The sequence below is a fragment of the Mixophyes fleayi genome, chromosome 7 (genome assembly GCF_038048845.1).
Source record: "Mixophyes fleayi isolate aMixFle1 chromosome 7, aMixFle1.hap1, whole genome shotgun sequence".
Lineage (NCBI taxonomy): Eukaryota > Metazoa > Chordata > Amphibia > Anura > Limnodynastidae > Mixophyes > Mixophyes fleayi.
This window is the reverse complement of record NC_134408.1, coordinates 113,405,264-113,477,352: the sequence shown is the minus strand read 5'-3', so window position 1 is coordinate 113,477,352 and position 72,089 is coordinate 113,405,264. Positions and strand designations below refer to the sequence as shown.

Sequence of the window (72,089 nt, the reverse complement as noted above, 5' to 3'; positions counted from 1 at the left end):
CTAAATATTTCGGGACACAGACAGCATCGCCTGCATGTCATTGTCATTTTTGAAAAAGTTCTACACCACCAAGTTGATTGTGTGAGCTAAACAGGGAATGTGACTGAATTTCCCCACGCTGCAATGCTCTAACAATATTGGTGGCATCGTCAGAAATCACATCATTCTCAGGAGGGTCCAAGCAGGATAAGCCATGTTGCAATGACATCCCTTAGTTTTTCAAACAGGTTGTCAGCGGTATTACCTCTGACCTGCGCCTTGTCTTGTCTTTGATAACCACCTCTCACTCCCACCTTCAAGACTTCTCCCGTGCTGCTCCCCACTTATGGAATTCCCTACCACGCTCAATTAGACTTTCCCCCAGCCTTAAAATCTATAGATGCTCTTTGAAAACCCATCTCTTTTCTAGAGGTGACCTTATCCTCGATAACACTATTCACACTAATGCACCCTCACAACTATCCCAATCTCCACTCTGAGCCACACTCGTTCCTCTTGTTACAGCTGTGCCCTCTTCCCTTTAGAATGTAAGCTCTCTAATGAGCAGGGTCCTCCATACCCTTTGTTTTCATGTCTCCATTCATTTTGTCTGCCTTGTCTGTTCTTGTTTTACGTATGTCTTCTTTTATATATGTCCTTGTCTTCCCTACTGTACGGCACTGTGGAGTACTGTGGTGCCTTACAAATCTATGATAATAATAATAATTATAATAATACTAATAGTAATATGCCTCTTAGTGAAGCAGATGATACACAGAGTAGCCTGCCTCTGAAAAATGTGACGTACTTGGGTACCTGCTGCCGCTGTTCCTGCTGGTGAAGGCAAATCACCAACTCAATGGGCTGTCACAGTCATATAATCTTTAGTTTGCCCAGTTCCGCTTGTCCACATATCTGTGGTTAAGTGCACAGTGGGTAGAATGGCAATTTGTGGCCCTATAATTACATTTTTACAAATCTTCTGGTAGAGGTGAGAAATAGCTTTTCCAGTAAAATGGTGTTGTGATGGAATTTAGTAACGAGGGCACAAAACCTAATGTAATTGTCTAAAACCAGCTGCATTAATAGTGGATATTGGACGCAGATCTAATACTTGCATAGTCAGGGCCCGTGCTAGGGTCCTCGGCGCCCTAGGCACAATTTCAAAATCCCGCCCCCTGAGTCTCAATGCACCCCCCTATCCCTCCCCTGGGTCTAAATGTTCCCTTCCCCTCTTTTTCCTTACCTTAAAGGTGCTCCTCGCTGCTGCTGCTGCTGAGTCCCGTCCCTCACTGACACTGTCGGGCCGTGATGATGATGTCACGCCCGACAGTCAGTGAGGAGAGGGGGGAGTGGAGGAGAGTCGTCGGAGGGAAGGTCCACCCCATCTGTTGGAGGGGAGGAGGGCGGTCGCGATTCATGGCCCCTCGCCCCTCCCTGTGGTTTCATCGGAAGCTGTGCGGCGGCCGCGAAAGGTATGCTCAGCGGTCGCCGCACAGTATTAAAGTACAATGGTAATTAAGTACCCTACTTCTGTGGCGCCCTCCAGAGCCCGGCGCCCTAGGCAACTGCCTAACATTGCCTAATGGGAGCGCCGGGCCTGTGCATAGTCGCCATGACGTCTGTGATCCGCTTTGTGACTGTTTGAAAGCTTTTATACTTGCTAAGGATTGTTTAACAGTAAATTGTTGTAAACTACTAGTAGTCTTCTTCTTGGTCTGCTTCTGGGTTGAAGATCCACCCCCAGCAGCAGTAGAAGCAGCAGCAGTGGGACTAACGCTCAAGGATTCTTCTGAGTAGTCCTGGATAGGGGAGGAGTCATCTCGCATTAGTAACTTGGATGCAGGGCTAACTCCGATCACTTGTGAGGATATTGATGATGACGGTGTTGTGGGTGTAGATTGCAGGTGCTGGGATCTAGATGAGAGAAGGGAGGTAGCTGATGCTGGACTGCTTGTTGTTTTTTTTTTTAGCATAAGTTTCTGATTTTCCCAAGAGCTTTCCATGAATTTGCTTCAAATGGTGTAACATGGATGAGGATCCTAGATAGTCAAGGTCCCTACCTCTACTGACTGTGGCTTTACAATGCTACAAATGGCTAGACAACTGTTGTCAGGATTTGGGTAAAAATAATTCCACACATAAGAGGTGGATTTTTTGGCCTTATGCCCAGGCATTACAATGGCCTTCTTCTTATCACTGGCAAGAACTGCTGCAGTCTTTGTTTGAAAGTGTATAAAAATAATATTGTGACCTGTGAGGTGGTCAAAATTGACTGCAAATTACTTGAAATTAGTGTTATTGAGGTTAATAATAATGTAGGAACAAAAAAGAGCAAAATTATGTAATTTTAGCACATTTTAGCTATTTTTCTAAAAAATACAGTTCCAAAACCAAAACACACAAGGGCGGTTTTGCCAAAACCAAAAACAAAACACGAAGTTATTCTAGATCCAAAACCAAAATCAGAACACGAGGATCAGTGTCAATCTCTACTGCAGATGCAATTTCTGTAACAATTTTACCAATGACTGGAAGTCCCGATGAGCAGGCAGATTTATCTGTACACACCTAAACAATTTACCTTCAGATCTGTGCTCTTCATCTCTCATAACTATCTGCTGAAAAGAACGTGACTCTGCCCACTCTACTGTACAAAGTCCCATGCTGCTGCTGGTGAGTGCGTACACACTTTCACATTTGCTGACATCGTTCCATTGTTGATCGTGATGTTTAGGTAGTTTATCAAAGCAAATCAACAGATGCAATTGTTTTGGCAAGATAAAACATGATTGTGGGAGGGTACACACTAATGCCAAATCTGACCAAGTGGTAGTTTGTGAATTTTCTGTAGTGTGTATCCAGTTTACGATAAAACAATAATCTTACTTAGTACTGCTTATAACATACAATGCATAAGTAAGATAACAATATTCTAATTTACTCTAATGTATTGCTATAATTAGATTCTAATGTCATAGTCTATATTCAGAGACTCAGAGTATTGATACCACCACATCAGTAATCAGTTTTGGGAACAATGCTATAATTTGTGTATTATTCACTTGCACTTACTGTTGTTTCTGTACATAATTGAAATCACCTTGAATTTCCATGATGTGTGATCATGGAACACTTTGTATAATCCTTATAATCTAGTGTATAACACCCTATATGTTACTGACTGTGAATCAGTGACCATACCATGCCCCTTCAGACAAGGTCATGAACATGGCCTGGGGGTAGCGACAGAAATATTGATTTGTTTTTAATACTTTTGTTTTTATTTATTTTTTTCTTCTCTCTGCTTTGTCTTCATTTAAGCTTTGCTACATCTGATGTTTGAATATTAATTGTTTTGTTCATCTTTAATTATTTACAGCAAAATTAAGTAATAAATTTAATATGTGGCCCTTTAGAGGATTTGGGGACTGCATCGGAGTCGCCCAAAATCTAGTGGGTTGCCCACCACTGCTACTGGCACAGTGTGGAGGATAAATATGTTATGGGGTATATACTACTGAGTTGGTATTTGTTGGTAATAATAATGTTTGAGGCAATTCACATAAATAACAGCAAGCTAAACTCACAATAATACAACAGTACAACAAACATCATTGTTTCTAATACTCTTCCCAGAGACACCGTAAGAGTGGAACAAGAAGGACTAAGCTTTATTACTTAGAAATAATTCATATTGTTTCAGTACAGCTGTCAACAGAATTAATATTTCATGGGTACTTAGAAATAAAGGGCACTCATGATACCCTTATTCAAATGCTGGTCAATTAGTGAATTGGTGTTTGACTTTCAAATTAGAGACTTTAAAACTATCAAATACTTCATGGAGTCCCTTCGGCAAAGCATTGAGTGGGATTAATTTGGATTCCATGTACCCATTCCCTGATCCTGGCCTGCCACAAGGTAATGCTGGGGGCAGACAGCGTGGGACGAAACACTCACATTCTTTCATAGCTCCCCTGGCATTTTCCAAACTCCCAGTGACAAGAGTACAAAGGGACAACGTGCAAACACAATAGCAACTCTGCACAAACACAGTCTGCTCCGCACAGATCCTTACAACAGAGGCAGTTTCTGGAATTCTGTTTAACATTCCAGCACATATGCCGGGGAATGCACAGCAATGAGCTTTCATCTTATTTTGCATGCATAAAGACATAATTTATATCTTCGCTCTTGTTTTAAGTTGAATTATTGAGATGTATTGAAATGTAGGGTTGGCTTCAGAAACCCCCCACTAAACAGCATGACCTTTTCCCATCTGCTGCAAAATCTTTCATTAAATTTGTCTCTTTGCACACGTTTAGGAAGGGATTGCATTTCATTATTCTTGGGTTAGTCATTTTAATATTTCCCTATTTAATTGTATAGATTAGTCAAATAATATATTGTCACTTATCACAAAGTAAAGATTGTTAAAGGTTTCTTCTATGTTGGGCCGTCAGGCCAGTACCCCTTATGATTTAGCTGATAACCATTTTCCTGCTCCACTTGGCCTTCAGAACACCCTTATGGATGGCAAACTCACACAACCTCATGCAAATCCTGTCTGTATTCTCTTCCCAGATGATCATCATCAGCTATTTATATAGCACCACTAATTCCGCAGTGCTGTACAGAGAACTCACTCACATCAGTCCCTGCCGCATTGGAGCTTACAGTCTAAATTCCCTAACATACAGAGAGAAAGAGAGAGAGAGACTAGGGTTAAATTGCTAGCGGCCAATTAACCTACTAGTATGTTTTTGGAGTGTGGGAGGAAACCAGAGCACCCGGAGGAAACCCATGCAAACACAGGGAGAACAGATAAGGCCATGGTCGAGAATCAAACTCATGGCACCATTGCTATCAGGCAGAAGTGCTAACCACTAAGCCAATGTGCTATATGCTGTAGATGTACATATACCCAGGCAATTGCGATATGCACTGATTGCTACACAAATTGTAATATGGCTGACAGGTAGCAAGTGGGACTAATCAGCGGTGGCATATGGTCAATCGGCACAATTCAATGGCAAAGATAGGAAAAAATAATGATTTCATTAGGGGAATCATGGTAAAATTAATTTTCTGGGATTCATCTCTACACCTATATCCTCCTATTCGTGAACTATCACTACCAATGAAGGCCACTTAATAAATGTAAAATCTATATGGTGCAGCAAACCTAAATTTGTGAATTCTTTGTGGATTTCTACTGTCATAAGTACTATACTCTACTATATCATCTGCTACGGCATTTTACAGGACACTGAAAAAATTAGGAAATAGGGGGTGTACATTTCTTTGCACATGTCTAGAACAGTAAAATCACATTAAGCACCACTGGCGGATCCAGGGGGGGGTAATCCCCTCCCAGCAGCAGTCTTCATCCCGTTAAAGGGCGGTGGGGAGGGACAGTGCCGTAACTAGGGCTGTGCAACAGGGGCGATCGCCCAGGGCGCAACGCTGAAGGGGGGTGCAATTTAGGAATATTTTAGGTTCATTTGGTTAAAATTGAGTGCTAGGGGGGCGGCATTTATCTTTCTCGCCCCAGGCGCTAGAATTCTAAGTTACGGCTCTGGGGAGCGACAAACATCGGAGGACATGGGGCGGGTCCAACTGGGAACAAGCAATTAGAGCAAAGGAGGGGCGTGACTATGTAAAATCGCCCCCTCCCCCTAGAAAAAAGTCTTGGTCTGCATCTGTTAAGTACACATCCACGTACATTTATTTTTTATTCTAAAATACTGATTATCATTGAAGGACACATCATGGCTTCCTTTGGCAATGTCCTGAATTATCTGCTGCTAAAAAGCAGGTCCAGTGCAAGCCCTGGGGGCGCTGTAGGCAACACACTGCAACTCAGCAGCGTTCCCCCCCCACACACACTTGCTTGGAAAAGACACCTCCAACCACACTGCTTCTTTCCTTATCAGGCAGGAGAAAGGGAGTGTGATGTGACACCATAGCCAAGCGTCTCACTCCCACTGTAACAATGACATGGAGGAACAGGAGCAGTAGATTCACATGCAAGACACTGCTGTTTGCTTCTCCTTCCAGTCAACGGCAGGTACTCCAAGTTGGGGTGCCGTGAGGTCATGAAATCACTGAATAAGTGAGGTTATGTCACAGAACGCATGCTCTGCATCATGTGTTGTATAGACGTGACCTAAGCACAGAGTTCACTGCAGCAGTCCCTAACTTAATGAAAACCACTATATTCAAAGTCAGTGAATCAAACATATTGAAATAATTATTTAATTCATGATAATCAGTTTTAATTCTTCTTACTTATTTGGGGTAATTGGGACAGATTGTTTTCATACCCACTGGAATAATATAGAACTAGCCAAGCTAAATCCCAGCCAAGTGTTTAATTTAATTTGATTGTGTATACTAAATAAGTACTAAACCTTCTATTCTATTGATTGAGGGGATTTGTGTTGAACCTATTTAATCACAGCAGTTTATTTAGACATGGCTAATTGTTTCAATAAAGATATAATCCCATTAAAGCCGGGTATCTATTCATGTTCTATGATTTAAAAAGAGGAGTCGAGACAAAGTTTAATTGGAAATGTCTAATGTTATGGAAAGTTGATTTTTTTTCTTAAGATTTACAATCTAGTTTTAAAACTTATAGCTCAGGCCAGATTTATAATGGGGGGAGAGAGTATGATTAATAAAACTATATGATCAATATATTGTTTCCAAAAAATATAGATACCATTAGATACCAAGGTAAAAAATTACAGATGTTTTAAAAAATAAAAAGTGCCTAGCAACGGAGCGCTCCGTGGGAGAAAGACGTCCGTCCCCGGCCAGCAGGGAGGCACGGGGACGGCGTCTGACACACGATCTCCATAGAGTTTACAAAGTCATGATCTTTTCAGCCAATGCCGGCAATGAACATGTCCCGGTGAATAAATGTAGATGGAATAGTTTGTTTGTTTGTTCTGAGACTGAATATTTTTTTCAGAGTCACAGAAACAAATGAAATTTGTAAGGACATGTGGATAGCTATAACAAGGCAGTTTTAATCAGTGTGACAGGAATGAGTAAATGGGTGACTATTCTGCTGTCATTCTCAAAATGACTAGAGGACCAGAAGAAGGACCAGATAAAGAGCACAGATCTGAAGGTAAATTGTGTCAGTGTGTATGCATGAATCGCTTGAGTAATTGGACCTTCAATCGTAGGTACAATCATTGTAGATAACAAATCCGTCGGAAAATTCTTCAGTGTGTACCTAGATGAATACATGTTGGAGGAGGACTGTGATTGAAAAAGGAATCGATGACAGTTTTAATATATGTGTTAGGTGAGCACTATTTTAATCAAAATACACTTATTTGATTACTTGTAGCACAGCGTGTACTATTTTCCTTTTCATTTAATATATTCTTGTGTAATGAAGGAATTCCCTACTAATTTGTATTTTGGATATTAAGCACTCGATCATTAATTACAAGAACTTATTTTGAAGCAAAGATTAGTCTCACTATGACAAGGTGAGTATATTCACTTTTATCAGTTTAGTCATATTTTTATGCAATATTCACTATGATATATTTTTTCTTCTTTCACACTGTATTTTGACACTTGGAGGAACACTTACAGACATTAAAGTGTAATTCTCACCTTTATCAGGTTGGTGTTTATGCACAGAATTTGGGGGTAATTTCACTTTCTAGTACATTTTATGGGGGGAATTCATTTGGCCGCTTTACTCTGGAAAGTAACGCAGCCTGCTCACTATTACTGTTCATACAGTAATTTTAACCCGGATTTCTGCTTGTGGCTCCCTGAGTCGCGAGCAAAAATCAGCATTGAAAATTATTGTATTAATGGTAATAATGCGCACTGTTACCGTTGCAATGGTAATAGTGCGCAGGCCGTTTTACATTTGAGAGTAACGCGACCAATTGAATTGCGCCAATGGGGTTTTACTCTTTCCTTTGAGTTCCAAGTACATTGAGGCATTTTTTTCTATAATGATTCTAGTAATTGTCAATCAATCAGCGTATTACAGTACTGCCAAATACTGACGTGCAGCACTTATTACTATTAATTGTATACCATGGGGCGGATGGGATAGAGTGTACCTATCAAGTTTATTTGTTGTTTAGGACATTTTAATTTTCCATCTGGGACAAATTCCAAATCCCAGCATTCTTCCGTAGTAGCTAGTTTCCTAGAATGACAGATATATTTTAAATATCTAATTAATGTATTTCATTGGCTTCCTGTGTCTGCAAATCCATAAATGTAGCAGGGTATAAAATGTGTGTTTTTCTGTGCGATTTTTTTTACATTTAAAGCTATAACTGAAAGGATTATAAATGAGCAGAGTTTTGGCATTCAAAGCAAAGTTGGCAAACTGCCCACTTGCCTGTCTACCTCTGTATATGTACAAGTGACTTAATGATATGGTTGCAGCATAGTAATGCTGTAAGATGCAAGTTTTCTAATTCTGTGTGTTCTAAACAGATAAGTGTACCTTTGTGGCTGGACTATCTGCTATCTTTTACTGTTGTTAGGTATACTCTCTGGTATAGTGTAAGACTAGGTACACACTACAGGGTTTTCAGATGATTATCGGGCCAATCACACGATAAACGATTGTTCGGCCAGATATGACATTAGTGTGTACGCTGCAACGATGAACGATGATCGTTTGAAAGCACATTGTATCCTTTCATTTGATTTTTAAACAAAACTAAAAATCTTATACCACTATGGAACGATGTCGTTCCAATCCTGCAGTGTGTATGTACTCAGGGCCGTCAGTGTCCATAGATCTCTATGGAGTGCGCAGAATCACAATCTTTTCAGCCAATGGTTATGGCAGATGAAGAGCACAGATCTGATGGTAAATCTTGTAAAACATGTATGTTGTGTACACATGAATCGGCATGCTGATAGGGGCTTATTTTTTATCAGTCGTTGGCAAAATCGTTATAGATAACACATCAGGAGCAATTTTCTGTAGTTTGTATCCAGCCTAACAAATAGTATATCTATCTGAAATCTACAGTGGGAGGTTGATCACATGCAGTTCTTTATATGTACCCGGCTCTGACCACCATAGCTTTTGTACAAATGATTTAAAGGCCGCTGAAATTGGGCATATAACTATCTATGAGCGCAATAGTTAACAAGCACATTATTGCTAAAATTTTAAACAGAAGTTTGGTTATAAGATAGATATGTATATTTACACACAATTTTTTCAAAAGGCATTCAGCTCCATCTCTTTTTTTCATATATAATAAATAGGAAATTTATATTTGTAAGTCACACCTTAATCTTCACAGAGTAACCCCAAAAAGACACATAATGATATATTACAGTATTAAAAATAATACAAACTGAAATATAATCATTTATTTATCCCCCTTGGTCCTTATATAGTGTAACACTTCAGGTAGCTATCACAGCCAGTAGACTTCTAGATACGTCCCTTTAAACCTTCATCACTGAGATAGAGAAATATTTGTCCATTCTTCCCTGCAGTCTTCACCAAGCTGGGTCTGGTTGGTTGGGGAACCGCAATGAACAGCAAATTTGAGGTCTTGGCAAAGATTTTTCTTTTAGGTTACGGTTAAGACTGACTAGGCCGCTCAAGGACATCTATTTTCTGAATTTGAAGCCATCCCCGTGTTGCTCTTGCAGTATGTTTTGGATCTTTGTTCTGTTGAAAGACAAACTTCCTCCCAAGTGTGAGATTGTTTGGCAGAGGGTAGCAGGTTTTTGTCCAGGACTTGTCTGTAATGTGCACCATTTATCTTCTCATTCATCCTGGCAAGACTGCCAGCCCCTGACACTGAAAGCTTCCCCACAGCTTGATGCTAATACTGACATACTTCACGGTAGGTATAGTGTTACCTGGCTGTTGTGGAGTCTTTGATTTGCTCCAAACATACCTCTTAGCATTCAGGCCAAAAAGTTCCACTTTAGTTTTGTCAGAACACAAAACTTTCTTCCACCTTCGCACTGTAACTTCTAGTTTGCATTTGGCAAACTCTTTGCAGTCAAATATATGGGCAGCGCAGTGGTCTAGTGGTTAGCACTTCTGCCTCACAGCACTGGGGTCATGAGTTTGATTCCTGACCATGGCTTTATCTGTGTGGAGTTTGTATGTTCTCCCTGTGTTTGCGTGGGTTTCCTCCGGGTGCTCCGGTTTCCTCCCACACTCCAAAAAACATACTGGTAGGTTAATTGGCTGCTATCCTAGTCTCTCCCTCTCTGTCTGTCAGTCTCCCTGTCTGTCTGTGAGTGTGTGTCTATATTAGGGAATTTAGACTGTAAGCTCCAATGGGGCAGGGACTGATGTGAGGGATTGATGTGGCACTATATAAATAAATGATGATGATGATGATATATGGAAGCAATTTCCAGCCAGGACTTCTTCCTTGTGACCCTTCCATGAAAGCACATATTTTGGAATGCCTTGGAGATTGTTAACCCATATACCTTATCTTACATTACAGCCACTAATTTGTGTAGCTTGTTCAATGCCACCGTTGACCTCAACGTAGCTTCTTGCCTTATCTGACACCTACCGTAAGTTTAGTGGTGGCCTGACGTAAACAGTGTGGCTGTAGATTCATACGTCTTCCACCTCTCTACAACGGACTGCACTGAGCTCCAGGGGATGCTCAGCGCATATACTGTGGCTTTGTATCCTTCTTCAAGTTTGTGCCTCTCTAGATCTCTTTCTAGATTTCTTTAGAATTCTTATTTGTCTTTGTTTTTAATATTTTCTATTGCTCTGTGTTCCTATGCAAGAGTTAAAGAGTGTACTAGTTGCAAGAGGGTTGAAAACTCTTGTTAAATTCTTGAAAATAAATAGTATATCCCTGCAGGTATTTTGTGAAGGATATCATTGAGGCTTTAAGATCGTGGGCATACTATAATGTATGTGCTAATATGCAGTACTCTGGAAGAAGTGTAAGAGCAGGAAGGTACTGGATATTTGTGTGTAGACTTTAAACCTTGGCCTAGCAAGGGGCTGCATTGTCGGTGGGATGAGATGATGGTCTAGCTGCAAGCTGCAAAACCATACAATAGTCTTTTATGAGGAGTTTTAAATCCCAAGGGGCAGCACATCAGCCTTGAGCTATGGATTTAACCCTCTGACCTCAGGTTGGCCAGAATAAGAGTTTAACCAGTTAGAAACAAGAGTACCACTAAACCTTATGTGTTGCTGGATCAGCGAAGCCTTACGTGGCATTAGAAGGGTTACTCTTTTAAGAGCTGTTTCCGCTCATATAAACAATAAAACAGGCATGAGAAACTAAAAGTTTATAGAATTTACATGATAGGAGCAGAATTCCAAAGAATCTCCCTAATGCTGATTTCCATATACTGTATTTCTAAACAGTGACTGCCTCAAAGCTTGGATTGAAGTTTCTATTTGTAAAATGCTGCTATTTGTAAAATAATGCTTTGTAAAGCTATTTGTGACATAGTACAAATAAACCTTTGTTGCTTTCTTCAGGAATAAATTGAAATATTTTAAGGATAATTATTTCCAATCAAACCATGTACGTTGTTTTTTTTATAAGGTAAATTGTAGAGAAAAATTCAAATATAATTTCGTCTGTTTTCGCAACATTTTTTTAATCCCAGAAGTCAGTTTAAGTTCCCACAAGTTCATTTATCAAAATTGTGTGAAAATGTCGTCTTGTTATTTTACTGTGTGGAGTAAGAACGGCAAGTCAATGTTGTCTATGCAATTAGTCTGTAAGGTAAAACGGAGAAATGGCCTATTTACCAGAATTTATTCATTAATTAACTCTAAAAATACCCTTCTGCTGGCTCCCAACAGCTACAAGTGATGGATGTATTTTTAAAATGAAATGTTTATTATTTTGTTAAGCACTTTATTGTATGTATTTATTTTCTCTGCAGAGTCTATTAAAAGATGTAATAAATAATAAATGAACAAAAAAATCAAACATCTTAAGTGGATAAGCACATCATTTCCAGCTTTAAATGATAGCTAAATAAATCAGCCAGGACATGTGCTCCAGGCCCTTTAGTGGTAGTTCTACCAATGACCAGACACACAGACCAATAGTGATCATCATATGACTTTATTTGCCAAGTTCGATAATCATCTAACCGGTTTAGATTGATTTGTGCTTTTCATGTATATACACTCAGCTTGTGACTTATGTGCTACTCCAAGAGGTTAATCCAGTGGATTCCAAACTTTTTCAGTTCAAGGCACCCTTAGGGTCTGCAAATTTTTTTCAAGTCACTCCTAAGCCAAAATAATTACCAAGTAGTCCCCCCGCCTTGCTTACCAGGTACCCCTGTGAGATCTTCAAGGCATCCCAGTGTAACGGACTTACCTGATCCCCGCCGCTCCGTCCGGAAGCCGCACTTCCGCATCCAGGACCACGTGACCGCACCCGGAGGCGGTCACATGACCTCAACCTAGAGGCGGGGATTGTGAATCCCTGTCAGGATATAAACCTCACTCTGACACTCGCTGAGTGTCAGAGCAACACTTACCTGTTCCTGGCTCCTGCTCTTTGTGAATTGCTGTGTCTTCCAGTCTCCACTCCGCTGTACTACATCTTGGGGTGAACCTGAGGACCGCGACCTGCGACTCCTGGCAGCGAAGCCCAACCCGCCTTGCGGCGGTTCATGGTGATCACCGGGGAGATTGTTAGACTCCGCACCTCAGGTAAGCCAGCGCTAATCAAGATTAGTAGTAGAACTATCCAGAATCTGTTACAGTTTGCTCTGACCATGGATGCCGCAGCTAAAGATATGTTGGAGCATTTAGTGGGGAGGATGGATAAGCAAGAAGCTAACCAAGAGCAACTTTTAAAATTCCTCAATAGTCTATCTACTCGGTTGGATGTTGTCCAGAACACCCTAGTGGCTGGTGGACCACCTGGGCCGGCAGTGGCCCCTGTACCTCAGGCCGCAGCAGCAGCTTCTTCCTCACAGTTACGGTTACCACCCAAGTTCGATGGGGACCCCAAGTATTGCAGAGGATTTTTAAATCAATGCTCCATACAATTCGAGCTATTACCAGGGAACTTCCCTTCCGAAAAAACGAAAGTGGCCTATGTGATTTCTTTATTGTCCGGTCAAGCCTTAGCATGGGCTTCCCCCTTATGGGAGAGGGATGACCCCATTCTACATAACTTCAGCATCTTTTTGTCCACTTTCAAGAAAATATTTGATGAGCCAGGAAGGGTGTCCAATGCCGCCTCCGGCTTATTACGTCTCCGCCAGGGAAACCAGTCTGTGGGACAGTATGCGGTCCACTTCAGAACTATGGCCTCTGAACTTCGCTGGAACGATGAGGCCCTAGTAGCTACGTTCTGGCAGGGCCTTTCAGACCGGATCAAAGACGAGCTGGTATCTCAGGAACTCCCTACGTCTTTGGATGATATTATCTCTCTCTGTGTCAAAGTTGATTTGCGTTTCAAGGAACGTAATTCCGAGAAGGAACAGTTTCGGCGTAGTATGATTCGCTTGGCCCCCAACTTCCAAACCCCTGTTCTTCCTCCTGAAGAGCCCATGCAACTGGGGAGGACCCGCCTGTCAGCCGAAGAGAGGGAGAGGAGATTTCGGAACAAGTTGTGTTTATATTGTGGAAAGAGCGGCCATCTTCTGAGTTCTTGTTCTAAACGCTCGGGAAACGACAGGGCCTAACGAGTTCAGGAGCTGTATCGTTGGGCCTCTTCTCTCAGTGTCAGTCAGTTCCCAGTAGTAATGATTGCCTGTCTATTCCCATTTCCCTTCAGTTAGGACAAAAGACTTTCCCGCAGTCGGCTCTTCTTGATTCCGGAGCAGCAGGAAATTTCATCTCTGCCGCAGTAGTTAAACAATTTGCTATTCCCACACAAGCTTTGGAACAACCCATCTCTCTGATGGCCATTGATGGGGGAAGAATTCCTGAGGGCTCCATTCTGGTACGCACTATTCCCCTCCTGCTTCAGATAGGAGCGCTTCATTGGGAGAAGATTTATTTTCTAATAATTCAGAAATCCACCAACCCAGTCATCCTAGGACTTCCATGGCTTCGTCTCCACTCCCCCACCATAGACTGGAAATCAGGTCACATATTGTCCTGGGGACAGTCCTGCTTCTCTCACTGCCTACAGAGAGTGGTTCCTCCGAATAGTCCCAGACGTTCCCAAGAATTTCCTGTGACTCTTTTGCCTGAAGCATACCAAACCTTCTCTGATGTTTTTTGTCAACAAGAAGCCACTAGACTTCCTCCTCATAGAATCTGGGATTGTGGCATTGATCTGATACCTGGTAAACCCATTCCCAGGGGCTGTGTTTACCCACTTTCCCTCCCGGAGTCTAAGGCTATGGAGGAGTACGTCCAAGAAAATCTAAAAAGGGGCTTCATCCGCAAGTCTGCCTCCCCAGCTGGGGCTGGCTTCTTCGTAAAAAAGAAAGATGGGGGACTCCGCCCTTGCATTGATTACAGAGGCCTGAATGCCATTACCGTTAAAAATCGGTATCCTCTGCCACTAATTTCCGAATTGTTTGACCGGATTAAGGGTGCCACCATCTTTTCTAAACTTGATCTCAGAGGAGCGTATAACCTCATACGCATTAAGGAGGGGGATGAATGGAAAACGGCGTTCAATACCCGAGGCGGCCACTTTGAATACCTGGTCATGCCCTTTGGGTTATGCAATGCCCCGGCCATCTTTCAGGGCTTTATGAATGAGCTTTTTCAAGACCTCTTGTATCAATCCGTAGTCATCTACTTGGACGACATTCTCATCTTTTCTCAAGATATAGTATCTCATCGCAGTCATGTACTGGAGGTTCTCTCTCGTATCCGGGAAAATCATCTATTTTGTAAATTAGAAAAATGCACCTTCGAGCAAAAACAAATTCCCTTCCTGGGATATATTATTTCTGGCACCGGTCTACAGATGGATCCCACGAAATTGAAAGCCATACTTGACTGGCCCCAACCATCAGGTCTTAAGGCCACCCAACGCTTCCTAGGATTCTCCAACTATTATCGTCAATTTATCAAAAGATACTCTTCTCTCGTGGCTCCCATCACGGCATTGACCCATAAATCTGCTGACGCTAGTATTTGGTCCACTGAGGCTATCCAAGCCTTTAGATTATTAAAGTCTCTTTTTTCATCTGCACCCATTCTTCAACAGCCGGATTGTTCACGTCCATTTGTCCTGGAGGTAGATGCCTCTTCCGTTGGCACTGGAGCCATACTGTCACAGCGAAGCCCTTCTGGAAAACTTCATCCCTGCGGATTCTTTTCCCGTCGCTTGTTACCTGCTGAGAGGAATTATGGGATTGGCGACAAAGAGCTCCTGGCCATCAAGCTGGCTCTCTCCGAATGGAGACATCTACTAGAAGGGGCGCAATTTCCTATCACCATATATACCGACCATAAGAATCTGCTTTACTTACGCACCGCTCGATGTCTAAACCCTCGGCAAGCAAGGTGGTCCTTATTCTTCTCACGCTTTGATTTCAACATCACTTTTCACTCTGGATCCAAGAATACGAAGGCCGACTCCTTATCTCGCTCTTTTGATCCAGCCGACATGGAATCCTTGGAAGACAATAAATTCATTGTAGATCCCTGTCAAGTATTGGCAACTACACACCTGAACAAGGGTTGTCCTCCGGGCAAAACATTCATCTTGCCACGTCTACGCACTCGGCTCCTTAACTGGGCTCATCACTCTCTCTTCTCTGGGCATGCCGGTATCCGCAAGACCTGGGACTTGTTGTCCCGAATTTACTGGTGGCCTTCTTTGCTAGACGATGTGAAGAGATTTGTTTTGGCTTGTTCCAAATGTGCTCAACACAAGACCTCTAGGAAGAAGCCTTATGGATGGTTGCTCCCATTACCCATTCCTGATTACCCGTGGTCACAGATCTCCATGGATTTTATCACGGATCTTCCTCCTTCCAAATCCTGTACTGTGGTGCTAGTGGTCACGGATCGCTTCTCTAAAACAGCTCACTTTATTGCTCTTAAAGGCCTTCCTTCTTCCTCCTCCTTAGCCGATATTTTTATTAAAGAAATATTTCGCCTCCATGGCTGTCCTCAACATATTGTGTCCGATCAGGGATCACAATTCATATCAAAATTTTGGCGGTCTTTTTGCAATTAGTCCGGAATTAAGCTTGACTTCTCTTCCGCATATCATCCCCAGTCCAATGGGTCTACTGAAAGAACTAACCAAGAATTAGAGAAGTTTCTAAGAATATTTATCTCAAGTAACCAAGATAACTGGGTGGATCTTCTCCCTTGGGCCGAGTTTGCCCATAACAACCATTTCCATGAGGCCATCTCTAACTCCCCCTTTTTTGTTCTTTATGGCTGCCATCCTAGACTACCCACCTTCTCTCAAATCTCATCTTCTGAAGTTCCGGTAGTCGACTCTCTGGGTCGTAATTTCTCTGCTATTTGGGAACAGACCAAGATAAATTTGAACAAAGCAACCACTCGTTCCAAAAAATTCTACGATAAAAGGTGGAGAATGACTCCAAGTTTTTCAGTCGGTGACAGGGTATGGCTATCCACCCAGAACATTCGTTTAAAGGTTCCCAGTAAAAAATTTGCTCCCAAGTTCATTGGCCCATTCGCTATTTCTGAGATTATTAATCCCGTAGCCTTTAGATTGAGTCTGCCTCCCTCCTTACGCATACCCAATGTCTTTCATGTCTCCTTGTTAAAACCGATGGTAACCAACAGATTCTCCACCTCATCCAGAACTCCTCCTCCTGTTGTGGATCGGGATCAAGTCGAATACGAGATTAAAACTATCCTAGATTCTCGTAAAGTTCAAGGTGCCATACAGTTCTTGGTGGATTGGAAGGGTTACGGCCCTGAGGAGCGCTCATGGGTAAGAGCCATTGATCTGCATGCTCCCCGTCTACTTAAATCCTTCCATAAAAAATTTCCTTTGAAACCCTATTAGGTGTTCGGAGTCCACCTTTATGGCAGGGGGTACTGTAATGGACTTACCTGATCCCCGCCGCTCCGTCCGGAAGCCGCACTTCCGCATCCAGGACCACGTGACCGCACCCGGAGGCGGGGATTTTGAATCCCTGTCAGGATAAAAACCTCACTTTGACACTCGCTGAGTGTCAGAGCAACACTTACCTGTTCCTGGCTCCTGCTCTTTGTGGATTGCTGTGTCTTCCAGTCTCCAGTGTCTTCCTGTGTGCTGATCTCTGCCTGCTTGACTACCCTGGCTCTCCTATCCCTGTGTACCGACCCGGCTTGCTGACCATTCTTCTGTTCTTGTGACCCGTGTACCGAACCTGGCTTGTTGACTCCGAGTTGCCTTCTGATTCTGCCTGACTCCATTCCTGTGTACCGAACCGGCTTGTCTGACTCCGCTACCTCCGCTCCACTCCGCTCCACTCCGCTGTACTACATCTTGGGGCGAACCTGAGGACCGCGACCTGTGACTCCTGGCAGCGAAGCCCACCCCGCCTTGCGGCGGTTCTTGGTGAACACCGGGGAGATCGTTAGACTCAGCACCTCAGGTAAGCCAGCGCTAATCAAGATTAGTAGTAGAAGTATCCAGAATCTGTTACACCCAGGGAGCCTAGGCGGACAGTTTGGGAACCAGTGGGTTAATCCCTTGGCCAATCGGGCTCACATTTCTTCACACAGGCTACAGGAATAAATGGAATCACACCCCCAAATCATGCAGAAACTGTACATTGCTGCCACTACCAGGAATTATTTGGTGGTACCCTCAGGCTCACAAAACATTTATCAAACTGCAATCTAATATGATTATTCAGCAAAAAAATGACTAAAATGCTATTCAGCATTAAAGTGTTAATGTAGGTAAATACCAGCTACTCTTTACACAAACACCTGTGAATTTATTTGAATGCAGTAACAGAAATATATATATATATATATATATATATATATATATATATATATATACACAAGTTAACCCGTGCATGATACTCATGCATTCTAGTCAAATCAAGCTACTTAACGTGTTAAAAAGGTTCTTGTCATGCATTTGGGGCTAGGCCAGGCCTCCTCAGGGGAAGAGCGTTACTTCCCGACGTAAGCGCCCTTTTTTAACGTGGTTTTGTCCTCATGTCACCACCTCATCATTCTTCTCCATCACCTCATCCTTCATCTTCATCGCCACATCCTTAATCTCCATCGTCTTACTGTTCTAAAACCTCTAGATACACAACGTTTCTGCTAAACACCTTATCGCTCTGCTCAATCAGTCTTCCTTGAAGGGCAGTATTCATAACCTGCACTTTCACATCACTGCTTCTTCGTACTTGTGAAAATGCGACATACAATTGTCCATGATCAAACACAGGCTCTGGTAAATAAATACCCACACGGTCAAGAGTTTGAGCCCTTAACTGGTAAATTTAGCCTTTACTACCCCTCCCACGGGGGGAAAGGGGAATGATGGAAGTTAACTGACTTCACTATTATAATTTTTTTGTCAAATAATGTCAGTATACCAAATTTCAGGTCAATTGGATGAGCCCTTTCTGAGAAAATAGTTTTTTACACACACACACACACACACACACACACACACACACACTAACACACGCCGCTAGACTTATATATATTAAATATATATATATATAAGTTCAGTGCTTATACATAAAATGGTTATCACAAGAATATGCCCTTAAACGCATATGGGTATAGTTATAAGAGAATGCCTGTCTTCTGTCCAAGGGGTAAGTATTATGTTCTTATTTTCTGCTATAGCAATTTCTGAAAATAAAACTGTCAGGCTTCTCTCTTTATATGAGCATATAACACGTAACACAAACATATACATATCTCCTACACAGAGTAAGTTTACAATGTACAGTATATTCATCTTGACCTACAATAGTTTACAACTATCAAGGGTCTGATAAATATGCGCTAAATTGTATTTTCCAACATCCACTGCAGCTATTTGTTTAGGGGCACTACAGACATATATAAGTGCCTTAAAACTGTGTTTTCATTGAGACTTAGTGCATTGAATGAATGCAAAAATTGCACGGTCACGGTTGAATTATGCAACGTGCTGTAGTCCCCAAAAATGTGGCAATGTGCACATAGGAATCGCTCCATTATACACTACTCTTTAAACAGAAAAACTGTATGAAAAGTGATTATGTGTGATCCGACCCTGTTAATAGAACGAACTGCTGTTCGTTCTATTAACTGGCGTGTATATTCTCAACTCACAAATTGTGTAATATATTTGTAGTTATTATTATCAATATGTATTGGTTAAATATAGTATAAAATACTTAAAAATAATCTTAGGCGTCTGTCTGCATTTCTAATTACTGGTATTGGAGGAGGGAGGGAGCATGTAGACAATTGTGGGTTTCCCATCATTTTAACATCTCCTATTGCTCCTCCATCCTTAAGCCCATAACATGTTCCTGCTAAACATAGGATACTGCCAGAGGGGGTAATGTGCAATCATGTCATGGTATATAATGGGTTACAGCTCTTCCGCAGGACACTAAGATGAGAAAGACTTGGCAATGTTTTGTTTTTATAAGACTCCAGTCACCAATATTTACAAACAGCCTGTCCTTGCTTACAGGACATGTAAACCTTCCCACAATACAACATCACTCTAATGCTTCAGACCCACACAGCACATTGTCATTTCTTGAGGACTAACATATTTTCATTAAAAAGAGAACAGTGAGGTTTCGAAACAGTTGGGATGTAGATATAGAACATATTGGGCCTGAGTCATTAAGGAGAGCAAAGCATAAAAAAAGAGTAACTTTGCACTTTGACAAAACCATGTTGCATTGGAGGGGGAGGTAAATTTAAAATGTGGAGACAGATTTATAGTTGGGGTTGGGCATGTGCTAGATCAACTTTAAATTTCAGTGTAAAAATAAAGCTATCAAGTATCTATGTGCTACATGAAAAAACAGACAATATATAACTTATGTGCAAAATAATAAACTAATTTGCACCCTTTGCAATGTAACATGGATTGTCCCAGAGAACATTTACTCCCTTTTTTGCCTTACTTTCCTTAATGACCCATTGACTTGTGTCATGTTTAATAAATAACACATTTATATAACCAAGTATTAGAACATAGTCAGTATATGTTTGTTGGCTTTATGTTCCAGTATTATGCATATATGTCCCATCAAGGGGCATGTATGCATATAACACATCAGTCTTCTGCAGGTTGTCCTTCCAAAGGGATGACTGGCCAAATTTAACCTAGGGACAACACTTGGTGCGGCCGTCTATTAGCAACATTTTAACAGAAAAAGAAATGCAGGAAACCCAGTGACAAAATATGGGACCAGCCCAAGGGCAGATTACCCCTATATCACTTCAACAGGCTTCTTTACTTAGCGTTGCTGGGGACCTCTTCTGGCCAAGCTCTGTAATCATTTCCGAGCACTGTAGGAGGGGAGGATCTGAGGCAAGGCTATTAATGACAACTGGCTTCTAATTGGAGGAAAGGCCATCCAATCAGGAGACAGCTATCATTTCTAGCACCGCATCAGCTCCTCTGATGCCCAGATATTAGAATGAAAGCTTGCCAGCAGAAGTCTTATGTAACTATAAATTTGGGAAGTCTCTTAGAAAAATGATTACTGTCAATAAATTGCCATATAAGCTTTGTCACTTATCAGTTCACCAAATTAAGCTCTGAATCACTACTATTGAAATGTCATTATTACATTTTATTATGCAGTGGGACACTTACATTTTTTGCAAATCCAGGCTAAAAGTTAAATGCCTATAAAGAAAAAAGTGGAGAAAGAAGCGTCTGATAGTGCAGTATTATTGGAAATGAAAACCAATAATAAATAGTGGTAATTATTCTGCTGGAGTAAGTGAAAGGTAAACACATCAATATGTGTACAACTCTTGTCTCCACAACACCAGCAATGCTGAGTCTTGGAGTCTACATTGTACGGGTACCAACCCAGGACATAAATGAAAGAAGTAGAGAAGCTAGAGATAGTGTAGTTCTTTAAGATCAAGGAGAAAAGTGATTTAACTCCAAAAGCTTATGTGCGCACCAGATAGAAAATTATATAGAGGCTTATCTGTATAATCTTGCACAGTATCCCCAATGGTTCTGGATAACTTCAACTGAATAACTTAAGTGTTGCCTTATCTTAGACAAACAATTTGCACCAAAGAAATAGCCCTGAAGAGCTGGGTTTTCAGAGAACGCCTGAAGACTTAAAGACTAGAGGAGAGTTTTGTTGCGTGAGGAAGGACATTTCACAATATGGGTGCTCCTCAGATTGTGAGAGAGAGATTGATCCTTGATGCTCTTACCTTTCATCTGCTCCGGGTAGGCAGAATATTTACCATGATTTATATTTGGTTTTCATTTCCAACAATACTGCACTATCAGGCGAAACTTTCTGCACTTTATTCTTTATAGGTTTTACATCACCAGATTTACCATTGGATTTATTGGAGCTAGGCTGCCATCTTGTATATAAGGAGGTGCTATTTATTTAGAGTTAGAATATATATTTGGATAAGGTTGGGCCGAGTTGAGCTCCATACTGTTGTTATTTGTTTATTTTTAAAAGTTAATTACATTATAAAAATGACTGTATGTTTCTATGATGGACTATGTCGGTTCTCAAATCCAATATAATAGTCTAAAAAGCACCTTGTTACACCAGAAAAACAGTTTTATGCAATTATGTGTAAAACATATAGCACGAAACCTTAAGTTCCCACAGGCAGTGCTCACAGATGAAACAAAGTTAAAAAGTAGTCAGCTTTGATGAAGTCATATTGTGCAAGGCAGCAGTTCTATGACTACATGCAAACCCAAGTACGCTACCTTCTGAGCAAATTCATGATTTCCCTGCACTTTTGAATGATTGAAAGGTGTATGTCTGGCACAACTGATAACATCATACTAAGCACAGTCTACGGATACTTGGCACCCTCCTCATTTCAATTTAAACTTTTAGTTTTGTAGATATATTGGCTTATGTGCATATTTTTGTGCAGATTGTGCAGGATTTGAAAAGTAGATTTCCACCATCTCTGTGGTATAATTTAAGGGTCCATTTTCCCCAACCAAAATAGGGATCCTCTCATTTTGAAATGAGAAAATGGGACAACCATATGAACTGAAGTTTGCTCAGGGCATAAAATCCACCACATACTAGCTTTAAGTCCCAGTGTGAAGATAACGGGTTTTCTGGCCCAATTCTACCCACTTCACTCTGGCTGGCCACCCATGGGTGCCTTCTTGTGCCAGGAAAGTCTACCCAATACCTTCTGAGGTTCTTATTAGTCACTCAGGCAAATGCAGTTAGAAAGTAAAGCAATATATTTATTGTAATAAAAACAAATCACTAGATTATTATGTACACACAGTAAATAAATGCCAAGCAGGTTTACCACATCATATGTCCCTTACCCCACTACCTTAAGGAGCTACAGTCACCTGGATGTCCTGACTTAAAGACCCATGGAGTTCCTTCCTTAGCTGCAGCTGTAGTTCATTGGTAGAGAACAAAAACTCAAAACCAGTTACACTGCACCTTCCATGAATCAAATCTCCAAATGAATATAACCTTCCCCCCTGGAGTGGCTCCTTATATCTAGGGTCAAATTTCTACAGTTTTTTCCCCTCCCTGGCCAAACCGCTGGGTCTCTCCTTCTTAACCATTCGTAAGTGCTGTAGTAGGGGGTTGGAGATGGGAGTGGAGATGAGCTGTGCTTCCACAGAAATTCCCCTGCCAGATTGTAGACCAAACGTCTGGAGTAGTCTTGTGAGAACAGTGGATACTAATTAGCCTTCCCCCTCACCAGTATCTTGCATCCTGATCCCTACCCATACCCCTACTGGCCTCACTTTAAGGACAATAAATAACAACCTCACTGCCACATCAACAATATACAATAAACAATATACATATTTACAATGAGCTACAATATCTCCTTATCCACATGTAATTAGATATTCATCATCATCATCACCATTTATTTATATAGCGCCACTAAGGGCTGTACAGAGAACTCACTCACATCAGACCCTGCCCCATTGGAACTTACAGTCTAAATTCCCTAACACACACACACACTAGGGTCAATTTGTTTGCAGTCAATTAAACTCCCATTATGTTTTTGGAGTGTGGGAGGAAACCAGAGCACCTGGAGGAAACCCACACAAATACGGGGAGAACATACAAATGCTTCACAGATAAGGCCATGGTTAGGAATTGAACTCATAACCCCAGTGATGTAGGGCAGAAGTGCTAACCACTAAGCCACCATTGCAGTTATACTCTGTTGAGCTGGGGAACAAAAGCAAGGGCTATAAAAACTACATGCCATAATTCACATTTTGTGAGAAACGAGGGACAGGCTGGTTAGGGTGATATTAATACCTTGTTGCACCACACCCAGATAAGAGAATACAATTACAGGAACATATTCACACTTATCCTATAAATTTAAATGATAGCAAAATAAGCAGTTGAATTACTTGCCTCCTAACTGTCTCAATTTAGGCAGGGTAGTCCTCATTCTAGGGCACTGTCCTGCCATCCCAACTGCTGGAATGTTTCTTGAGGTTTATCCTGCTTACCACTGCTTTACATTGCAGAGCAACACCCAGAGAATGCGTGCCGCTCACATCTGTCATGGGTGCACTCGGCAATACATAGGTATTTTTATGTAAGTGTAGGGAAGTTTAGAGCACCCTAACTCTTTAGAAGAGCTAGAAATGACTATGGGGATAAGGCACACCTCTAAACTGATATAACCTAGTGTGACCATAGTGTCCCACTAAGGACTCCTAAGCTAAAAAGGCATGAAGCAAAATCTTGCAATACCTTCCTATAGTCATATGCTCCACCGCTTCCTGATAATGTAAATATCCCGTCTCGCAAAAAAAAAAGTTTTTGAGTAGATCTTGCACAACCTTGTACACTTATTTCAGCAGTGATGATGTGATCTTCCAAGATGCACTCATCATCCTATGCAAAGGGTACTCATTTAGCAATGTATACCATTTTGTTGTACAAAATATATATTTCCCAAAATAGACATACAGGTGGTCTGATTCATGTCCGAACGCAACTTGCATATAAGTTTTGTGTGTAAAAAGAGCATATTTGAGCACAATTCTGATCGTATTCAAATCCAAACTTATTTCAATATATGTTTCGATTTGAATCAGGATAGAAATACACTCTGCCTAAACAGTACTTGCCGTACGTAGTCACACAGAACAGACTGATATATATGCATATGTGTACGTACAATAATAATAAAAAATTATGTAAATCATTTTTTCAAATGCGTTTTTATAGTATATCTTAGTTGCATACAGTTGTTATGTGATAGCTACTGGCACACATACTGTATGTGTCATTTTTAATTCAAAGACTATGCTGTGTCAGTGATCACTATCAGCTGGCATTTACACCTGGCCTGTAGCCTGACTGAAATCAAGTGTACTTACGACAAACACAGCACTTGAATCAGCTGCATCTGAACCGCATCCTTTACTTGGCCACGTTAGTCTGACCGTTCCCTCCCCCGTTCCGCCTCTCAAGTTGTAAGTGTCAGCTACAGTCATGAATTGCCAGCAAATGCGCTCATCGGCCTAATGTCCACTTCTGGGCATGCATAGTGTGGAACCACACAAACTACACTACTCCAACGTATATATGTATGAACATGAATCAGGCCCTTGGCTAGCAAATCCAATTGTGTTGGTGAATGGCCAACAAAGAGAGGTAGTAGAAGTGGCAATATATCCCATAGCGCTGTAAAATATAATTCAGTGACATGTAGGTTTAACTTTAAGTATGGTGTCCCAAATTAGGAAAATAAAAACCTTATCCAGAAAACCATGCACTCAAAACATTCTGAATAGCATCTCATACTGTACAAACTGGTAAAGCTACAGTACATGTTGGCTTAGTGGTTAGCTCTTCTGCCCCATAACACTGAGGTCATGAGTTCGATACCCGACCATGGCCTTATCTGTGTAGAGTTTGTATGTTCTCCCCGTGTTTGTGTAGGTTTCCTCCGGGTGCTCCAGTTTCCTCCCATATTCCAAAAACATACTAGTAGGTTAATTGGCTTCTATCAAATTGACCCTAGTCTCTCTATCTCTCTGTCTGTCTTTGTGTGTGTGTTAGGGAATTTAGACTGTAAGCTCCAATGGGGCAGGGACTGATGTGAGTGAGCTCTCTGTACAGCGCTGCAGAATTAGTAGCGCTATATAAATAGCTGATGATGATGGTACAAATATCAGGTTAACTCTGTATACCAGTCCTGAGGCTTTCAAACTGTAGAACCAACAACATAGGTTATGTGTAGTTTGAGCAGTGAACACAGAACTAGATGGTTTAAAAGTTTTGTTCACATAAGTGATCTTTGAGATATGTGACTGTATACTTGACATGGGGAATTCTGTGAAATTTAAAGGGCTTGGCACACGCAGAAAAATTTGCTCCTCTTGTGTGTTTATTTTAATAGCTGTTTGCCTGAAGAAGTGTCTGTTAACTAACAGTTGATAAAGAATCCATTCTTTTGCAGATATCTGTGATGGGAAAGTCTTGTAATTGTGTGATTTATATACAGACCATAAACTTGAGGCATCACTGAGGAAGAGACAGCTAAAGACGGGACAGTACTATACAAAATAGCATGTGACTACTGAGATCTATAGAGGATCCTAGCTAGGAAAGAGGATAGGACATTCATTGCCATCTCCCACTGAGGTCCGACCAATAAAATCCCTTTGATTTCATGGGATGGCGTCTACTGGCATTACACAATACCTTTCCAGTAACTAAAGAGCCAGCACAGTTAATGTGCATCACCAGACAGACTAAGAGGACCAAATTGCACTTACATGTCTATTGTATAGACAAAGGTTTCTAGACATTGTTGCATCATGCACCCCCTTATGATGTGTGTCAATTTATCATGAGTAACCCCTAAAGTGTGTGCAATTATTCCAAGTACTCCCAAATGTGTATAAATATTGCCAAATAGTCAAATAGTCTTTCAAAAAATTGTTTTAAAGTTACCTCTATTAATTTTATATATTGTATTCATTACTTATACACCAAACAGTCAATTTGAGTTTCATTTAACTGATGGAAGTACACTGTGAAATTAACTTTTTCTATACACATAATCCCCCACCACATTACCCCTCTTTACCTGAATTGAGCATGTCACGCATCTCTAGGCTCCCTTCCTCTTTTTGTTAAATCACTAATGAAATGGAGGGGGGCTGGCAGTCTTATTTCTAAGTACCCCACAGTAGAATATAATAGGAAGATAATAGATCTCCATGTCGTAAAAAAAATCTACAAGGAAAAAAAATCAATTTGTCCTTGTCCTTGACTCCCGGACTGTCTGTGATAGTTTCACAGGTCCAATGCAGGCCACCTACAATATATCGAATGATCACCATCTATATGGACTCCCAATTAAAAAAATTGTAGTCAATCATAATCTCTTTGTGATTCTTAATAAATAAGTTAATAAAATAAATCCATTTTGTGTATAAGGCCCACTGATAAATAATCCCAGAAATATCCTAAAGTCCTCTTCCGATACTCAGTAGAGGTGTAGAAGAGTGCCCCCAGAGCCCCCTTGGAGTAGTGCAAAGAAAAGAGGGCAAAGAAGTGGAGCCACACAGAGGGCATTGCTGGAGCCAGGCAGGATGTGAAGAAAAAAGTTTCTACTTATCTATCTTCCTTTCCAGCGCAGGTAAGTATGACCCCTCCACTGTGCTCCCCAGCATTGGTGACAGTGAATCTGAACAGATTCACTGTCAGCCAATCAGTGACCAGGACAGTGAGCCAATTAGGGCTCACCACCAGGCAATAGAATTTGGACGCAGGACAATGACGCTGCGAGCTCCAATTGGTTTGCCGCGTCATTACCCTGCACCCTATATTCAGACATTGCAAGGGGCACTGTGAGTTCGATGGTGGAGAGAGACCGTCAAGGAACTCTAGACAGAAGGTCGTCAGTCAGGATTAGCGAAAAGCGCTGAGTCAAGAGAGAAGACTGCGGGCTCAACAAAGAAAATTGTAGGATTAAGCAGGAAGACAGTGGGCAAGCCATGATGGGTGGGTGAAGTCAGAAGAATACAAGGGAATGGTTGGTGACTGCCAGAGGCAAGTAAGGCCCCCAGGAACCACTCTAACAGGCCTGCGCCTGCACTCTGCTTCTTTCACATTCGAGCACAAGGTCCATGGGCATATTTTTGAGGCTGTAGGCCTATGCAGCAGTTAGTTGGACTCAAAGCCAGTGGTGGGATTCAGCCGGTTCTCACCGATTCGCCAGAACCGATACCTAATTTTAAGCTCAATTCGGAGAATCAGTGACTACAGGCGAGTCCAGTCCACCCATTTCATTGGTGGGGCAGCAGGCTCCTTGAAAAAAACGAAAAAACCCTCACCTGTCTGTGGCGTTGGCACTCCGTCCTCACTGAATGCAAAAGAGAGGGCTCCAGACACTTTTGGACATTTTTAAAATTTTATTGAATGTCAGACTGCGGGATAGAGAGAATCTTTAGAATATCTTGTCTCTCTTGAATTCTTTGAAGGCAAATTGTTACCATGATCCTGGATACCTACCAACTCTCTCGATTTTGGTGAGACAGTCCTGATTTGCAGATTTTGAGTGGGCAGGCTTACATGAAAGGTGGGACGTTTCATCCAAAAGTGACTATTTCTAGGTGGACCAGGGTGGGGTTTGGGCGGATCAGTGCAGGGCGTATTTTGTCCCCATTTCTCATTTCTAAATGTTGGGTGGTATGGTCCTGTAATCAATGTAAATGTCAATCATACTTTTATGATATAACACTGATGCTGATGGACCAACAAAAATAAATAAATAAATAAATAAATATAGTGGACCTGATGCAGAGTGGAATGCAACAAATACAATGTATTTCAACCTATATGTTCAGTCACATGCGTCCACCTCTATATCTTTAGCATAAGCATACTTACAACCACACACAGAACCAGCTTGTACAGCCTCGGACTGGCCTGCCGGGCAGCCGGACTAACCACCGGTAGGCCCCGCCAGATGAAGCCCCGCCCCCTCCATTGTTGGGGCAGAGCTTACTGAACAGCTGGTTCCCGACGGCGGCGACACTTAGGGTAACCACCCTACCGCTCAGGTGCAGAGAGCCACGTCTGGGCTCTCTGCACCTGCGCGGTAGTGTGTTTTTCCACTTTGCGCAGGGGAGAAGGAGTTCCTGTCCGCCCAGAGGAGCAGGAAGAAAGGAAACTGGCCGGAGCTAGATTGTTAGAACAGCATCTTTCTTCAAAGTTTTCGGCAACCCACTAGACCGGTAAGACTGCTCTGTAAAATGTTCAGAATAAACCCGGAAACCGGTCATTAGTTTTCCCCTCAAACATTTTTCCCCTCATTTTTTTTTCTACATCCATATGGTTTTAAATGTTGTTTTCACTTACTTTGCTTTCATGTCCATTTCTTGCCTAACCTCCCACCCAAAAATCTCAATAAATCCTGTGTGCTCTCTCCCCTTTACTGACCCCCAGGTGGACGACATCACCGCGCTCATCAAACCCAGCTCCCATTTTTTCGCCATATTCCCCTCACACCCACTTTCTCCTATCAGTATATTATCTCCCAATGCCTAACCACCCAGAATGAAATCTCCAGCTCTATGAGACCACACCCATTCATTAACTCTGTGTGCACTTTACCCTTTAGCACCCTTATATCTATCCTGTAACCCTTATACCCCCATATGTATACTATCCCTCATTTCATGCCCAACACCCCAGGATAAAGTCTCCACCCCTCCATAATGTCCCCTCTTCTTCATGAACCGTGTGTGCAGAGCATTGTATGCCTTATCCCTCAGCTGTGACCCTTACACCCCCAGTTTACGCTAAAGGTCTACTTACATGACCCCTCTCATTCAGTAATCTAGTGTGCAAAGCATCACACACTTTATCGCTAAGCCACCCTCATACTTTCCTGTACCCCTTTAACCCTGATTTACCTATCAATATACTTTAACCCCCCCTCATTTCATTTTACCTATCAGTATACTTTAACCCCCCCTCATTTAATTTTATCTATCAGTATACTTTTATTTTACCCCCCCCGAATAAAATCACTACCACTACTATATGCCCTCCTCCCCTTCATTAACACAGTGTGCAAAATATAGTACACCTTGTCCCAAACACCTATTTTCCTTTCCAAGTGTCCTTTACACCCCATCTTTTCTCTATGAAAATCTACACCACACCTATGTGCCCCATCCCCTTCATTAACCCTGTGTGAGCAGAGCATCACACACCTTATCCCTCAGCACCCCTCATTTCATGCCTATCCACCTCCCTGAGGAAGAGATGACCCCTCTCTCAAACCTGTGTGCAGATCTGCCCATCTGTGAACAACCCCAGCCCCCCCATATAATTTCATGCCTAACCAGAGCCAGAATGAAATGATCACGGCTCCTAGGTGCCCCTCACCCCTTTTATTATCCATGTGTGTGCCTTCACCCACCAGGATGAACTCCCCATCCCTCCATTGTGCCCCCTATTCATTAACCCTGTGTGCGCTGTAACAATAATAATACTACCGTCCCGTTTCCTGAGGCTGACCCGGCCAATATCTCACCCGTTGCTATGGCAGCCGGTCACCCGGGATCGACCCCGCCCATCGCTTACTTCTTATATACTACGCTTTATATACTACACTATGGTGCTAGCTGTCCTTCGTGGGCTGACCACTTCCCTTCTAGTGTCTGGTCTCGCCTCTTTGATGGCTGGCCACACCCCCTCTGGTGGGCCCCTAGTGGTGCAGTCCCCCGGTGGGCCCTTCATGCCCCAGTCCGACACTGAGCTTGTATGTGCAATAAATCTTTGTAAACATTTGTTTCCATAGGGAAAATGCATTTGCTATAAGTCTTCATATAATAAAGTTGATGTAACGTTCATTCTCACGTACACATGAATTTAATAAACATTTTATTTTTGTAATTACACACCCAAAATCCTGTAATATATGCATATATGCTGGTGCAAATAATATGACAGTAAAAGGTGTATCTACGAGCATTCGTTCAACTTTGCGTCAACCCGATGTGTGTACCATGCATTGGACAATTTCAGCAATAAGGTGTAAGTTATTTTCACCTTTACCTGAGGATCAAGCCTGAAAAAATCATCAAACTCTCTGCATAGTAGTAAAAACATGTGTAATAATAATAAACAGGTAATATGGCACTCACCTATTTAAAGGTGTTGTAAAGCTTATAACAGATGCCCAAAGCATTCGCTTCATGTGTATTTTCAAAATGTGAAAGAGAAAAAAAAAGAAGAAAAAGAGAATATAGTGCTCTTTGTTTTAACTAGGTGCATATGTAAATCATTTACAATGGTCTCATCATATAGATGGATCAGTGTATTAACATCCACCAATGCCAAGTGTGAAGAAAGTTTTAAATATTTATGGTGCAGTATTTTTAAATGAGCGAATTAACTGGCGCTAACCCTTTATACAAACTTGGCAGCTCACTCCCAATTTCCACTATTATTCCACCTGAGGATGGATACCCCTCTTCCTCTCACAACTTATACCATCTTACCAACCCACTACCTGACCCAATGATTGCTTATTGGATATCAAACTCCCTGATTAATATTGGCTCATAATTGAATGAGACTTTGACTTTTCAATTCTACTACATCAACACGTTGTTGTAAGGATCATTCAAGACATCAGAGATATATATATATATATATATGTATTATTCATATAGGTGCTCCTATATAGCTTTGAGGTCTCTTTTTAACATATTTTAGATAATATTTAGATCCTATCATTGAATGACACAGAGAAGTGGTATCACCTCTTTGGTGAGATTTTATATGTGTTTATACCAATAAATTACATTTTGAATATCCACAGTGCTCAAATTGCCTATTGCGACTTGAGATACCATTGCATTTTTTGTTTTTCTATCTGACCCAATGATTTGCCTACCCTACTCTCCTGGGCTACGGAACTATCCTGGCACATATGTGCAAACACACCTGCCCCTCATAGCTGAGCAGCAGTCCCCTAAGTATACTCTGACTGATATTTAATTCAATGTAATACAAAGATAGCCATATCACACAGAGGGACTCCAATGTGTTATGTTATGTTCATCTAACTATAGGGAAATTCTAGGTAGAACATTTTTCCTAAGATCCAGTCTGTGTTTCCTGCAGAAGGTCAGACTCCATGTCCTGCAGCTGCCTTAGTCCATGACTCTATGTCACAGTGTCATCCTGCTGAACAGAGGTCAAGAACTCTCCTTTGACTGTGTCACTGTGCTGACAGAGGAGCAGCCTGAATTCCCTCTATCTCTTTATTGTACAATCAAGCACTCCGAGATCAATAAAGGCATCATGGGCCCTACTTTTTTCTGTCAGTGTCCAATGATTTAATTATTTTTGCTGCCTTCTAAGCTGCAGTATTATGCCAAGTAAAGAACAGAATTTTCTATTGTCTTTCAGTTAGAAGATTGGTAATTAATTAGTAATCTCAGCGCTCTTTCTGAATTTGCTTCCTTGGACTCCATATTCCATAATGAAAATGACTTGAGCAAACTCTTCTGCAAATCCTGCAGACATAGGTGTTATTTATCCTGGTGACTGCCCACCTCTGCTGATTACAGGAGTAGCAGTATAACCCACAGTTATAGCATATGTAATAAATCCTGCATGCATGATACTCCTACCTTTCAGTCCTCCATGATTTACAGTGCTACTCATGTGAACAGAAGCGTGCAGGCACTAAGATCAGTGACCCTCTATGATTTTCTTTGCTCCCGTTGCCTTCAGTTTTGAACATGGCTTGAGCAAATTCTGACAATACACTTGAATGACTTCTCTTGTTTTTTAAACGTCTTTATCTTTATTTTCACACATTGTTCAATGGACAACATTGTAGAACAAGTACAATGAGAAAAAACAATATGACATAAATATTGGTTCCATGATATAAGGTAACAAAGGGGTTTAAATATAACAAAGCAGTTTTTCTAATAATACTGTAAAGCAGGAGAGACTAGAGTGAAAGTGTGGAAGAAATGGAAAATAAGAGGTACAAAGGGGGAGGGGAAGGGTTAGTGTTGGGGAGGGCTAGAAGTTCTCATTTACATGCTACCTGGAACTGGGGAGCCGTGTAGTCTTTACCATGGAGTCCATGTCTCGTTAAATTTGGGAAGAGTGTTGTTAAGCAGGGCTGTGATGTATTCAATGGACCACATGTGTCATAATCTATTTATCAATTCTGGTTTGTTAGGGGGAAGTGTCTTTCTCCAAGCACGGACTATCAGTAGTTTACAAGCTTGACTGACTTGGAGTGTCAGATGGTCCGTTGGTTTGCTAATAGACGGGGCGGCTTTGTTGAGCAAAAAAATTGCAGAGTCTCTGGGGATATGAACAGCTGTGAGCTGGTAGAGAAGGGTCAATCCTATATTCCACAATGGTTGAATAATGGGATAGTCCCACCAGATGTGTAGTTGAGCACCCTGTCCACAACAGCCTCGCCAACACCTGACTGATGTTGTTGTGAAAATGCAAAGAAGTTTAGTTGGGACTAGGTACCATCTCGTATATATTTTATAAGCTGTCCCCTGACAATCGTGTTGATGGATGCCTTGGCCACTTGTTTCCGAATTGCTGAGCATCCCTCACTATCCAGGGTCTGCCCAAGGTCCCCCTCCCATGCCTCCTCGTGGGGGTCCAAAAGAGGTAAGTTTAGCTTGAGGAGGAAGCGGTATAGCATTGAGATATTTCCTCTATGCCCCATCAAATGAATACAATTACTCTCGAAGGGTAGTAATTGAGTTTTTTTTAGTATGTTTTTGTGAATAGATAAAGCTACAGATCTGTAGATACGAAAAATGCAGAGATGTTGGGAGGCCGTGTCTCGCTGAGAGATCTGCGAATGTGGGAGGGCCAAATGCACCCATTTTCTGAAGAAAGCAATCTATTTTCCTTCATTTCCAGGGTATAATCGTGGAATCTACAATACCTGGAGGGAACTGGGGGAGTCTCCATATTGGGGTCAGAGGAGAGGAATATGGGGCCAATTTGAAGAGGGTATTCACAGAATCCCGTATTAAGAGAGTAAATTGGATCATGGGGCATTCATATACAGAGGCAGGTCTGTGTGACTCGGACAGTGAGGGTAGATAGTGCACCGGGGCCACCGGGGTCATGGCATTCTCAATATCCACTTAACCTCATTTCTTCAAAACCGGGTTAATGTGCTATGAAATCACATGGTGTAATTGGATAGCATAGTAGTAGTTAGTGTGAAGAGGGAAACTAAGTCTTCCCTCGTCAGCAGGCTTCACCAGTGTAGTGCGCCTGAGTCTGGGCCTCTTACCTCCTCATATAAATTTGCCACACGCCATCTGCAGTGCCGCCAGAATGGAGGAGGAACCCGGACCGGTAAATACTGGAATAAATATAGCAGACAAGGTAAGATGTTCATCTTTAGTACATTAAATATTGAAAAACTATATAAAGATTGCCATTTACTTAAATCTCGACCAATGCAATCAACCAGAGGGGAGCAATTGAATCGATAAATGTCAGAGTAGTGTCTTATAATTGCTACGCCCAGATAGAGGGTTACCTAGGGGCGCAAATTTGAATGACTCCTCCAGGTGCTCTACGTTTGGCAGTAATAAAGAATGCCATGGCCACGGATTTAGTATAGTTGATCTTGTAACCAGACAGCCGTCTGTAGCATGCTAGTTCGGAGAGAAGGTTGGGGAGAGATATCTAGGGGTTGGACAGAGTTAAAAGCACGTTATCTGCAAATAACATTATTTTGTTTTGATTAGGTCCTAGTTGGATTACTGAGAATTATGCGTTGTTCCTAATTGCCATGGCTAGTGGTTCAATATAGAGTGCGAACACCAATGATGAGAGTGGGCAGCCCTGACGGGTACCATTGCATAGATGGAGAGGATCTGAGACCTGGCCTGTTGTCAGGACCCTGGAGGTGGGGTTAGCATATAGCGTCTTAATAGCTGTAAGGAATTTACTCCTAAAAAGTTTCAAGGGTTGAGAATAGGAAGTGCCAAGAGACTCTATAAAACGCCTTCTTGGCGTCTAATGCTAAAACTACTGACAGATATTTTTGGGGTGAATAAGATTCATAACCCTACGGGTATTGTCGGATGTTTGTCTATTTGGAATCAGGGTCAATCAACCCAGGCAGGCCCCTGTTGAGTCTATTAGCAAGAACTTTTGCATATATAACCTAAGGTGTCTGAATGATTTCTAATAGTAACCTTATTATAAACACTATTAACATGTATTTATATAGCACCAGCATACACCGCAGTGCTTTGCTTGTGAACAAACACAGAAATTAAACAAGACTAGGTATTAGCAGAAAAGCAAAGCGGTAAGAGAGCCCTACTCGCAAGCTTACCACCTATATGGATCTTTATTAATAGGTGTTACTTTAAAATATGGATTGATTTGGTAAATGATTTTGTGATACACAGCGGTCAGCACTGCATCGAGTCTTTAGTTCACTTACTGACGCAGGATGCTGTCTTGTGTGCTCTTCTCATATTGGTATTTGATTCCACTGGGTGCTTTATTTCCTTCCCGCAGTCCACAGACTGGCAGGTTACTTGGCTTCTGGGCAAATTTGGTGTTTGCGTATATGTGTTTTTGGTAGGAAAATTAAAGTGGACGCTGTTCTGGGCATGGACTGATGAATAAAATCATCTGATTCTAAAGAGCTCCTTAACATGTCGCTACTATATAAGTAAAATAATATCATAGGTTAATAAAGTTATTTTTACCATATTCTGGTTACTTTAATGGTCCATCTGAGGCTAATTATGTATCTCCAATCAATCTGGTAAACTCATATGGAACAGTAGGAAACGTCTTCACTGAGATTGAAGAAACATCTTACACATGTCAGTCCGCTACCGCTGCTTCCAATCTAAAATGATATAATCATTACACAATCACCCATAGATCCTGCCACAAAATGCTTTCTGTGAAACTAAAAAGGATAATGACAAAAACCTTTATTGATGCAGTCCCTGGAGTTGTCTTATCAGATGGTAACCGGACTCCTGCCGTGCCTTATTGAATTATCATCATTTGCGACTTTTCAACAACTTGTTAAAGCCCAGTTCCAGATCATGTTCTCCGGCCAGCTTGTGTGTTACCCCTGGGGATTAGCGCTGTTCCAGCAGTTTGTACAGTCTGAGATCAGAACATAAGGGATCTTTGTAAAGGATGAAAACACTGAAAATAAACCAGCAGTGTCAGATTAAATTAACACTGCAGAGCCATGCTGGGGCGGCAATGTTCTGTAGCTCTGTCCTAATGTATTTAGATCTGTTTATGTGTCAGTCCTGGTTTTACTCCATCCGAGTCAACATACAGTACCAGAGAATGTTCTGCCCCACAGTGATTCCAGTCAACATGTAATGCAATACTGTGCCAAACCCTCGAAACAAGTAGACTTACTCATCTAAAAATGAAGCCTGCTTTAATAAGAACAGACTTTTCTGACACAATGTGCTATTTTTTTAAATGTAAGGAAACATTACCCTCAATAAAGTTCATGCAGACTTCTCTGGTCAATGTTATTTTGGACTGGCACGTCCAAATTGTAAAAGGCAAAATGTCACCTGATAAAAAGAGAAATGTTCATTATACAGTATGACGAGTAGCTTAGTAAAGTAACAGGGTGGAATGTTTAGCTTTCAAAAATAAACATTCAGTTGCTTGATGTCACTTATGGGCTTATGTAGCGGTTCCCAAAGTGTGCGCCGCGGCTCCCTTGCAAAAGAAGAAGAAGAAGAAAAAAAGAAAAAGAATTTACCAATCCAGCGCCGGATCCTCCTCCTCACTGTTCTCACCTGACTGACGTCATCAGGTCCGACAGTGTCAGTGAGGAGCAGCAGCAGAGAGGACATCAGGAAAGAAGACAGAAGAAAATGAGGAAAGAAGGTAAGTAAAGGAACGGAGAGTGAAGGGGAACAGAGTGTGAGATGCTGAAGGGGGGGACAGAGTGAGATGCTGAACGGGGGCAGTGTGAGAAGCTGAAGGGGAGGGGAAGATTGAGATATTGAAGGGGGGGACAGAGTGAGAGCTGATGAAGAGGAGGACACAGAGTGTGAGATGGCGAAGGGGGACACAGTGATTTGATGAAGGGGATACAGAGTGATATGGCGAAGGGGCCTAAATACATCTTAAATTATTTTGACCCAACTACTTAAAAAACGGGACTATCCGGTAATTATTTTGGCTTAGGGGTACCTTGAATTGAGAAAGTTTGGGAACCACTGGCTTATAGTCTTAAGTCATTGTGGTAACTTCACAAATGCCAGGGCAACATCCAGGGGCGGATCATCATCATCATCAACATTTATTTATATAGCGCCAGCAAATTCCGTAGCGCTTTACAATTGGGAACAAACATTAATAAGACAATACTGGGTAATACATACAGACAGAGAGGTAAGAGAACCCTGCTCGAAAGCTTACAATCTATAGGACAATGGGAGTTAGAAACACAAGGGCATGTGCTACATCATATTGCACAATGGAACAGCCAGACTGCAAAGGTAAAAGTACTGAGTGGGCTGTGTGTGTTGCAATGTTGGTCAGAAGGTTGTTGTCGGATCTAGAAAAGTATCCTACCCCGGGCGATTTAGGGGGGGGGCGATTTAGGCCCCGCCCCCTTTTTGACTTCAAGGCTGCTGGGGGCTGCACAATATGTGCAGGTCCGCTCGGCAGTGACAATGTGCTGCCCGGATGCTTTGATTGTGTTTTAAACACAATCAGAGCAGCCGGGCAGCACACTGTCACTGCCGAGCGGACCTGCACATAGTGTGCAGCCGCCGGCAGCAAGCCCCCGCTAGGGGGGAGGGGGGGGGGGGGCGACCCCTCCTGGATCCGCCACTGGCAACATCTGAAATGTGAAATCTAAACATAAGTATAGAGGAATTTTTACTCTTAATGGTGAGTTTAAACTGTAATCTGGAAGTATTTCTACTAATGTATTTGTCATGAAGATGATCAGTTCCATGCTGATGAGAGGGAAGAGGCAGCCGAGTATAGAGGGCATATTAGTGGTTCTGTGTAATCTCTGTTTTTGTTACCCACTACACCTTTGACTGCATTTTCCATCTGAACAATGTATCAGTGTTTAGATATGTTGCAACTTGAACAGATCTGCTTATAGGGATCACTGATCTCTATGGTAAGGCCACTGTCAGTATACATGGACATTTCTCTCATTCCCTGGCTGGACCTGAACAATGCCAGGAGTATCTTTTAGTCCTTCCAGCATATGAAACAAATGTCAGAGTACTGACAATGCGGTTCCCGTAGAGATCAATGATCTCTATAATCGGATGACTGGAGATTACAGCTTGAATATCACTGTACCAAACGGTCAAATTTTTACTGGGTATGTCCCCTTACAAGGCTGATCTACCCAGCAGTGGTTTTGAAGGTAAGGGAGAATAATATAAAGTTTTAAAAATAAGTATTTGCATAGATCATTAACCTGAAATATTTTTCCTATTCCATTTATCTAATCAGGAGAAGAGGGGATTCATTTGTAGTGTTGATCATTTTGAAGGGCTCACTCGTCTCATTCTGAAACTTGCAGGGAAGTAAAGGTAGTCTGGAAGATAATAGTATTGTTATAATAACTGGCTGTCTTCTCCTCTCAGTTACCACTAGTTTGCTGTTCTCATAGAAACAAATGTGCTCACCTGCCAAAGTAATTTAATTAGTGTGGAGAACAGAAGGATGAGAAAGTATCCAAAGTATCCAAAATGACAGGATTCACTGAGGACTAGGAAGTGAACAGGATGCGGGAGAATGTCCTTCTCTCCCAGGGGTCCGGGAGACCTACCTGGAATTCAGGAGTCTCCCAGACATTCTGGGAGAGTGGGCAAGTATGGTCAATATCTGATCTAAACCAATCAGATTCTAGCTTTAATTTTCTAGAAAATACTAGATAAATCACAGCTAGAATCTGATTGGTTGCTATGGGCAACGATTTTACGTTTCCTTTTTAGAAGGTTTGATACGTCTACCCCAATATCTCATTTAGGTGCAATATGAGGTGCACAAGTCGCCTAGCACACATTGCGAAAGGATAGCTCTAGATTGTGCAGTTTCAACCAGCTCCTTTTATAGGATTTAAACTTTGACACCCAATTCAATGTGCTTACTATTGAAGTGGAAACATTTGTGCAAAAATAGATCTTTGACATCACTAAACATAATTTTTGCTGTGGGTATACATTTTTCCATACCCACAAACCCTTTATGAGTTCAGTGCAGTACGTTAAAATATTATATTTAAGCTTACATACCCATTGGCATTAAATTATGTGTTTAACCTGCATTTTAAATCAAGTACAGTGAATATAAACAGATGGGAAAATAAAAATCATTCTACCAAAGAAGACCATACACATTATGGACCTCATTTAGAGTCGGACGCAAAGTCCGTGTAAGAAGTGTAGGAGTGGGAGTGTGCCGCAGCTTGGTAGAGTATTACGAGTTGCAAGCAAACCCCATTTGCGTCCCACTCTTAATACCCTATCGAGCTGCGAGCAGTTCCTACAGCCAGCTAACGCTTACGCCACCTAATTCCTGCCGCACAGCTTTAGCCCTGTTTTGACGTGTGTTGCGTCTGCGCCTCACTGCGACTAGGATGTTCCTCCCATTCTCTCGTAGTGAGTCACAAGCTGTCGCAAGTGTTAATTGCGTCCAAGATGCAGGCGGATTTGGAGCTTTCTGCACATGCGTGGTAGTGTTTTTTGGTTAGATGCGCCTAAAACGGACTTTGCGTCCGACTCTAAATGAGGTCCTATGTGTCTTTAACTTGCATTGCACTGCATTCTTTTGAACACTTCTTATTTCAGTGAGTTTGACAGGCATCAAAGCGGTTACAAACTATACAAACACATGTACAAATGCACGTCAAGTGTGTGCATCAGCGCAATGTGGTTTATGTGAATTTTTACTTACACTATAAAATGTGTACAAAATATCCATTTTTAACGCCACTAGATACGCAGCCTAATAACTCCAGACCGGGATTTACAGAGGACCAGCTCAAACAAATGTGTAGCCAAAAGCAAATATGGAGAATAAATCCTACAAATCACAGGCTTGCCAACTTGAACTGTACCATGACAAAAAGGATTCTGTATACTAAAATAAACTATGTTTTGTGCACAGTGAGTGGCCTGGTGCAGGCCATGTTCACAGATTAAACTCTTAGCATTAAATTCTTTGGAACAGCATATAAAAGAAAAACATTATTAGACCATACGCATGAATACTCATAATATGGAATAAAAAAATATGGTTAGTGACTGGTAAAAAGAAGCTAATCCTAGTGTGCATAGCAGTGTTCTTAACACCTTAAAGGCTTTCTTCCACCTCTTTGAAATTTTAATGATTTTCCCATAATTGAAACAACATTTATTTTAAATAGAGCTAACTGATATCAATTTCAATTTACAGCTAGCAATATGTACCTCTAACTCCCTAACTCAGTGGATCTCAAACTTTTTCAGTTCAAGGCACCCTTAGAGTTTCCATAATTTTTTCAAGGCACCCCTAAGCCAAAATAATTACCAAGTAGTCCTCCGACTTGCTTACCACTAGCCCTGGCCGATGGACCCCTGTGAGATCACCGAGGCACCCCAGGGAGCCTAGGCGCACAGTTTGGGAACCACTGCCCTAACTTAGTGTAAAAGTTCTAGCGAATTGCTACAGACCATACCAGGGGCGGATCTAGAAAAATGCTGTACCCGGGCGATTTAGGGGGGGGGATTTAGGCCCCGCCCCTTTCTAACATCTTAGGCTACCGACGGCTGCACACTATGTGCAGGTCCGTCCAGCCGTGACAGGCAGGGACAGTGTGCTGCCCGGCTGCTCTGATTGTGTTTTAAACACAGTCAGAGCAGCCGGGCAGCACATTGTCACTGCCGAGCGGACCTGCACATAGTGTGCAGCCGCCGGCAGCAAGCCCCCGCCGTCGGCAGCAAGTGTCTGCTAGGGGGGGCGATCGCCCCGATCGCCCCCCCCCCTGGATCCGCCACTGGACCATACCAGAGTGGTCAATGAACAACTCCAAAAACATACTAGTAGGTTAATTGGCTGCTATCAAAATTGACCCTAGTCTCTCTCTCTCTGTTGTCTGTCTGTGTGTGTGTGTGTGTTAGGGAATTTAGACTGTAAGCTCCAATGAGACAGGGACTGATGTGAATGAGTTCTCTGTACAGCGCTGCAAAATCAGTGGCACTATATAAATAAATGGTGCTGATGATGATGATGATCATGCTCCACATTCAAATCACCATTTCTAGTCCTATATCCAGTTTGAGCAGCTCCCCTGCACCAAGTCATTTGATTGATATAGGAAAATTATAATTTGCACAGAGTGTACAGATCCATATGGTAGTTCAGCTTCCCTATAATCGGGGAGCATGAAGAGGCGCTTCTATACTATTATGATATATAATCGTTGCTGGTTGTAACAAACGACTTACAAAATATTACAATAGGTTAGCCTCTTGCAGGTATCTATTGATACCAGTAGAAAAGTGTAGAATTGAGGTAGGGTCCTATTAGAAAAATTTCATTTGAATTAGGAGTAATGCTGTATTAATATTTCAGGAAACGTTGCAGTTAGCCATTAATGTTCATGTTTTCTCCTCTTCCTACCCAGAAGCACATTTCCATTGTGTTTTATGAATAAGTATCAGAGTGGAGTAAATACATTTTAAATGTATTGTCAGTAGGTACAAACAGGCATTGTACAAAATAATAAACTTCCTATGAATCTTCCCTTAGTCACTACAAATGTGTACTTTTTTTACGTTTGGAGAGAAAATGAATAAATCACCTACTCCTTGGTGAGTCTAAGTTTGGAAGTATAGAAAAGTATCCCTTTTTTCCCAGCACCTGATTGGGCAACATGTGGGACACCTGAGATCTGACAGGTTGTCGAAAGTTACTGTATGTGCTTTAGTAAATGACCTTTCTTAGGTGTTTTTATGGAATCTCTTTTTGCGGATGCCCTGTTTACTACCCAAAAGACATAGAAATGACTCATAATCCATACTAAGGAGTCAAAAATTCAGAAATTTAACAAACAAAAGAAAAAACCACAAAGGAACTAAGGTAAACTTACCATTGCACTTAATGGCCTAAGCTTTTAAACTTAGTTGGAACACAACTGTGAGTTCAAGACATGCCTGGCATTGCCTAAAATGGAAATGAATTGCAAATGGAATCAGCATGCAACAAAACAGAGTTATGTGCCACTGGGTACTCATACTCCTGTCCCTGTATGCTACCCAGTAAATAAACCCTATTGTTTACCAACTTGCTATTCTGCTTAGCCACACAAAAGGCCAAATCAAAAGCAGGGTGGAACAATGCAACCTTGAAGGAAGACCTATAATTGATGCAAACAAATGCCCTAAATACCATAACAAAACATAGTAATGATCAGTACTTCGCCTCTCTCACCAACCAGTTTAACAAAGCTCCACTACTTATTTCAGATGCTACCATTAGCCATCCAAATGCTAGAAACTGGAGAATGTTATATGGGCTAGATAAGTGCATCTGTTGCGGCTAGTAATTACTAGCCCCTCAGAAAATCTCAATGGAGCCAAATCCCAAAAATATTCCATTTGGATACAAGATCATCCACTAAAACAATGCCAATACCATGCATGAACACCTGAAGCCAAGAGTTCAATCGTACGCATGATAGAACTAGATCACAATGTAAGTGAGCGATGACAAAAGATTAAACAGCCACAGTATTTGAAGCCTGAACCATGCAAGCAGAGTTACAAACAGAAAAAAATTGTCTTATTTAAAAAATGTTCCAGAAGGTTAAAGTTATGTGTATCCAACTTGAAACTAGAGGCTCTTTTTATTTTAGAAAGTTGTCAGCGCTTATCCTCTAAACTGCATATCTGTGTGTGTCTAGTAAAATGAAAACATGAGGTATTAGTTCATATTTTGATCAAAAGACTTAAGCCTGCATCCCACGTCAAGGGTACCTCATTATATGCAGGTCCTACACTGACCTATATGCTTTAAACACTATTAAAATGCAGTTAAAATCAGATGCACTCACCTCCCAGGTATAGGGGTTTACATCTATCTTTTTATTTTAGGCCTAAAAGTTCAATATCCAGCAAAAACAGGTGTTTTGGCCAGAGAAGACCTTCGCCCTATGCATCACGTGTAGACCCCACCGGTGGTAAGATTAGCTGGGTCTCCTTCCTCATGCAAAGCATGGAAATCCTATTTAACAAGGACCACTGTGGTACAAGTATCAAACATAACAAAACATAAGTAAAATGAGATAAGTCATTCCTCTCCAGTCTTGTCCTCAGTCTTTCAGTTATACTGCGCATACGTAAACCAGTTTGCCTAATCATGTTAGCACATATCTCTTTGAAAGTGGCCCAGCAAAGCAGAAAGAAAACTCTTTCTGGGGAGAGAAAATGAGCCCTATCGCCATATGTTATTAAATAGACCCTTAAGACTCTAGCCACTCTCTCTGCAAAGCTATTGGAAAGTGCTACATTGCTCTACAACTAAAATATCTGATTCAAAAGTACACTCATATAACGTACACTTAGGAATCTGAAATTCCCCAGTCTGTGCAACGCCTTTCATCTATGTGAACAAATGTTGGCTAAAGGTCTTGCCTATCAGCAAATTGTGCAAAACAATATTCAGCTTCACAAACCGCAAAGCGATCTTCGTAGCAGATCATACCGATTACACCAGAAAGAGCCAGATCCTCCAGTTTGTCTGCAGGCAATCTGTGCACTATTTACTAAGAATTTAATTCAATACCAAGGCACTTGAGTGCAGTGTGTCCGCACACATCAATACATACCATGCTAATCTGATCTTAAAAAACTTAGGGGCCTATGTACTCAGACAAATATGGATGATTGAGTTTCACATTTTAGTTATTTCTCTATTTTTGATTTAGTCTATAGACCCCAATGTTCCTCTCTGTTGCTTTGGTGGCCATCTGCCCAGAGGCCACTAGCTATTCAACTCTGTGCGCAAAATAAGAAGTCCTGGAGGTCTGATCTTGTTCACTTTTGGAACTTTTTAGAATCTAGGCATTGAAGAGGAGAGCGTAAGATTGATAGCATGTCAAAGACAACCCCTATAGATTTTAACCCCCAATTCTTTGGCTCGTTTTGTTTTAAATTTGGACACAATTATATCCCTTTCTCTTCCCCTTTATTGTGGTTTACTCTTGGTTGAAATCACTGATCTTGTTTTTTACTTTGGGAATCAGCGTTTTAAACACTTGGTTCCCACAGGATCTGTTTTATAAATGCAATTTTTTTGTCTCACTAAGAATGTGGATTGACTTTATTTCACTTCATCATAACAATAACAATATACATTTACTGTTATGGTTTGTTATTATATTTGTTTCTGCCATTTTAACATATGTAAACCCTTCTCAGTTAACAATGTTAAGATTTTTAGAATGTTCAACTAATTTAATTTTTTAAGTGTTAAATGTCATTGATCTGTTCATATCAATAATGGTTTTGACAATACAACGATACCCTTGAGGAAGGGAGGGACAACTGTCAGGTTAATCTCGTTGCTGAAGTCCATTCCGAATTACACATCTGTGAAGTCTGTTTACTTCTGATGTCTGTACATTTTGAGTCTAAATCTGCAATACACTTTCTGTGCATAAGGGAGCTTTAAATAAACTAACTTAGCTACTACTCACATATTTATTTACTTCTTTACTTATTTAGAGCCACGAGTGAATTATTGAAATGTTCTTTAACAGTGTTTAATTTTTAGTGAGGGAGATAAACTATTCAGTTTTATTACTCAAGCAAACCGTTCAGGAGCACCATGCATGGTTGACAGTAATCCAGATTATATGATTTCATGACCTTTATTACATTTCTGATATGTTTATGGATTTTCTTTCTATCTTTATTGTATTTTTCACATTTTTCATTAAAATACCATTATTATTATTATATGAGGGTTGATTTTCAGTTTGTTACACAGTGCAAATAGTTTATATGGATGTTTTAAGTGGAAACAGTATTGCTTTCTGCAATATGACTTATCCACAAAGTTATATTGTGTGTTGGTTTTAATTATCATTTGCTTTTAGCAACCTAAGAACAGTGCAAGTAACTTTAATGTTATCCAGCACTAGACCCACTAAACCACTGGCAGACTGGTTCTACTCTCAGCAACAACACTACAGAAACATCCCTTCTACCTTAACCGGCTTCACTCCGTTAACGTGAAGCATTATCAACCACGACACTGAGCTTACTCCTGTGCATGACCTATACAAGAGGTGGCCCACCCTGCAGGATTATTTGTGTCAGACCTTACATGCAATCCTTCAGTTGCAGGCTGCTTATTTCCACTGCAAGTAGAAACTCCTTCACAATCCCACCAATGGCCTGGGAGAAGCTACACTCACTAGAAAGGACTGGCTCTAAAACCTTAGTTGCATCAATAACCTAATATCTTTATTGTCCCACTTTTAAGATTTACAGTGACACTGATAACCAAGCTAAAGCCATCAAGAACTAATAGACTCACAATATGCCTGGTTAATGTCATCAAGAAAGCAAAACAGAGAATATCTGGTTTCCAAGCCAACTCAATAACCAAGGATAAGCTGGAATAGATGGCCCTTACCTGCCATGCCTGAACCATTTGCAAACCTTCTGCTTTCAGATGGATCTCATAGGTGTTTGCGTAGGTTTCCTCCAGGTGCTCCGGTTTCTTCCCACACTCCAAAAACATATTAGTATTTTAATTGGCTACTATTAAATTGACCGTAATCTCTCTCGGCCTTTGTGTGTGTTAGGGAATTTAAATATATAAATAGCTGCTGCTGCTGATGATGATAGATCACTCAAATTATACATATAGCCAAATTAGAAATATAACTGCTAACCCATCAGAAAAGTGTGGCTGTCCTTGTTTCTGAATGGTGAGCGATTTTCCTGGTCTTCCTAGTCCTACAAATGTAATCATGACAAGAAGGAAAATCTACTACCAGTTCACTAATCAGAGAGAAAGTGCACAAAGTGTGAAACCCAATAATCTCACTGCTAATGGGATTTCCAGATACAGCGGACACAACCCCTCACACCCCCACAGGATACCTGTTATATAGAACTCTGTAGCAAGGTCAGCAATAGCAGCCCCTTGGGAGCTCACCTGCCAGGATCCAAAAAAGCTATCAAAGGAAAGTGCTGTGGAAATTGGGAGGAATCCTACATGGTAGCTGTGCTCACAAGAGAGCTTAGCTTGCCATGAGTGCAGCTCATGACGAGCCCTACTTTATGCCAGCAGACCGTTCCAGCAGCATAGACATATATTTGCACTAGACTCCAAGGTTCAAGGATCCACAACATTGAATCTCTACAGAGAGCCTGACAGGAACATCTTCTCTGACAAATTGACTTCTTGGTTTGTCCATGGCAACTGCTGCTAAAGTGAAAGTCTCCACGCCATTGCTGGATACAGATGCCTGGTGGATTTAGACCCAACAGTAGCCTCAAGTACTAGAGCACCTTCACCACTCAGGCAGTGGCTCAGTGGTTAGCACTTCTGCCTCACAGCATTGGGTTCATGAGTTTGATTCCTGACCAGGGCCTTATTTGTGAAGTTTGTATGTTCTACCTGTGTTTGCGTACATTTCCTCTGAAGGAACTCCTCTGTACAACGCTGCCGAATTGGTGGCGATATAAATTGATGATGATCTGATAGGAGTCATCTCAGCCTCAAGACCACTGAATCAATTGTTGCTTCGGAATAAAAGTGCCCTTTGAAAGGTTCTGATATATGTACTGTGTGCAAAGAAGGAGAAGTCACAAATGTTCAATAGTCCTGTAAGTAGACAAAAAGGTGAAAATACAGAGTAATAATTACATACACTGGAATAGCCATAAACATGATTATCCTGTTGGAGAACAAAGCAGCTTGTTCGTAATGATTTGCTACCTGTACGTCTTTATGCAACACTCTATTATTGTAAAGATGTGACATTGGTGTTGACATCTAGACTGACTTTTTTTTTTACACATAACACATTCAAAACACAAGGCCGCAATCAGAGGCATACAGGGGAATGCTAATCTGAGATATCAATTTTGGGAGAAACAGTTTCTTACACTTTGGGCTAGATTTACTAAGCTGCGGGTTTGAAAAAGTAGGGATGTTGCCTATAGCAACCAATCAGATTCTAGCTGTCATTTTGTAGAAGGTACTAAATAAATGAAAGCTAGAATCTGATTGGTTGCTATAGGCAACATCCCCACTTTTTCAAACCCGCAGCTTAGTAAATCCAGCCCTTTGGCTCAGACATGAACACAACTTGGACATGACTTACAGCAAAAAGGAGCATTTCAACCCATATGCTGAGTCGGATGCACCCCAAGACGCATCCTGCTCCGCATCTGTAGCCTATGTGCCAGGTTTTCGGCAGACGGACTTACACCCACATAAACAGACCCATGTTTTAAGTGCAATAAAATTTTGCAAACATTTGTTTTCATAGGGAAAGTCATTTTCTATTAGGCTTTATATAATACAACAAATATAACCTTCCATCCTGTGTTTGAATAAAAATATGATTTGCTATTTAAAATGTGCAAACAAAACCCTATAATATGTGCACAATCAGCCAATAAGAATCTGAAGATTGTGTGCATATAATTCATAGCACTGGGGAATTCAATATACTGCCTCTTCTTTGAAAGGCCCTGTGATTTATTGATGTTTCCAAAGCAAAAAAAATATGCTGCTCAGTAAAAGTTAAAGAACTATTTAAAATGTTTGTGAAAGCATAGCTGCCCTCCTCACTTATGGAGACCCTGCAGTTGCTTCTGCTCAACTACTTCTGCCCCCCTCTGTGTTAATTGAAATTTGTCACAATAGTTAACTCCTTCAACTAGAGGTACAATAATTACCTCGCCTTTAAAGGACACTAATTGGCTCTTGACTCCTGAAGTCTGCAGGAAAGTGGCATGAATTTATTTAGTGGCACACATATGTCCTGTTTTGCATTAGCGCACCACATACATGCACTTTCTGAATTTAAGGTCATTCAAAGGGGACTGGAAGTTTTTATTTCTTTCTCTAGCGATCAAGGAAATAGGAAACTTTTTTTTGCAGACCATAAACATTTAAGTGGGTATATAAATAAAAGATCTTAAATCCAACAGAACAGTGATAATATTCTGCAAACATTTCAATTAACATCACAAATCTGAGTTTTCTTTCTGCAGTGGCAGGTCAGACTTTCCCCATACCATTTAATATACAACAAGCCTGATAAATCATAATCATGTCCTATATTTACTGCAAGGAACTTTGTGTTTTTTTGCATTCTAAAACTTTTGTATCACTTTACTGTATATCAATCTTTTGTACGCTTACCATAAAGTACTAACAAAAATTGAATACATGACTAAATTAAATGATAAACATTTCTGGTGATAAAAGATTAATGGGTATATTTATTAAACTGCAGGTTTGCAAACATGGAGATGTTGATGTTGCCTATGGCAACCAATCAGATTCTAGCTGTCATTTTGTAGAATGTACTAAATAAAGGATAACTAGAATCTGGTTGCTATAGGCAACATCTCCACTTTTTCAAACCTGCAGTTTAGTAAATCTAGCCCTAAGTCTTCTCCAACAAGAAAGATGCATTCCTCATCATTAAAAAAAAAAGGAGTTTACAAGTGAATGCTCGTAAACTGCATTCCCTCCTGTCTTTTCTCTGTAAAGACTGATCCCTATGTACTTTCCTGGTCAGTAATTTCTGCCTGCTTTCTACTGATACCAATCTGCTGTAGTCTCTCTATATGACTTCCCTAAAATCACTCCTGTCGGACGTTCCAACCCTCCTGTTATGACCAGAATGCCAGACACAGACCTGGCCCTATATAATCCCTATTCCAGATCTGAAGGATGCACACGTGAGGGCTCCCCCTAGCGGCGCTGTTCTGCTCTCTTATATATACAGCGCAGGGAATCTCCGAACTCACAGACACTCCAGACTGAGAGAAGTGAGAGAGCTGCGCTAGTTTCTGTGCACCCCATTCTTGGATCAGGGTAAGCAGAAGGGTGAAAGTTACCTAGATCGTTGGGATGGAAAGGTGACTCCACCCAGTGTCTTGTCAGTGTCACTTTACCTTTGACAGCAGAGATATTAATATTGATTGTCACAAAAAAGATAACCAGGTGAAACTTTTAAAGTAGGAGATCTAATGTGTTCTGGGTGATTAGACCCAGACCTGTCAGTGCTAGGGAGCATTTACATTTAGTTTCTAATATGAGTTTATGATTAGTATGCTGGAGAATATGTGACTGTATCGTGCTGTGTATCTGGCAGTAACACGTGCTGTGAGTTATGATCACTCTGCCTACAGTGTCATTCATTACACGATACAGTCTCCCCATCTCTCTGCCTTGTACCTAACAGTCATTGGAGAGAAGCAAAACTTCACCAGCTGACAGAATAGTCCTACATGGTCCAGAAGTGTCCTTAAATATGTGCCTTCAAATATGTGTCCTTAATTTACCTATATTGTCTTTGTACATAATGATCTACCTATGTAACTATTATTATTGCTGTTCTAAAATGGATTTAAATATGTTTATTGATATAAATGTGTATTTCAGATGATAAAAGTCAGGAAGGGGTGATTGGTTTGTCTTTTGGTAAAAACAATGGGAAGGGCTTTATTGAGGCAGAACATCGATCTGAAGTAGTTTTATCTTGTAACATGTAGTTTGTGCCTTACAAATGGAGATAAACTATTAGTAGAACATGAGTCAGCAGTGAACAGGGAATAACAGATTTACCTGTGCATGTATGTATATATATCAATTGTAAACTGTCAGAAGTATAGCAACACTAACTGCAATATATATATATATATATATATATATATATATATATATATATATATATACATATATATATATATATATATATATATACACACACACACACTTACTTCTGGCAGTTTACAGTTGATAATTAACTGTCCATATTAATTCACAACTATACTTTACCTTTGCTAATCTATAGTTATATAATGCAAAAGTATTACGTAGCGCTATAGACACAATGTCTAATCATTCACATCAGTCACTGTCCAGTGTAAATTTACTAACACACACTAACATTAACCTACTAATATGGCTTTTGGAAAAAGCACAGAGAACATACGAACTTCAGATCACGCAAATATTTCCCTGGTTGGAATAAAACCCATGGCCCCAGCATTTACTATACCTTTTTAAACTTACAGGCAGTGCATTTAGGATAAAACTTATATACATTGGTACAGAGAAGGATTTACATTCTGCATACTGAACTTAACTTTTATCACTCTGCGGCCATTTGTTTTCCATTGAGAGTCACACATTAGTCTTTCCAGCACATTTCTATTGATAACCCCAGGCTGAACTCTGCAACTCTTGTAGTAAATGGGGTAAACGTGACATGGATAAAAAAACAATAATGGACACAAATCAGGTCTCATAGACTGCCCATCACTTTTTGCCTGTTCTTTAACTTCATAGTCTCTTCTGAAAGATGCAGTCACACAATCCCTCACTCATTAAATTGTGTTTCCCTTGTCTCAGTGCTCCACTCCCTTTTATTTCTTAGGATGTTTTCACACATCTGTACTTTGTGGTGTTAATTGCTGTTACATTATCGTAATTATTATCACAAACAATGGTTAGTTCTCTTTTTATTCTCTGCCCTGAGGAAAAACACAATTTGCACATATATGCACTCTGCCCCCCCCCATCCCGATCACAATCATCAACACATAATGCCTTTATTTACCTGGTATAAACCTGAGTCCCAATACACACTGTCACTTCTCCAGTCATACAGTTAAATGTTGTGAATTGTCTCAGGACCCTGCTTTGTGTGTCCACTTGAGAACTTGTTTGTCTGTTGTAGTTTAACTGTTTGCCTGTGAATTTTGTGGCATTCCTTAGAACGTGCACCTATGCTGGAAAGTAGGGCTGAATGTGGACTGGCTGTTGGTATACCTGGTTTAATTACTTGAAAAGGAACTGATAAGGGTCTGAACCACAGGAAACTGGAGTCCAGAGCAAATAAAAGGGATCTTCACCTTATTACTTGGTAGATTTTAACCCCTTGAATCACAGTATTTTGTCCGTTAATTGATGACATATTATGTTGTTAGTGTATAGTTGGCTTGCTCGGCAGAGAAGGGTATAATAAGAATAGGATAATACCATTGTCTGAGCATTATTATTTACAGTATTTGCACAGGTAATGGAGGGAGAATCATGACGTGCTTCTGTCATACTGTAGAGCACAGAGGGGATATAGGTCAGTACCCCAAACAGGGTTGCAGAACCTCTCTTGGAGTCTTCTGATTATATTGAAACCCATCTAATTTGGGGTCCTAGACATTCAGACATTTGAGGTTCCAGAAAAATGGCACACTGAATCAAAGATAAAAGGAAAGTTTGAACACCAGTGCTATAGTGTATGTCACTCTGTATCATTTAATTCCAGCCCTATAGCGAGCCGGTAGTCTGACTAATAATGGAGGGCTGATTTGCTGAAAATAGAGCTGTAAGCTGTTTATCAGTTTGGAGGACAGGTGTATTGGCAGTGTTAATAACATGTAAGTAGTCTTGTTTGCATACAAGGGGCCTGATTCATTAAGGGAAGTAAAGCCAAAAAAAGGAGTAACTTTGCACCTGGGGAAAACCATGTTGCATTGGAGGGGGAGATAAATTCAAAATGTGGGGACAGGTTTATAGTTGGAGTACGGTATGTCCCAACTTTAGTGTAAAAATAAAGCTATCAAGTATGTGTGCTGCATGAAAAACAGCCAGTATTTAACTTATGTGTAAAGTAATAAACAAATTTGTACCCCTTGCATTGTAACATGGTTTTGTCTAGGATTAAATTTACTCCTTTGTTTGCTTTGCTCTACTTAATGAATCAGGTCCAAGATGTATAAGTACAGAAACTGTACCCGCTGTATGTGTTTCTACCTATAGTAGCTGACGGGAAGCAGTTTTTAAGTGACATATTGAATCGGCACAGTACTGTAAACATTTATGGGGCGCAGCGAAAGCCTAGCACTAACAAGGTAATAGAACATTGGTACTTAGTGTTTATTGTTCTGTAATGTTTTACCCTGTATGGTCTACTGTTCGTATTATGTAAGGCGCTGCGAAAACCCTGTGGCGCCCAACAAATAAATGATAATAATAATAATAATAATAACATGCTGGCATTAGCTCATTTAATAGTAGCAGTACCACAACTTTTTGTCTACTACAACTCAGTTGGTCATCACAGTGAGCCAAAGTTTGCCCATTCTTGTGTCCTCTAACGCTAATTTCAAAGACAAAGAAGAGATACTGTAGAGAGATTTAGAGACTATGCCATAATATCAGCTTTTACACCTTAATTACTTATCTTAATGCATAGTGTGATAAAAAATATATTGAATTTAGCAGCTTGTTATTTTAGTAAACCAAGTAAAAGGCCAGACCTGTAGATAATTGATAGGTTTCCCTTCACCTTTAGCCTGCGTCCCCAGGATCACTTTTTTTGCTAAAGTATTGTGTGAACTATTTATACATAATAAAATTCTTAATAATTAATATCCTTGTCCTTTATATGGTGCCAACATATTCTGTGGCGCTGTACAAACAGGGTGACCAATTGAACATACCATGAATGTAGGAACATACACTGAAACATAGTGTGAGAGTCCCTGTCTGTTAGAACTTACAGTCTAAATGTATGTACTCATGATCCATAATACTTGAGTAAGTTCATTGTTGGACCTAGAATGCAACTGTTTTTGTTCTGTCCAGTGAGTATAGGCAACGTGTTCCTCATACTCAGCAGTACATAAAATACTTACACTGGAACTGCCTGTGAGTGTGGGTTTGCAGTAGAGATGAGCGGGCTCGGATTCCGCTAATCCGAGCCCACCTGAACAGTGCGGCTCCGAACGGGATCTAAGCACTGTTCGGATATTTCCGGCGGGCAAAAAATGAAAACAAGGCTCTGTTGTCCAAGTCTCGCGTCGAATCTCGCGAGGGGTGGGAGGGAGGGCCCAGAACAATTCCATCTTGTACCTCTTTTTTTGGCATTATGTGCTCAAGCTAACTCGGTGCAACCTTTTGGCCTAAAAACAATAATGTGAGGTGTTCAGAATAGACTGGAAATTAGTGGAAATGATTGTTATTGAATGTTATTGAGGTTAATAATAGCGTAGGAGTGAAAAAAAACCCACAAAACTGGTTTTTAGCACTTTTCATGCTTTTTTAAAAATAAATCCGAACCAAAACCTTTCGTCAGGTGTTTTGCAAAACAAATCCGAACCCAAAACCTCAAGCAAATCCGAATCCAAATCACAAAACACGAGACACCAAAAGTGGCCGGTGCACATCCCTAGTTTGCAGTGCAAGACATCAGTGCTTGTTGTGTACAGGATCTACAAAGATGGACCTAGTCGATGCTAAATAATATCATATGGACCAGTCACCCATCTGTGGAGGTGCAGAAGTCATTTGCACTAAGGAACAGATAATACTGTTGGATGTAACAAGGCTACGACTTAGGAGTATTCCTCCTAATTACATAGCAGTTCTATTTTAATTTAAAAAAAACCTGATATCCAAAAGTAAAGTAATTTAAATGAAAACTGTTATTCAAAACTGAACTATGAGGCCTGAAACAAACTCACAGGCTTAATCAATTTGACAAGGTCAATTTCTACCTTCAAAGAACAGAGAGATTTATGAAAAATGAGAGAGAAGATTTAGTTTGGCTTTAAAAGCTGGAAGGAAAATAGCAGGAAAAAAGGAATGTGAAAGGGGAGAGGCAGGAGTGACAGCTGATGAAGAAAGGAAAGAAATGAGAGGGAGTGTGAGAGAGAGAGACAGCAGGGGAGAGAACAGAGAATAGCTGCTGGGTTTCTATGAGGTGGATGGAATAAAGAGCTCACCAGGGTGCCTTATTACCCCAGTTTCGGGAGGATCATTTCTAAAGGGCATTTTCTGACATGAACCAGCACTGTGGAAGTGTTATAAAGAGGGGACCATGGAACCTTGTGAATTAAATACAGTAACACTTTAATGGAATATTTAAAATTAGTCAAATGTAAACGCATCTCATTCTGTTTACAATACGCTCCCATTGAAATTAATTTAAGTTTTTAATTGTGTTGCCGCGCCTCTGATACACTAGGATGGGAGACGAGGCTTTCAAAAAAGGCACTGCAAAGAAGCACAAGTTAAACATATTTAAAACGCAAATATGTACTTATACATTTGGTAGAGCAATTTTTATTTTTGCATCAATTTACATGCGCTTGACTGTAACCTTCCAAATTTTTAAGTTGGGTGTTAGGACAACGTGAGCGCACCACCGCACCAGAAGGGGGCACATTCATGGGGATGTGCCCAGTTTATCCAAAGCAGTGGTCGGTCCCCAGTCCCCACTTCTAACAACAGTTGAAAGGTATGGCTCAACTTTTAGATATGCATCTTAAACACAAGATTTGAATGCCAGTGTGCATACAGACTAAGGCAGGTGTGTAGATTCTCCAGTGAAGAATGTAGCCTTGACATTAGAAGAGGCCCCCTGATTGTGTGTAAACAAATTAAAATCAACTTCACCCAAATTACTCGCTACTTCCTACTGTGATAAAGTCCCAGGGATCCTTTGTGATTTCCAATATGACTATAATCTGACCTTTACTTAATCTAATTTGTATAAACCTGTTTATCTGGACCTCATTTGAAGGTAAATCACACAATTTGATCATACCTTGCTTTTTCATTCAGAACAGCTTTCTATTGTCCCTAAAACTAGTCATAATCCTGGCCTCATTGTCCGAAAGTACTAAGGAGTTAGGTTACAAGAGAACCTGCTGCAAATCCCTATTGTCACTGCTGGCACATGTGACAAGGTAATTAATAGTGTAACTATTTATTTAAAGTTAGTTTGTACACAGGTGTTTGCTCTCTTAAGAATTGCTGTCTGACAGACTGAAGCACATAAAGTGAGTGCTATAAATTGTCTGTACTCATGACATTTTTTTTACATTGTAATAGTTATATAACACTCTAGGCCAATTCAATTGTGCTGAGAATAACATGGCGTTAGCAGTTTTACCCTTAATACGGTAATTTCAATAGTGGATTTTTACTCGCGGCTCCCTGAGCTGTGAGATGAAATCCAGGCTAAAATTACCGTATTAACGGTAATACTGTTAACGCCGCACTATTCGCTGCAGAATTGAATTGGCCCCTAAGAGGGGAATTCAATTGGCCGCGTTACTTATGAAAGTAACGCACTAGTACCATTACTACGGTAAAATTAACCCTATTTGCTCTGGGCCGCGAGAAAAAATCTGGGTTAAAATTACCATTTTAACGTTAATAATATTTGTGCAGGGTTATTCCTGGAATAACGTGGCCGGCCCCTAAGGGTGTAATTCAATTGGCCGTGTTACTGTCAGAAGTGACGTGGCCTGCCCACTATTACTGATACTACGGTAAATTACCCCGGATTTCTGCTCGTAGCTCCTTTACACAAAACCTTGAAAAACCACACAATCCAGGTGGCCTTAGAGGGTAAAGAAATGATTGCAGGTGGTATATTGTTATGGGGTAATACCATACTTACCTACTTTCTTCAGCTCTCTTCCGGGAGCCAGCCAGTGGAGGTGGGCGTGAGGGGGCGGGGCGACCGAAATTGCGTCATTTCGGCCATTCACCGGGAATCGCAGCGTTTGGGATCTAATTCTGCCCACTTCACTAGGAAGTGGGGCACTTCCTAGTGAAGTGGGCAGAATTCGGGAGATTGCCACACTCACATGGGAGTCCGGGAGAATCTCTCAAAATGCGGGAGTCTCCCGGACATTCCGGGAGAGTTAGCAAGTATGGGTAATACCATGGCCTCTGGATACTACATCATCTTCATTCAGGTGCTTCCTTTCATAGCCTAACCCTACAGCTAATTTATCTCACAGCCTATCCCATGTAGCCTAACCCTAAAGTCTGTTCTAGAATTCCCCAAAGCCTAAGCTTAAAGACATCCTTGATGCCTAATACAAACTCTAAATTTCCACTGCCCTACTTCCTTGTGGCCTATTTGTAAACATTGTTACCTAACCCTAATCTACCTGCAAGCCAAGCCCTAAGAAGAAAGGCTCTCCAGTATGACATGCTTGCTGTTTTGTACCAATTCTTTTGTGCCATGGGGGCATTTCCTCCAAGAGCAATTGTCTGCACATGATTTTGTCTTCCTCTGATTTAGATATGATGTTAATTAAATTTAGCTTAAAATAAGCTTTTATTATACTTACAGCAGTGAGAAAGATCAAATATTTACATACCAAATGGGTCTAAGTTAAAAATCTCTTCTCATACTGTTGCTTACAGGAACTTCAGATAACATGTTTTTGCTTAACGTCACCACTACACCTAGGGATTATTTTTTGCCCTGATTTATCTGTAATCCTAATATCACAGAGTAGATAAAGTCCAGTTTATAAGTGTAGCTGAACGTATATAAATACATACCGGATGGGCATGACATTGGAGACGTTGAACCATGGAGCAGTCACACAAAGCTGACAGCTCAGGATGCAGAGTTACAGGGGACCCCTGACAGTGAGAGCACATGAGAAGCTGCTAGCTTTGCCACGGTCACCTTTTGTAAGTAGATTTATCAGCAGGCACTGTGGTAGGTAAGGGACTTTGAAGAGTGGTGTGAAAATCTGTTCTTTGCTTTTAACCTTTCTGAACCATGCATCGCATCCCGCCCAGTCCCATATGTTGTTTTTTGTCTGAAGAGGAGTTAATGGTCCATTGTGCAGCAATGTATATATTATTGTCTAGGGCAGTGGTTCCCAAACTTTTATTTAGTTGGCGGCACCCTTAGAGTCTCCATAATTTTTTTCAAGGCACTCCTCCAAAATAATTACAGAGCAGTCCCATTTTATGAGTAGTTGTGTCAAAATAACGTAATAAGTATTTAGGTCAGGACAGAAATACTTAGTAAGTTGTTTGCAAAAATAATATACATAAATCCAAGGGAAAAGAATATTATTATATATTTTTTTCAATTATATTTCTGTTGAAGAATAATTTACAGCTAATATTAAGTGGAATAAGATCAAACAAAATAAAACAACATGTACAAAAAGCATCACACTGTGCCCCTTCACCTTTACACTTTGCAACTTCACGATCACACTGTGCCCCCTACCTCCTCACACTCTGTGCCCCCTTCCTCCTCACACTTCATGACCCCTTCATCCAAACACTCTCTGCCCCTTCATCCACACAATCTGTGCCCCTTCATCATCACACTCTGTGCCCCCTTCATCCAAACACTCTGTGTGCCCCCTTCATCCTCACACTCTGTGTGCCCCTTCATCCACACACTCTGTGCCCTCCTCATCCACACTCTGTGCCCCTTCATCCATACACTCTGTGCCCTCCTTCATCCACACACTCTGTGCTCTCCTCATCCACACTCTGCCCCTTCTTCCACACTCTGCCCCTCTTCATCCTCACTCTACCCCTCTTCATCCTCACTCTGCCCCCTCCTTCCCTTTCTTTACCATACTTGGCCTTCTGTCTTCTTTTTTCTTTCGTCACAGGAGTGCCGCGGCCAAAAAGAAAAAAAAGACACAAAACTTACCAATCTGGAGGCGCCTGGGTCCCAGCATCCTCCTCTCTCCTGCCGCTTCTCACTGAATATGTCGGACGTGATAACATTCAGTGAGGAAGGAGGAGGATGCTGGGTCCTAGGCACCGCCGGATTGGTAAGTTTTGTGTCTTTTTTTTCTTCCTGGCCGCGGTATCGCTGTGACAGCGCACACTTTGGGAACCACTGGTCTAGGGAAAATATGGCTTAGAAATAGGGTGTTTGGTACTTTTGCATATTACTTATTATTTCTAAATCAGAAAACAAAATAGAAAGAGATGATCATAGGTGGAATTAGAGTGTTGCTTATTTATCTTTATTACTGAGAAGTACCTTCTTACAGGCAGGGGGCTGGCAAATTTTAGCCTGGGGGCAAGACTCGACTCCCCAGCCTATTATGATCAGTTTTAAGGAAAAAAATGCAGGTGACCTAACCCAAGATAGGCCATTATGGGACCTGTCCAGGGAAAGATCTCCCCGACCCCCAGCCCAGCCTGCCCCTGCTTACAGGATGTATATGGATTTGCAGGCCAAAATGATGTCTGTAAGTGTGCCAAAGTTTACATGTTCTGATGGGAGGAGCTGCAGATATTTGGGTCTTCCTTGTTTGGAGTAAGCTTAGTACATGAATATGCCCAGTTATGCACCCACATTTAAAAACATGAATTGTGAGATCCAAGGAGTGGAAAGGGCACATTTAGGGGGCATTCCCTGCCTAGTGGGGGGATAATACAGCATTTTGTCCACACTTTATATGGGAATGAACATTTTTAGGCTCATTTCAGCTAATGTAATAAAAACATATTAAACACACAAGTAATAAAGGCGGTTCCATTTCCAATCACTATCATTATTCATTTAAGTCATGAATTTTAGGACAATAAGTTAAAATGAATGAATAAGGAGGTTCCTGGTAGTAGGGAGGACTCTCTCCAACATATCCATTTCCAGTCTGACCAGCAATCCCACAAAAGAGAGTGAATGTCTTGGGGCGATTTAACAACCGGGATGTGAGAGTATAGCTGTGAATGCACTAGGCGGACAGTAGACAAACTCCTGCAGAAAGCATAGACCTGCACACATTCATTTTACTGTCTTTATTAATTGTGAAGAATTTAGGTTGGTGCTTTACCAGGAACACAGACAAAGCTAAGGGAACATAATAGGTCTGATTCATTAAGGAAAGTAAGGCAAAACAAATATGTTTCTTTCCACTGGAAAAAAAACATGTTACAATACTAGGGGTGCAAATTAGTTTATTATTTTGCACATAAGATAAATAGTTGCAATTTTTTCATGTAAATATACACAAATATTTGATAACTTGATTTGTACACTGAAACTTAAAGTTGATCTAGAACATGCCTTACCCCAACTATAAATCTGCCATCACATTTAAAATTTACCTCCCCCTCCAATGCAACATGATTTTGCCAAGGTGCAAAGTTACTCCTTTTTTTGCTTTACTTTCCTTAATGAATCAGGCCCAATATCTTCAATTTTATCTTTCAAATACTTTCAGCAATATGTTGAACTATATTTCATTTTGCACTTAAAATTTGATTTATTGCAATTACTACATCAAATACTGCTTCATCCAGCCACCTAGATTTGTTCTTTTTCTAAGCAGGATGGTGGAAAGTTTATAGCTGTTGTTACAATGTGTCCATAAGCTTTTCCTGTAGTCTTTGATACAATGTAATTAGCCCTCCCAGACAATGATCTTTAATTAGAAGAATCCCCTTTCATGGTCTTGAGTCTAATAGACAATTGTGTGCATGTTAGGTTAGGGAGGGACTCTGCTGCCATTGTATGAGAGGGGATGCTGATATAATCGCTGTCTCACCTAATCTGTCACTTTTAGGATATTATATCTACTTTTATGTCCTAATCCTTTGGATACACATATCTGGTCATCAGGGGGATCAGTGGCTGAAGTTAGATTTTTGAATACAGCCAGAGAGATATAGGCTCTCATACAGAGTTAAGGGTAATTCATGTAGAAGGTACAATTTTATATCTGGGTTAAACCATGTTATACAGCAGGGAGGGATTTAGATTTATAGAGGGACGAGGGCACATTGTAAAAATAAAGCTGTCCAGTATTTGTATGCTACATGCAAATGCAGACAGTATTGTCCCTGCGTGCAAAAAAATTGCATTTGCACCTTTTGCATTGCAACATTGTTTGCACCCTTTAGCTGGTTTGCTTCTAAGTCTAAATAAGGTAATTAGTGTCTATTCGGGGGTATTCACTTCACCAACTACAGAAAACCCAACAACAATTTGCGCAGCATGACAACAGCGATACTCTGCTTACAGACAGCCTGTTCATGTCGACCGCTTGGAAAACAGACTTCAAACAAATGAGGCGAATCAACAGCCCGTTCGGCCAATACCACGTCATTTTAGAGAGCGACACTGTGATTGGTGGTATTAAGGTTCTCATGAAGTCTGTTTTCCAAGCAGTCGACATGAACAGGCTGTCGGTAAGTAGAGTATCGCTTTTGTCATGTCGCGCAAATTGTTGTCAGATTTTCTGTTCTCTGCGTTTAGTACCCAACCCGTGTTTATTGATATATTACACATACATACATTCTGAAAGCAGAGTCTATTCAGATGCTCCCTGACAAAAAATAGTTACCTTACAAAGACAACAAATCGAGGGATTTAATCCTCACTTAATATTAGCCTAGGAGATTAAAATAATCCTTATATGTCTCTAGTGGGCAGCTATGCACCAGGACCCTATATATGTAAGGCCATGTATACAACTTGCAGACATCTATTTCTGTAATATTAATTTTCAATAATGCTTAACTTGGAACAGTTCCTTTTTTGGTGCAGGACTTGTAGTATACCCATATTTTATTACATTACTAAGGGCTGTTAATGTATAAATGGTGGGTTCTGCTAAAACACCAGTGCTAAACTATTTCTAGCTCTGCTAGAGCATGTATCAGAATTGTAAGAACGTAGTGATCCATGATTGTGACTGGCTGACAGACCATCAGGTCAGTGTCACAGCTAGACCAGGTATATCAGGTCACTGCCAGAGCCTGCTGTGTGACAACTACTTCACTGCTACATCTTTTTGCACTTAAGGATAATACAGATGTTAACCCATTATGGCGTGCCCTCCTCACTCACACTTGCTGTGTGCCACATATGTTTCTTGTTAGGGGAGGGGGTATGATCTGATGCACATGTGGTTAAAGGCCATTTAGTCATCAAAGGGCACGTGTAAAAAGAAAAACAGATCTGGGGTTATTTTAGACTGATTTATCGTTGCTTATTTAGGAGTAGTGTCCTCTTTAAGTTATGCAATCTTGAAATGGAAGAGACTGATGAACGTACATAGTGTGGGGCTGTACTGTATATAGTGTGGAATCTGTTCCTGAATGATGCATTGTATTGTTCATTTGTGCTGGAATTCTGTTGGACTATTTTGTTTCCCAGTTGAATATTCTGTTTTGGGAGCATAGGTTACAAAGGTATAGAACAGTGATGGGCACCAGGAGGTCAGACAAGCCTTAGTCTACGGCCCCCCGTTGGCTGCTACAGGTTTCACTTCTCTCTTCTTTGTTAGAAAGTAAAGAATTAGACTGAATAGGAGCAGCCGACTTCAGCGTTGTATGACCTCCTCTGCACACCACAGGAAGGTACTGCGGCAGAGAAGGAGGGAGTGTTGTGTGCTGTCCCTCATTCCTCTGCAGGCTCCATGTTACATGGCGATCCTTCCGCCACCCACAAGAGCTTCTCCAGCCGTGGAGAGCTTGGGCAGAAGGGCTGAGAGCTGTCAAGAAATAAAAGGGGAGGAGCAGAGAGAATGGAGAGTAGGACTCCCAGGTATAGAGTACAATACAGTATTAATGGAGATATGTAATATCTGATAGGTAGGTGGGGAGGTCTACTGGGCACGTGAATAGTTCTGAAGGGCATTTGGGGGGGCTATGACGGGAATGTGAGGGTCATATGGGAAGATCTAAGAAGCATGTTGGGGCATTTTGTGACAAGTGGGGGTCTGAAGGCTTATGGGGCTATTTTGGGGCAAGTGGGAGGGCTGAGTGGCATTTTGGGATGAGTGATTTGCATGTGCCAAGGGCATTTGGGGCTTTTTTGTTTAATTCTTTGAATTAATGTAATGTGCAGCCCTTTTGAAGGTCGGAGTGCCGTGAAGTCCATCAGGTTGACCATCACTGGTATAGAGGGAAAGTATACCCTATACGTTAGGGGTTATTTTCAGTTTGATGGAATAGATCATAGAAATACATAGGTAAATTCGTCTTCACATTGAATCCATTTATTCAAACAACAAGTGTCAGCTTTCATAATTGTTTATTGAAATAAAATAGGATAACATCTGTATTAAAGAAAAGAACAGTGCTGTCCAGCTGGACATTACAAGTGTGTCTGTGTTTTGTGGCTTTTATTTCATGAGTACACAGGAGATCTCGGTTAATCCTCACTCCCACTTAGTGTGAGCAGATCTCTTTGTTACAGAGTACAATCTCACATAGATGTTCTATAAAATATGCCATTGTAAGTGGGGACTGATGTAAGCTACCAGTGTCATTCCTGGGGGTAAATTTATCAAGCTATGGGTTTGCAAAAGTGGAGATGTTGCCTATAGCAACAATCAAATTCTAGTTATCATTTTGTAGACTGTACTAATTAACTGATAACTAGAATCTGATTAGTTGCTATAGGCAACATCTCCACTTTTTCAAACGTGCAGCTTGATAACTTTACCCCCTGGTTTGAAGAGGAGTTGGAAGGTATATTGTTTCCAGTTGTGGTACTTTCTGACCTCAGCATACAGCCTTGTGTGTGTTTGTAAGTTTTTGAGAGAGTCTATATTTATGTATGTATGTAAGTATGTATTTATCTTATTGTCTATTCTGCCATGGGCACTGCTTCTTATATGCCATTGACCAACTGTTAATTTATTGTATTTATTATGCATGTGGCTGAGTCATTTCTTGCAATGCACTATACAGTGAGCAAATCAATACACATTGTGTATATGCAGTAACATAAAATAAACATTTCCCAAGAAACTAAACTAGTTTGGGCTGGCATGGTGGCTCTTTGCCTACATTAACATAATACCTTTGTGATCACTGTTAAGACCTGTAAGTGTGTTTTACTATTTTCATCCTAGTCTACAAATCTTTAAATGGGTATCCAATGTAATGATCAAGAAGGTTTTTTTGTGTTGCATTGTCATTCTGTTTTTGTTGCATTGCTTTCCTGTTATTGTAGTGTGTTTGTTTTGTCTGTTTTGATTTGCTGTTGTAGCTGTTGAGTGTCTGATTTAATGTTTTTGTCAGAAACCTGTTGTAGTCAGGATGTTAGGGCTTGTCTTTAAAGGATTAAAACTATGTAGAAAAATGGACACATGAATTCAGCCTTGTATAAACTGGCTAACGGTGAACTGAGATCTGTATTGAAAATAGCAATGTAACTATTCCATGCACATTGGTACATTCCAAGGCACACATGCAAAGTAGTCAGTCGTTCTGATCCCTGTTTACTGTATACAGATTATACAGCCATATAATGTATGTCCAAGAGATCAGATGATGCACAGACTTGATCAAGACTTTATATGCTTTTGACTATTTATTTTAACCAAATTTTTTTTTTCCAGCAGGTTGTTTCCTACTCACCTTCTGCACAAATGAGTGCCGCAGATTTTGCTGCCGCGATGGATTACATGGAGAGCATCAACTCCAGTGATCCAAACAGCAGCTGCTCTTCTGGAGACTGCATTATTCTGGAGTCTGTATCATGCTCCAGTACCTTGAACAAAAGTGCTCTGTTAAACACACTTGCCATCGTCTACATCTTCATCTTTGTTATGGGACTTTTGGCCAATTCTGTAGTGATTTGGCTCAATCTCCAGTCCAAGTCTACTGGCTATGAAACGCACCTGTACATCTTCAATTTGGCAGTGGCTGACCTCTGTGTACTTCTCACTCTACCTGTCTGGGTAGTGTCATTAGTCCAGCATAACCAGTGGCCAATGGGTGAGATGACCTGTAAAGTGACCCATCTGGTCTTCTCCATCAACCTCTACAGCAGCATCTTCTTCCTCACATGCATGAGTGTTGATCGCTATTTGTCAGTGTCACTGCGTGGAGCTGTTGGGAAAAATAAGAGAAAGATAATACGCCGACTGGTGTGTGTACTTGTCTGGCTTGTTGCTTTTGCAGTCTCACTCCCAGACACGTACTACTTAAAAACAGTGTCCCACCCGGTTACCAATGAGACCTACTGCCGGTCCATGTACCCAGAGGACACCTTCAAAGAGTGGCTATTGGGAATGGAAATTCTTTCTATTGTGTTGGGATTCATCATTCCATTCCTAGTCATTGCAGTCTTCTATTGCCTATTGGCTTGGACTTTGTCATCCTCATCGTCCTCCTCTTCATCTTCCGCTGGAGACCAAGAGAGAAGAGTCAGTGGAAGGCTAATTGTTGCTTATGTGGTGGTATTCATGGTCTGTTGGTTACCATACCATGCCATGGTGCTAGTGGACGTCTTGTCCTACCTAAATTTGTTGCCATTCAGCTGCCTACTTGATAACTTCCTCTATGCTGGTCTTCACATTACTCAGTGTTATTCACTCCTCCACTGCTGCATCAATCCAATCTTATACAGTTTCATCCACCGGAACTACCGCTATGAGATAATGAAGGCTTTTATATTCCGTTATTCCTCAAAGACTGGACTTACCAAGCTGATTGACGCCTCTAAGGTCTCGGAAGCAGAATATTCAGCTGTAGAGCAAACTCCAAAGTGAGGCTTGTAAAAGACTGATCTGGCTGCCGCCTTCACTCACTTCAGTTAGTATAGACTGATGTATCTGGGACCAAAGTGACTCATTTACATTCCTGCCAATGCTGGCAGGAGAGAAAAGTCCTCAGCCCATGAGTACAGCCTAATTAACAAAGCTGGCAGTTCACCAAGCCTCACGTTAATCACCCAGAGAGCACAAGCAAACTAAGACTGAGGAGCAATAATGGCTGTGACCAGGGAATTTCCTGCCCGTCTGCAAACATCTGTCACTGAACTGTACTCTGAATAGGGCTTTAAATGGCACTAAAGAGCACGGACACTTGGTCCTGTCTCACCTAATTTTCTAGTAGAAAGCGCACTGCATGTCTGTCACTTAATGACCATCAAATGGTATAAGGAAAAATGTTAGGAGCCCCACAAATACATACAAGTACAATCACATGAGCTAGAGGTGCATATTCTAATAAACACTATCTAGTGTCGCTCATAGATATTCAAATAGAAAAAGCAGTAACACAATACCCAGAAAAAAATATGCTAAATAAATTTGCAATAGCAAAGTACAAGAATAATATACATATTCCGACAGAGTCACAAATGTGCATTCAATACTAAACATGTATGAACTTACACAGATGATAATGTGGGGTTAAATATCAATAGTATAATTATACACTATATCAGACAGGCAGCATATTAGAGTGGTGAAGAGAGATTAAAGGTACCCCCCAAAGTTACGGGAGAGGAGGGAGACTTGAGAGCGAGATTATTCCTGACCACTGTATATGCTATATATGTTATATCATTATACTATTGGCATGTCATCACACATTGTATTTCTATGTACGTACATGCATGTTCAACACTGAATGCCCATTGATGACTGTGTCGCTAAATATATGTATAATATTTTTAGTTTGCCAATACAAATTTGTTTTGTATGTTTTTGTTGTTGTGGGTGTACTGTTACAGCTGTGTGTATTTGGTGTAACCTATTAGAATTCCCTCTTTCTTGTGTCTACAAGGCACGGAACTCCTGTAGAAATGAGACTTGCAGGCAAATAGTTCATAAATGGCAACCTCCCAGCAAATGAGGTAACTAATAACCCACAGGGTAAACCCAACCTAATGATGCCGTGTCAGCCACTGCTTTTGTATATATGTAATATAAAACGTCTTCTGTAAAGCACGTATATATATTTTTCTATAGCTTATTGTATTTAAACGCCATTTTTACCTGGCAGTTCTTTGTATTTGAAATTCAAACAGACCTTTATATATCTATATCTATATAAGTATTATCTATATTTTTAATTATGTTATGTGGCAATTTGAAATGTTACTGTTTTTTTATATTTTCATTTGGTGGTTTTGCTATTACACAAAAGCTATTTTCACTATTAAAGCTTTGTACAAACCTTTGTCATGTGAATATATTGGTGTGAGTTTTATGAGATAGAACTTGCCTGGGTCAGACACCTTGGTCTACAAATGAGATTGTCCGATAGAGAATAGTTAATAGGAAGATGCTGAAAGAAGGGATGAAACGGGGATGTACGGATGAGATGTAGAGCGATCAACAACATCAAATAAATCCAAGACTTCATGCGAAATACAGAATATGCTTTTTATTTGTCTTCAGGACAAGGCATTTATCAAGTGAAATAAAATCACCTTAACTAAAGAACACAGACCCTGCTTCACTTGCTACAGCAATTCTTCAACTCAGGCAACGTTTCAACAGTTGGCTATTGCTCCACTATATTTCACATGATGGTCAGCCAGCCTGAGGTCAAGAGCCTTAACTTCTACTGGATGTCATCATTCAGTTAGCACAGATTGTTAAGACACAGAAAACATTACTAACAATCAGGCTGTGTACCTTTATTTATTTTGATGCTTTATTTAATACTTTTCATTATTCTGAGTCCTGCCCTTTTTAATGCCAAGTATACTCATATTCACTTGCTGTATGACCCTTTATCACCCCTGCTGGGATTATAGCTAAAACATCCATAACTGCTTTGAAAAGTACTTTAAGAAAACAGACTTAGGAGAGTAACAGCCCTACAGCGTTTTAGAGTGACAGAGAGGAGAGAAGAATGTATGGCAGCCCAGCTCTGATGACAGTGGTTCGCTGTGTGTACACATAATACATACACAAGTTCACACTAAGCTCTCAGAAAACAGACCCTGCCTGTAATGTCTGGTTTCCCTGTGACCTTAGAGCACCTTGCTCATTACTGGACTTGTTGGAACAAGGCCCTTTACTCAGACCTGCTCCCCTGCCCCCTACACTGAAATGAATTCCAGACGGAGACAGAGAGGGTGGATAGATCACACACCTCTTCCCCCGAGGCAGTGAGTGGTGTGTCCTGCAGGGTGACATCTACAGAGAGCCTGACAGGCATGTTGACTTGGCAAGTTACAAAGTCATGTGCTGAGCTTGGCACCAGTGTCTTGGAAGTGATGCGAATCAAAGCAATATCTATGCATATTCATGCTCAAGCTATGTACTCATGCTAAGTCAGGCGTACAGGCATACACCCATTAGCTTATCGTTAAATATGTAAATTTGTACTGTGTATGCCCACAAAAAAAGTGGACACCTACGTCAGTATGCAGATTTGGTACTGACTCCTAGTTTCGATTGGTGAAGCGGGATGTTGGGGGGGAAGTGCGTGCAAGTGCAGACTGAGTACATGAAGGGCAGGCGCGGGCTGACGAATGTCAGCCGGGGGGCGCACGCCGCACAGGCGGCCGCATCACATTACACAGGATGCGGCCGTGATTCTGAGCGGCCTGGGCCAGCCCGCCCCTGATAAAGGGTGTGTTTGTGAAAGTGTGATTTGAGGGGGACCTGTATGGAGAAGCATAACGCCTGTCGGTAGCCGTATCAACTGGGTACCTGAGGGCTGGTGCAAATACACACTGATGATAATGACAGTTGCCAGCACTAGCGGGCCACTTCTGATTGGCTGATTACGAATTCAACTCGAGCTAATTAGTACCGTCTTCATTGATTTTGCATTTATTACATGATTTTGTGAGCGCCTTTTTAATTAATTTTGTTGGCACTTTTATATGCAGAAAGGAATATTATATCTGGTACATTATATCTGGTGTATTACAGAGGGTTATTTTATTTAAACCACGCGAATGCGAGCCCAGCATTTGCTAAAGAGAAGGAGCTATTGGTTAAAGATTCAAAAGTTGTAGCACCTGATGCATACTTGCCTGGTCACCCATAATGTCCGGGAGACTCCCAGAATTCATGTAGTTCTCCCGCACTCCCAGGATAGTAGGTCACCCTCATCATTGCCACTTTCTAGTGAAGAGGCCAAAATGGAGCCCTTGATGACGTGATTCGCAGCAAATCACGTCAACATGGCCCTGTCCCGCTCAGAGCCGGATTTAGACCTCATGGGGCCCTAGGCAAGATACTGGTTTGGGGCCCCACTCCCTGAAACAATCCATAGCACTATATTTTTGTAGCATACCATATGCCCCTATAGTTAAGCAGAAGTGAAAGTATGTGCCGCCACGCAGCGTCGGCTCGCCGCCAAAGGAGGTGTGGCCATACCATTGGGCTTGCTCGTTGGGGGCGTACCTAACATGTGAAAAGAGCTAGGCCACCCTTCTACAAAAAAGGCACCCCTAAATAATTACTGAGCAGTCACGTTTTTTAAGTAGTTCCATCAAAATAACATAAGTATTTAAGTCAGGACAGAAATACTTATTAAGTTGTTTGCAAAAATAATACGCATAAATCTAAGGATGTGCCCTTGTCACTCTTGTCCCTCTATGATAACACTGTGCCCCTTTACTTGATACCTTATTTGTACACTGAAATTTAAAGTTGATATTTGTGTGCTACATGAAAAAACAATCAGTATTTATTTAACTTATGTGCAAAACAGAATACTAATTTGCACCCCTTCCATTGTAACATGGTTTTGTCAGGAGACTGAAATAAGACGTTTCTCAAGTTAAGATCCTTCATGAATCAGGCCCTTTGTCTTTATGCTTTAAGTTTTTCTTTTGCAAGTCAAAGATAAAGCCTATCAACAAGAGCTGTTTTGAAAATCAAAACAACATGAAATATAGCAGCTGCTTTTATTATAGCCTGAGAAAGTAAAAATTATTATTGCCCTACAGAGCTTTAATAAACCCCACTCTGGAACATGGTCGCTGAATGTGCTAGAGAGATGTGCCATGGCTGACTGCTTTTGAATATACTCCCCATATACTTAGCGTCGTCTAGCAAATGAGTAAAAGAAAGTATTGCGCTGCACAACTTCAATCATCGCCCTCTTGACTGTGGCTAATGGACCCTCATGAAGCAGCTTCTTCGATTATTCATTTCCTGGCCTGGTAATGAGGGTAGTGTTAGCATTGGCTGCAGGAAATCAGTCATTACTGTAGGAGAATAGGTGGCCAGTGCTTACAACAAGAGAGCTGTGTGTAGGCGTGGGTTCACATGGCCTGTGATTATGAGAACTGCTCTGGAGATTGAACTGTGACATGAAATAACAGTAAGAAAATAATAAGGGAGCCTGATTTGGTGTCTAGATTTAGTGAATAGTTGATGCTTCTCAGAGCATTATGAACCAGGTTTGGTAGGTAATAGGTGCTAAGTGACCTTTTATACTAGAATTTTACCGCTAAGTAGTGGGTGACTGAATTTGGAAAAGGCCAGTCTCTTAGGGCTTCACCCTATAAATCAAGGGAGTACTGGGAGCAATAGGACTGCACCAGCCATTTGCTATGTTTCACTGGTGATAACTTCCCCATGCAAAGCACTGGGAAATCTATTTAACAAGGATCGTGCGGGTACGTGTACCGCTGCAATACTGTCCATTATCGCCATCTCACAAGAAAATGAATGAAAAAATGCTGTGCTATTTAAATGAATCATTTTTTGCACTGGGGAATAGTTTTTAAAAATGTTTTTAATATTTTTAATCTGTTTTATTTATTTATATTTACTAAGTGGAGCTAAAAGCCCAGGGGGTATATTTACTAAACTGCGGGTTTGAAAAAGTGTAGAGGTTGCCTATAGCAACCAATCAGATTCCAGTTATCATTTTGTAGAATGTACTAAATAAATGATACCGAGAATCTGATTGGCTGCTATACGCAACCTCTGCACTTTTTTCAAACCCGCAGTTTAGTAAATATACCCCCCGAGTCTTTCAGTTTCAGTGCGCATTCATGAATCGGCTAGCTGGGTCACGCATGCGCATGTCCCCTGAAACAGTCACGGCGCAGAGGTAAGTTAACCCTTGCCACTCCGGTCAGATTAACTGAGGCAGCTCAATAACGTTTTATTGATAAATTATCTCAATATCAGATTTTTTTATCACTAGGATAAGCAGCAATAATAAATCATTGTTATCTCCGCTTGTTAACAGACAGGCCCCTAACTGTGTTGATGTGTCGTTGTCCTGTGACTGACTGGTGAGATATTATTTCACACCTCCAGTATAGATTAGGCTGGAGCTAAGTGCTGATGTCCAACATACAATACAGAAGAGTTATGCAGGACCAATATGCTCTTGAAAACCGTACAGTGATTTTTTTTATTTTTCTTTATCATTAGACTACAATGAAATACTTGTCTACAGCAATTTACCTGCACAAACATTAACATAAAATGTACTAAAGCTAATGGGCCAAAGTCCTAAAAACAACATTCAGAGCTGACAAGATAGTGTAGACCACTGGTTGGCACTATGTTATAGTTTAGGGGTCCTTGGTCCCACATGGGGGAGCTGCACCTTATCCATAAGAAGTAACATCACATCATATTATGAGATGAGAGCAGTAACATATAGTGTTGGCACTGTTGGATAAAGTAAATATGGTGGACTAGTCAAGTTGGTGTGAAGACATCACCAGTCAATCACTGTCCAGTGGCGCACGCAGGGGGGTTTCTGAGTCTCTAGAAACCCCCCCCCTGCGCTAACTAAGTGGCCACTGTCCTATACAGCAGCCGCGGTGCTGTCAAAGAAGCGTTCGCGGCAGTGCTGTAGTGTATACAACACCGCCGCGGACGCTTCTTAGACAGTGCCGCAGCTGCTGTATAGGACAGAGCTGACGAAACGCATGCGCAGCAGCTCTCTCTCGGGTTGTTTTTTTTTGTTTGTTTTTTTTGGGGTCGGGGGGGAACCCCCCCCTCCCCGAAAATCCTCCGTGCGCCCCTGCTGTCTAACCTTCTACATGTGTGAATGGCTCTGTGACATCAGTCACTAGGAAGAGGACCAAAGTGGATGGATTATACTGGGCAGGAGGACCACATGAGCCATGCGAGGGCTACCTGTTGCCCAGCACTAATGTGCACTCTAACGACTTTAACAGGAATAGGAGTGAGAGCTTACATAACAGGTTCAGGAGCCAATTAAGGGAATGAGTCAGTAATTATTTAAAATGATTAAAAGGTACAAGAAACAGCACAACTAATCTAGTAAAAAGGACAGAGTAAGAGTAGAGTACGGGAGGGTGATGCAGTTCTAGCTCTGTAGTCTATGTATTCCTCAGGAAATATATCTAGTATACATTGTGGCCTTTACTGATAATGAGCAAAAAAAAAATTACAGTAAAAAAGCACTAGAAAAGGTTTGGAATCTATTATTAGTAAGAAAGGCAGTAGTCCAATTATACAATAATTTTACATTAGACTCAAACACTGGCTTTGCACAGAAGGATCTGGATTTAACAGAAATACATTTTTGAGGTCTGAATTAAGATCTCATTTCGAAGATATTCATTTTGTAATGCATTGCTAAGCAGCAGAGTTATTTAACAATCTCAATGTATGTATTGTACATGCAGCTAATATACTATGCAACACATGTAATAAACAAGTTCTCATATATATATTCTTATACCAGATACACGGTATTTAGATGGTATTGACCACCATCTCTTGAGGATTTTGATAACAATATAGGTGCACCTATAATATTCCAGATATGAATTCCTCAAAGAGCAAAAAAATGGTGGAAACTAGATCAGGCTCATATCCTTTTTCCAGCCAAAGATATTCATAAAGGAGCTCAAAAAACACACATCATCAGTTCTTGATCCTTGTAAATCTCCATAGGAAAACCACTATGATAAGGTGCGGGTAAAAAAGTCACTCCAATTCCCGAACTCCTTAAACGGTATCACTTTAGTAAAGATATACAATAAAGATGGTGATCCAGTATACCTTAGTGACTACACCCAATATTGTAGTGTGGGGCAGTAATAATACTCAAAGGTATTGACCAAAAAGTCCGATATTGTGGACTTCACAGTGTGTAGTGAGAATCTCCTACAGCGATCGTGTACATTTTATACATCTGTTCCAATAACCCGATGAACATTGTTATTTTGGATATATCTATACTGCCAATGAAACATATACCTCCATTACCTACCTCCTACTGATTGCTTATACCAACTTTGCGGGACTTTTTGGTCAATACCTTTGAGTATTATTACTGCCCCACACTACAATATTGGGTGTAGTCACTAAGGTATACTGGATCACCATCTTTATTGTATATCTATACTAAAGTGATACTGTTCAAGAACTGATGATGTGTGTTTTTTGAGCTCCTTTATGAATATCTTTGGCTGGATAAAGGATATGAGCCTGATCTAGTTTCCACCATTTTTTTGCTCTTTGAGGAATTCATATCTGGAATATTATAGGTGCACCTATATTGTTATCAAAATCCTCAAGAGATGGTGGTCAATATCATCTAAATACCGTGTATCTGGTATAAGTTTATGTATCTGTTTTAATAAATTATATTTTTTAAACAATCACATTACAGTGCCAGTGTTTTATGATTTGAGGGCGTACTGCAATTTGTTCTTTTTATATATATATATATATATTATTTACGGGTTTGCAGATCCCGTGCAGTTGGTCCTTCTTATCATATCCATAATCTTGTGCCATTATATTTGTTGTTTTCTCATATATATAAACTGCATCTTTGTGTCGTGACATTCTTGTTGTCACAAGCTATTGTTTGTTTTGTCTCCACACTGTGCAGCTTAGAAAGGTACTATGTGCTATGTAAATAAAGGATAACAATAATATACTAACCAACACTAACAATAATACACTAACTGCGTTTGCCATAATGCTCCTTTATAGGAGGTCGTATGTTATGAACCCATTCCCTGCTGGTGGGTCCCTAGTGTATGAGTCTTTCTATGGGAAGTGTGCACTGGGTAGAGCAGAAGAATTAAGGTGAGGACTCAAAGGGTGATTTAATTCCTGTTCAGAAACCTATGCCCCTTGGAAAACATCCAAAAAACAAATAATCTAATTATATAGGTGCAATATAGGCATGAATGGCCTGGGTGGAAGACAGACAGAGTCGCTACATCAGCCCAGTCCAGACAAGGAGAGAAA

At 40.9% G+C, this 72,089-nt stretch overlaps 1 protein-coding gene across 2 annotated transcripts; it reads left to right on the top strand.

Annotated features, from left to right (window-relative positions):
• The first annotated feature begins 48,141 nt into the window (after positions 1-48,141).
• On the top strand, positions 48,142-65,057 carry ACKR3 (atypical chemokine receptor 3). Of its 2 annotated transcripts, none has more exons than XM_075180388.1 (2): positions 48,142-48,234; positions 62,523-65,057. In XM_075180388.1, the coding sequence occupies exon 2, from the start codon at positions 62,553-62,555 to the stop codon at positions 63,675-63,677; it is 1,125 nt and encodes a 374-aa protein (XP_075036489.1). In that variant the 5' UTR covers positions 48,142-48,234; positions 62,523-62,552; the 3' UTR covers positions 63,678-65,057. The 2 variants fall into 2 exon arrangements, with proteins under 2 accessions (XP_075036489.1, XP_075036491.1); XM_075180390.1 differs by having other exon boundaries at positions 48,156-48,234; positions 62,526-65,057.
• Positions 65,058-72,089: the final 7,032 nt, after the last annotated feature.

Excerpts from the sequence above, each read along its gene's own strand:
- ACKR3 (XM_075180388.1), top strand. The coding sequence starts at position 62,553 with ATGAGTGCCGCAGATTTTGCTGCCGCGATGGATTACATGGAGAGCATC.